This window comes from Manacus candei, unplaced genomic scaffold (assembly GCF_025592945.1).
Source record: "Manacus candei isolate 608988 ecotype Guabito, Panama unplaced genomic scaffold, ASM2559294v1 h1tg000183l, whole genome shotgun sequence".
Taxonomy (NCBI): Eukaryota; Metazoa; Chordata; class Aves; order Passeriformes; family Pipridae; genus Manacus; species Manacus candei.
This window is the reverse complement of record NW_026138231.1, coordinates 1-50,880: the sequence shown is the minus strand read 5'-3', so window position 1 is coordinate 50,880 and position 50,880 is coordinate 1. Positions and strand designations below refer to the sequence as shown.

Below are 50,880 nucleotides of genomic sequence, written 5' to 3'. Positions count from 1 at the left end.
CTTGATCCCCCCCCCTTTCTGTACCCCCCCCCCCTTTGTGTGACCCCCCCCGGCCCCTCCCCTCTCTCTCCCCCGCCGTGTGACCCCTCTCTTGGTGCCCCCCCCTTTGTGTCCCCCCCCTTGGTGCCCCCCCCCGCCTCGTGTCCCGCCCCCTGAACCACCCCCCCTCCCCCCCATTTGTGCCACCCCCTCCCCTCCCCCTCCCCGCCGGTGCCACCCCCTCGTGTCCCCCCCCTTGGTGACACCCCCACCCCTTTCTGTGCCCACCCCCTTGTGAGTCCCCCCCCCTCGTGTCCCCCCCCGTATCTCCCCCCCCGTGTCCCCCCCCCTCGTGTCCCCCTTTAAGTCGGGCCCCCGCGTCCCCCCCCGTGTCCCCCTCGTGTCCCCCCCCCCGCTGCCACCCCCTCGTGTCCCCCCCCCCCTTGTCCCCCCCCGTGTCCCCCCTTGTCCCCCCTCGTGTCCCCCCCCCCCCCCGGTGCCATCCCCCTCGTGTCCCCCCCCTGTGTCCCCCCCCCCTTGTCCCCCCCCTTGTCCCCCCCCCCCGTGTGGTCCCCCCCCCCCCGTTGTCCCCCCCCCCGTCCCCCCCCCGGCTCAGCCTCCGGCTCAGCCCCCGGCTCCGTTTCCACGGCAACGGGTCACAAATAACTCGGGCTCTGATTGGGGGTTCGGCCGCCGCACGGGGAGGGACCCCCGCCCCCCCAGACCCCCCCCCCGGCACCCCCAGAACCCCCCCCCGCGCCCCCCGGGGTCCCCCCAAACCCCCGGGACTGCCCCAGACCCCCCAAAACCCACAGAACTCCCCCCAGGCCCTTCAGATCCCCACATAATCTCAGACCCCCCCCACACCCCCCCAACGCCCCCCCGCCCCCCCAGACCCCCCCCCCCGGCACCCCCAGACCCCCCCCAGCACCCCCCGGGGTCCCCCCCAAACCCCCGGGACTGCCCCAGACCCCCCAAAACCCACAGAACTCCCCCCAGACCCTTCAGATCCCTGCACGACCCCAGACCACCCCACACCCCCCCAACGCCCCACCACCCCCTCAGACCCCCCCCCGGAACTCCCCCCAGACCCCCCCCCCCCGCGCCCCCGGGGTCCCCCCAAACCCCCCGGGACTGCCCCAGACCCCCCAAAACCCACAGAAACTCCCCCCGGCACCTTCGGATCCCCACACGACCCCAGACCCTCCCCCCACCCCCCCAACGCCCCCCCGCCCCCCCCAGACCCCCCCCCGAGCACCCCAGAACTGCCCCCACCCCCAGAACCCCCCCCTCAGCACCCCCAGACCCCCCCTGGCACCCCCAGAGCTGCCCCCCAAACCCCCGGGACACCCCAGACCCCCCAAAACCCACAACCCCCCCCCGGCACCTTCAGATCCCCGCGCGACCCCAGACCCCCCCCCCTCGCCCCCCCCAACGCCCCCCCCGGGGTCCCCCCAGACCCCCCCCCCGGCACCCCGGACCCCCCCCAGCACCCCCCGGGTCCCCCCAGACCCCCGGGACACCCCCAGACCCCCCAAAACCCCCAGAACCCCCCTCAGGCACCTTCGGATCCCCCCAGAACCCCCCAGAGACCCCAACCCCTCCCTCTGCCCCCCTGAGCCCCCCAGGGTCCCACAGCCCCTATGGAGTCCCTGTAGCCCCCCAGGGACCCCTAGAGACCCCCCTATAGCCCCCCTATAGACCCCTACAGCCCCCCAGGGTCCCACAGCCCCTATGGAGTCCCTGTAGCCCCCCGGGGACCCCTAGAGACCCCCTATAGACCCCCCTATAGCCCCCCCTATAGACCCCTACAGACCCCAGGGTCCCACAGCCCCTATGGAGTCCCTGTAGCCCCCCCGGAGACCCCCATAGGCCCCAACCCCTCCCTTCCCCCCCATGAACCCCTATAGACCCCTACAGCCCCATAGGGCTCCCACAGCCCCTATAGACCCCCCTACAGCCCCCACAAGGACTCCTATAGACCCCAACCCCTCCCTTCCCCCCCAGGGACCCCTATAGCCCCCGTACAGCCCCCCAGGGTCCCACAGCCCCCCATAGCCCCCCTACAGCCCCCCCGGGTCCTACAGCCCCTAGAGAGTCCCTACAGACCCCTGGGGACCCCATAGACCCCCTATAGCCCCCTACAGCCCCCCAAGGACTCCTATAGACCCCAATCCCTCCCTTCCCCCCCCAGGGACCCCTATAGACCCCCTATAGCCCCCCTACAGCCCCCCCAGGGTCCCACAGCCCCCCTATAGCCCCCCAGGGTCCCACAGCCCCCATAGCCCCCCTATAGCCCCCCTACAGCCCCCCAGGGTCCTACAGCCCCCTAGAGAGTCCCTACAGCCCCCCGGGGGACCCCCATAGACACCCTATAGCCCCCTACAGCCCCCCAGGGTCCTACATGCCCCCATAGCCCCCCAAGGGACTCCTATAGACCCCAACCCCTCCCTTCCCCCCCAGGGACCCCTATAGCCCCCCTATAGCCCCCCTACAGCCCCCCAGGGACCCCCATAGACCCCAACCCCTCCCTTCCCCCCCATGACCCCCCATAGACACCCCATAACCCCCCTACAGCCCCCCAGCCCCCATAGCCCCCCCCAGCCCCCATAGCCCCCCTATAGACCCCCCCCCAGCCCCCCTATATCCCCCCCCCCCCCCTGGCAGGTTCAGAGGGGGGGAATCAAAATCCTTTATTGTTGTTTTGGTGTAAAATCGGGGAAATGCCATAAAATCGGGGGGGAGGGGGGGGCACAGTGAGGGGGGGGGTTGTGGGGTGGGGGAGGGGTCATATGGGATGGGGGAGGGGCTATATGGGATGGGGGAGGGGTCATATGGGATGGGGGAGGGGTCATATGGGATGGGGGAGGGGCTATATGGGATGGGGGAGGGGTTATATGGGATGGGGGAGGGGTTATATGGATGGGGGAGGGGGGCCTGTGGGATGGGGGAGGGGTTATATGGGATGGGGGAGGGGTTATATGGGATGGGGAGGGGTCCCAACGGGTCCCACATGAGCTGAGCTGGGGGGGAGGGGCAGCGCCGGGGGGGGGGGGCCCCGGGGGGGTCCCGGATATTTGGGAGGGGTCCCTTCCCCCCCCCCAAAGGGATCCTATGGGGACCCCCCCGGGGTTGGGGGGCACCAGAGACCCCAAAAAAGGACCCCATAATGGGGGGGGGGCACCAGAGACCCCAAAAGAACCCCCATAATGGGGGGGGCACCAGAGACCCCAAAAGAGCCCCCATAATGGGGGGGGCACCAGGGACCCCAAAAGAACCCCCATAATGGGGGGGGGGGGCACCAGGGACCCCAAAAGAGCCCCCATAATGGGGGGGGCACCAGGGACCCCAAAAAAGGATCCCACAATTTGGGGGGGGTCGGGGGTCACACAGTGGGGGGGGGGCACCCGGGACCCCAAAAAAGGACCCCACAATTTGGGGGGGGGGGCACACCCGGGGACCCCAAAAGGGCCCCATAACTGGGGGGGGCACCCAGGACCCCTGGGGGGGTCACACAGTGGGGGGGCACCCGTGGACCCAAAAAGGGTCCCCACAATTTGGGGGAGGGGGGCACACCCATGGACCCCAAGAGGGGACCCCACAATTTGGGGGGGGGTCACACAGTGGGGGGGGGCACCCATGGACCCCAAAAAGGGTCCCCACAATTTGGAGGGGGGGCACCCAGGGACCCCGGGGGGGGGTCGCACAGTGGGGGGGGGCACCCATGGACCCCAAAAAGGGTCCCCACAATTTGGGGGGGGGGCACCCAGGCCACCCACAGGGGGGGTCTCAGGTATTTGGGGGGTCCCGGGGGGGTCTCAGGTGCCTGGGGGGGGTCCCGGGGGGCTCCAGGTGAGTCCCAAGGGGGAGGGGGGTCTCATGGGGGGGTCAGTCCTGGGGGTCTGGGGGGTCCAGGGGGTTTGGGGGGGGTCAGGAGGATCTGGGGGGGGGGGTTGGGAGGGTCAGGGGGGTCCCAGGGGTTTTGGGGGGTCAGGGGGATTTGGGGGGGGGGTCAGGGAGGATCTGGGGGGGGTTGGGGGGGTCAAGGAGATTTGGGGGGGTGTCAAGGGGGGTCTGGGGGGGTTGAGGGAGTCAGGGGGGTGTTGGGAGGGGGGTCCTGGGGGTTTGGGGGGGTCAAGGGGGGTTCAGGGGTTTTTGGGGGGTCGGGGGGGTCGGTGGGATCTGAGGGGGGTTCTGGGGGTTTGGGGGGGGTCAGAGAGGATCTGGGGGTTTGGGTGGGGGTCAGGGGATTTGGGGGAGGGTCAGGGGGTCCTGGGGGTTTGGGTGGGGGTCAGGGGGATTTGGGGGAGGGTCAGGGGGTCCTGGGGGTTTGGGTGGGGGTCAGGGGGATTTGGGGGGGGGTCAGGGGGGTTCTGGGGGTTTGGGTGGGGGTCAGGGGGATTTGGGGGGGTCAGGGGGTTCTGGGGGTTTGGGTGGGGGTCAGGGGGATTTGGGGGGGGGGTCAGGGGGGTTCTGGGGGTTTGGGTGGGGGTCAGGGGGATTTGGGGGGGGTCAGGGGGTTCTGGGGGTTTGGGGGGGGTCTCAGGCACCCGGGTGGGTTCCGGGGGGGTCCCGGGGGGGTCCCGGGGGGGGTCACTGCTCGTTGGGGTTGGGGTTGGCGTCGGGGTACTTGGTGAGGTCAAAGGTCAGCACTTTGCTGATGACGCAATCGCCTTGCTGGGGGGGGGAGGGGCACAAGTTGGGGAGGGGGGGGAGAGAAATGGGGGAGGGGGGGGTCGGTTAAATCCCGGCCTTCTGCCCCTCCCCCCCCCCCGGGGGGATTTCTGACCCCTCCCCCCGGGGGAGAATTCCCCCCCCCCTCCCCCCATTTCACCCCTCCCCCCACCCCATAACACCCCTCCCCCCCCATTTTGGGGGGAATTTATGATCCCCCCTCCCCCCCCGGAGCCAATTCGGGCCCCCCCGGGGGATGTGAGACCCCCCCGGGGGGTTTTCTGACCCCCCCAAAAGGGATTTGACACCCCCCTCCCCCCCAGTTTGGGGGATTTCAGGACCCCCAGGGGGATTTGCCCCAAATTTGGGGGATTTGTGACCCCCCCAGGGGGGTTTCCCCCCAGTTTGGGGGATTTCAGGCCCCCCAAGGAGGATTTGCCCGAGGGGGGTATTTTTGGGGGGTATCTGGGGGGGCTCCAGGGGTCCCTGGGGGTATCTGGGGGGTGGGGTGGGGCACATTTTGGGCTATTTGGGGTTTATTTGGGGAGTGTTTGGGGCACCTCAGGATATCTGGGGGGGGGGGATTGGGGTATTTTGGGGGGGGTCTGGGAAGGATTTGGGGTATTTTGGGGGGATTTTGGGGGCCCCTCGGGGGATTTGTTCAGATTTTGGGGGGTTTTCTGGGTTATTTTTGCTGCTTGGGGGGGTTTGGGGGGAGCTTGGGGGGGTTTTGGGGGTATTTGGGGGTTTTTGGGGGGTGATTGGGGGGGTATTTTGAGGTCCCTCAGATTCTTTGGGGGGGTTGGGGGGGTATTTTGGGGGGGTTTTTGGAGGGGTTTGGGGGGGGGTTGTGACCCTGGGGGGGATTTTGGGGGGATTTGGGGGGTCCTGGGGGCACTTTAGGGGCACCTCGGGGGGTTTGAGGGTGTTTTTGGGGTATCTTGGGGTGTTTTGGGGGTTATTTTGGGGTTATTTTGGGGTATCTTGGGGTGTTTGGGGGTTATTTTGGGGTTATTTTGGGGTATCTTGGGGGGTTTGGGGGTTATTTTGGGGTATCTTGGGGTGTTTAAGGGTAGTTTGGGGGTACCTGGGGGTATTTGAGGGGGCATTTTGGGGGTACTTTGGGAAGGTATTTTGGGATTATTTTGGGGGCACCTTGGGGGATTTGAGGGTATTTTGGGGGTGACTCAAACTATTTAGGGTGGTTATTTTTGGGGTTATTTTGGGGGTACCTTGGGGTGTTTTGGGGAGTATTTTTGGGGGATATTTTGGGGGTCTCTCAGGGCGACTTTGGGGGTGTTTTCGGGGGGGTACCTCGGGGTATTTTTGGGGGTATTTTGGGGGTCCCTGAGGGTGATTTTGGGGGTGTTTTGGGGTGGGTACCTCAGGGTATTTTGGGGGGTATTTTGGGGGTCCCTCAGGGTGATTTTGGGGTGTTTTTGGGGCTGTATTAGGGGTGTTACCTCGGGGTATTTCTGGGGATATTTTTGGGGTCCCTCAGGGTGATTTTGGGGGTGTTTTGGGGGTGTTTTGGGGTGGGTACCTCAGGGTATTTTGGGGAGTGTTTTTGGGGATATTTTGGGGTCTCTCAGGGTGTTTTTGGGGGTGTTTTGGGGCTGTTTTGGGGGTGTTACCTGGGGTATTTCTGGGGATATTTTGGGGGTCCCTCAGGGTGATTTTGGGGGTGTTTTGGGGTGGGTACCTCAGGGTATTTTGGGGTCCCTCAGGGTGTTTTGGGGGTGTTTTGGGGGTGTTTTGGGGGTGGTTTTGGGGTGTTTTGGGGGTGTTTTAGGGGTGTTACCTCGGGGTAGACGCCGATGAGACTCTGGGCCTTGGTGTAAAACTCCTCCTTGAGGGAGATGAACGATGGCCTGGAAGTTGGCAGCCGACTGCTCCTTGATGTAATTGGCCACCTGCCACCCCAAACACAGCAGGGACCCCAAAACCAGTCAGGGGACCCCAAAATCCATCAGGGAACCTCAAAATTCATCAGGGGGCCCCAAAACCCATCAGGGAACCCCAAAACCAGTCAGGGGACCCCAAAACACGTCAGGGGGGCCCAAAACCCAACAAGGAACCCCAAAAAACAGTCAAGGGGACCCCAAAACCCATTGGGGGACCCCAAAACCAGTCAGGGGACCCCAAAATCCATCAGGGAGCTCCAAAATCCTCCAGAGAGCCCCAAAATCCATCAGGGGACCCCAAAACCCATCAGGGGACCCCAAAACCAGTCAGAGGATCCCAAAACCCATCAGGGGACCCAAAACCCATCAGGGGACCCCAAAACCCATTGGGGGAACCCAAAATTCATCAGGGGACCCCAAAACCCATCAGGGGGCCCCAAAACCAGTCAGGGGACCCCAGAACCCATCAGGGGACCCCAAAACCAGTCAGGGAACCCCAAAACACATCAGGGGGCCCCAAAACCAGTCAGGGGACCCCAAAACTCATCAGGGGGCCCCAAAACCAGTCAGGGGACCCCAAAACACATCAGGGGGCCCCAAAACCAGTCAGGGGACCCCAAAACTCATCAGGGGACCCCAAAACACATCAGGGGAACCCAAAATTCATCAGGTCCCCCCAAACTGGGGAGTTTCCCCAAACCAGGGAGGGTCCCCCCCACACTGGGGAGGGGTCCCCCCAAACTGGGAGTGCCCCCACACTGGGAGTGTCCCCCAAATCAGGGAGTGCCCCCCACACTGGGAGTGCCCCCCACACTGGGAGTGCCCCCCAAACTGGGAGTGCCCCCCACACTGGGAGTGCCCCCAGACTGGGAGTGTCCCCCAAACTGGGGAGGGGTCCCCCCACACTGGGGAGGGGTCCCCCCACACCGGGAGGGTCCCCCACACTGGGGAGGGGTCCCCCCCACACTGGGAGTGCCCCCCCACACTGGGAGGGTCCCCCACACTGGGAGTGTCCCCCACACTGGGGAGGGGTCCCCCCCACACCGCGAGTGCCCCCCACACTGGGAGTGCCCCCCACACTGGGAGGGTCCCCCAAATCAGGGAGTGCCCCCCAAACTGGGAGTGCCCCCCACACTGGGAGTGCCCCCCAAACTGGGAGTGTCCCCCCAAACTGGGAGTGCCCCCCACACTGGGAGTGTCCCCCACACTGGGAGTGCCCCCCAAACTGGGAGTGCCCCCAGACTGGGAGGGGTCCCCCACACCGGGGGGGTCCCGGGCCCACCTTGCCGATGTTGGTGTTGTCCAGGGCGGCGTCGATCTCGTCCAGCACGAAGAACGGGGCCGGTTTGTAACTGGGGGGGGGCCAAAAATGGGCTGGGACCCCCAAAAACGGGGCCTGGGGGGGGCAGGGGGACACCCCTGGGGGTCCCAGTTCCACCAGTCCCTCCCAGTGTCCCCCCCCAAACCCCCACGGTGACCCCCCCCAAAGGAGGAGCAGGGGGGGCCCGGCAGAACCTCGGGGGGGTCCCAGTCCCACCCAGTCCCTCCCAGTGCCCCCCAAAAGGGGGTCAGGGGGGTCTCAGGGGTTTGGGGGGTCCCAGTCCCACCCAGTCCCTCCCAGTCCCTCCCAGTGTCCCCCCAAAAGGGGGTCAGGGGGGTCTCAGGGGTTTGGGGGGGTCCCAGTCCCACCCAGTCCCTCCCAGTGTCCCCCCAGTGCCCTCCAGAAGGGGGGTCAGGGGGGTCCCGGGGGTTTGGGGGGATCCCAGTCCCTCCCAGTGTCCCCCCAGTGCCCCAGGGGAGGGTCAGGGGGGTCCCAGGGGTTTGGGGGGATCTCTGGAGGTCCCAGTTCCACCCAGTGCCCTCCCAGTGCCCCTCAGGACTTTGGGGTGGCCCCAGGGGTTTGGGGGGCTCCCAGTTCCCCCCAGTGCCCCCCGAGGAGGACGAGGAGGGTCCCAGGGGTTTGGGGGGCTCCCAGTTCCCCCAGTGCCCCCCAAGGAGGACAAGGGGGGTCCCAGGGGTTTGAGGGGCTCCCAGTTCCCCCCAGTTCCCCCCAGTGCCCCTCGAGGAGGATGAGGGGGGTCCCGGGGGTTTGGGGGGCTCCCAGTTCCCCCCAGTGCCCCCGAGGAGGACGAGGGGGGTCCCAGGGGTTTGGGGGGCTCCCAGTTCCCCCCAGTGCCCCTCGAGGAGGATGAAGGGGGTCCCGGAGTTTGGGGGGCTCCCAGTGCCCCCGAGGAGGATGAGGGGGGTCCCAGGGGGGGTCCCAGTTCCCCCCAGTGCCCCCCAGTTCCCCCGAGGAGGACGAGGGGGTTCCCGGGGGTTTGGGGGGCTCCCAGTGCCCCTGAGGAGGACGAGGGGGGTCCTGGGGGTTTGGGGGGGCTCCCAGTTCCCCCCAGTTCCCCCCCAGTGCCCCCCAGGGGGAGAGTCAGGAGGGCTCCCAAGGGGTTTGGGGGGCTCCCAGTTCCCCCCGAGGAGGACGAGGGGGTCCCGGGGGGTCCCGGGGGGGTCCGGGGGGGTCCCGGGGGGGCCCGGGGGGGTCCCGGGGTGCCCCCACCTGTGGATGGCGAAGAGCAGTGCCAGGGCAGCCACGGTTTTCTCGCCCCCCGACAGGTTGTCCATGGGCCGGAACCGCTTCCCGGGGGCCACGCAGTTGTAGTTGATCCCGTCCAGGTACGGCTCCTCCGGGTTCTCGGGGCCCAGGAACGCCTGGGGGGGGCACGGGGGGGGGCACAGGGGGGTCAGGGGGGGTCACAGGGACGGCTCCTCGGGGTTCTCGGGGCCCAGGAACGCCTGGGGGGGCACAGGGGGGTCAGAGAACACATGGGGGGGTCACTGGAGGGTCAGGGGGGGTCACAGGGGGGGGCACAGGGGGGGTCAGGGGGGGTCACAGGGACGGCTCCTCCGGGTTCTCGGGGCCCAGGAACGCCTGGGGGGGCACGGGGGGGTCACAGGGGGGCACTGGAGGGTCAGGGGAGGTCAGGGGGGGTCACAGGGGGGACACAGGAGGGGTCACAGGGGGGGTCACAGGGGGAGGTCACAGGTCCAGCTCCTCAGGGTTCTCAGGGCCCAGGAACGCCTGGGGGGGGTCACAGAACACATGGGGGGGGTTACAGGAGGGCACTGGAGGGTCAGGGGGGGTCACAGGGGGACACAGGAGGGGTCACAGGGGGGTCACAGTCACAGGTCCGGCTCCTCGGGGTTCTCGGGGCCCAGGAACGCCTGGGGGGGGCACGGGGGGGGTCACAAGGGGGTCACAGGGGAATTTGGGGATGTTTGGGGGTCACAGGGGGGGTTGGGGGATGTTTGGGGGGTCACAGGGGGGGTTGGGGGATGTTTGGGGGGTCAACAGGGGGGGGTTGGGGGATGTTTTGGGGGGTCACAGGGGAGTTTGGGGGATGTCTGGGGGGGTCACAGGGGGGGGTTGGGGGATGTTTGGGGGTCACAGGGGGGGGTTGGGGGATGTTTGGGGGGGTCACAGGGGAGTTTGGGGATTGTTTGGGGGGTCACAGGGGGGGTTGGGGGATGTTTGGGGGTCACAGGGGGGGTTGGGGGATGTTTGGGGGTCACAGGGGGGGTTTGGGGGATGTTTGGGGGTCACAGGGGGGGGTTGGGGGATGTTTGGGGTTTCCCCGGGGCCCCGAGAGGAGAAAAGGGGCACTGGAGACACGGAAGGGACACGGAAGGGACATGGAAGGGACACGGAAGGGACACGGAAGGGACACGGAAGGGACATGGAAGGGACATGGAAGGGGACACGGAAGGGACACGGAAGGGACACGGAAGGGACACGCTGGGGACACGGAAGGGTCTGAGGGGGCGAGGCCCTGGGGGAGGCCCCGGGGTGGCCCCAAAAACCCTCGTGTAAGGTCAGGGGTGGGGCCAGGTGAGCCCTGCCCAGGTGTGCCAGCTCCATATAAGCTCTGTACAGGTGTGCCAGCCCTGCCCAGGTGTGCCAGCTCTGTATGAGCTCCATACAGGTCTGCCAGCCCTGTACAGGTGTGCCAGCCCTGCCCAGGTGTGCCAGCCCTGCCCATGTGGGCTCTGCCCAGGTGTGCCAGCCCTGCCCAGGTGTGCCAGCCCTGCCCAGGGTGTGCCAGCTCTGTATGAGCTCCATACAGGTGTGCCAGCTCCATATAAGCTCTGCCCAGGTGTGCCAGCCCTGCCCAGGTGTGTGCCAGCTCTGTATGAGCTCCATACAGGGTGTGCCAGCTCCATATAAGCTCTGCCCAGGTGTGCCAGCCCTGCCCAGGTGTGCCAGCTCTGTATGAGCTCCATACAGGTGTGCCAGCTCCATATAAGCTCTGTACAGGTGTGCCAGCTCCATGTGAGCCCTGCCCAGGTTGTGCCAGCCCTGTACGAGCCCCCCCCCAGGTGTGCCAGGGCGGTGCCAGGTGTGCCAGCCCTGTGCCAGCCCCCACCAGGTGTGCCAGCCCCCCCCAGGTGTGCCAGCCCCCCCCAGGTGTGCCAGGGCAGTGCCAGGTGTGCCAGGGGCGGTGCCAGGTGTGCCAGCCCTGCCCAGGTGTGCCAGCCCCGCCCAGGTGTGCCAGCCCCCCCCCAGGTGTGCCAGGGCAGTGCCAGGTGTGCCAGGGCGGTGCCAGGTGTGCCAGCCCCCCCCAGGTGTGCCAGGGTAGTGCCAGGTGTGCCAGCCCCCCCCAGGTGTGCCAGCCCCGCCCAGGTGTGCCAGGGTAGTGCCAGGTGTGCCAGCCCCCCCCCAGGTGTGCCAGCCCCGCCCAGGTGTGCCAGCCCTGCCCAGGTGTGCCCAGCCCCGCCCAGGTGTGCCAGCCCCCCTCAGGTGTGCCAGGGCAGTGCCAGGTGTGCCAGGGCGGTGCCAGGTGTGCCAGCCCCCCCCAGGTGTGCCAGCCCCGCCCAGGTGTGCCAGGGGTAGTGCCAGGTGTGCCAGCCCCCCCCAGGTGTGCCAGCCCCCGCCCAGGGTGTGCCAGGGTAGTGCCAGGTGTGCCAGCCCCCCCAGGTGTGCCAGCCCCGCCAGGTGTGCCAGCCCCTGCCCAGGGTGTGCCAGCCCTGCCCAGGTGTGCCAGCCCCCCCCAGGTGTGCCAGGGCAGTGCCAGGTGTGCCAGCCCCCCCCCAGGTGTGCCAGCCCTGCCCAGGTGTGCCAGCTCTGTATGAGCTCCATACAGGTCTGCCAGCCCTGCCCAGGTGTACCAGCCCTGCCCATGTGGGCTCTGCCCAGGTGTGCCCAGCCCTGCCCAGGTGTGCCAGCCCTGCCCAGGTGTGCCAGCTCTGTATGAGCTCCATACAGGTGTGCCAGCTCCATATAAGCTCTGTACAGGTGCGCCAGCTCCATGTGAGCCCTGCCCAGGTGTGCCAGCCCTGTACGAGCCCCCCCAGGTGTGCCAGGGCGGTGCCAGGGCAGTGCCAGGTGTGCCAGCCCCCCTCAGGTGTGCCAGCCCTGTATGAGCCCTCCCCAGGTGTGCCAGCCCCCCCCCAGGTGTGCCAGGGCGGTGCCAGGCAGTGCCAGGTGTGCCAGCCCTGTGTGAGCCCCCCCAAGGTGTGCCAGGGCGGTGCCAGGTGTGCCAGGGCAGTGCCAGGTGTGCCAGCCCCATATGAGCCCCCCCCAGGTGTGCCAGGGCGGTGCCAGGGCGGTGCCAGGTGGGCGCTGTGCCCGCCCCCCTCACCTGGGCGCTGCTGTTGCGGGACAGGGCCTTGTAGATCTCGTCGATGTTGGTGGCCACGGCCTCGAAGCAGGAGTTGAAGCGGTCGAACCTCTCCTTCTTCATCTGCTCGAACGCCTGCTTCGCCTTCTTGGCGCGTTTGCGGGCGGCCTCGAACTCTGCGGGCACGGGGGGGCATCAGGGGGGGGCCCATGGCCCCTTGGACCCTCTGCGGGCACGGGGGGGCATCAGGGGGGGCTCCGTGGCCCCTTGGGACCCTCTGGGGGCCACGGGGGGGCATCAGGGGGGGGCTCGTGTCCCCTTGGCTGGAGTCACACACGGGGGGACATCAGGGATGGCCCCGTGTCCCACTCTCTGAGCTCCACACATGGGGGGACATCAGGAAGGGCCTCGTGTCCCCTTGGTTGGAGTCATGGGGGGGCATCAGGAAGGGCCTCGTGTCCCCTGTGCCCCCTTGGCCCCTCTGGGGGCACGGGGGGGACATCAGGGACGGCCTTGTTTGGCTGGAGTCACACCACGGGGGGACATCAGGGATGTCCCACGGCCCCTCGTGTCCCCCCTGTCCCACTGGCTGAGCTCACACACTGTCCCTGTGTCCCCCCAGCCCGTGTCCCCCGTGTCCCAGTGTCTGAGGTCACACACAGGGGACCTCAGGGATGTCCCAACGGCCTCCTGTGTCCCCTTGGCTGAGGTCACACATCGAGGGGACCTCAGGGATGTCCCACGGCCCCCCGTGTCCCCTTGGCTGAGCTCACACACTGTCCCTGTGTCCCCCCCCATCCGTGTCTCCCCCGTCCAAGGTCTCCTGGAGCCTGTCCTGGACCCTCTCCCGTGTCCCCCCATTGTGTCCCCCCATCCAGTGTCTCCTGGAGCTCATCCTGTCCCCTGTCCCCTGTCCCCCCCATGTCCCCCCATCCATGTCTCCCCGTCCAAGGTCTCCTGGAGCCTGTCCTGGACACTCTCCCGTGCCCCCCTCTGTGTCCCCCATGTCCCCCCCTCTGTGTCCCCCCATCCAGAGTCTCCTGGAGCTCGTCCCAGACGCTCTCCCATGTCCCCCCCAGGTTCCCTTGCCTCTGTGTCCCCCCATCCGTGTCCCCTCTCCCGTGTCTCCCCGTCCAAGGTCTCCTGGAGCTCATCCTGGACGTTCTCCTGTGTCCCCCCCCTCTGTGTCCCCCCCCTGTGTCCCCCCATCCAGAGTCCTCCTGGAGCTCGTCCCAGACACTCTCCTGTGTCCCCCCCATCTGTGTCCCCCCATCCGTGTCCCCCCATCCATGTCCCCCTTTCCCGTGTCCCCCCATCCATGTCCCCCCCATGTCCCCCTGTTGGTGTCCCCCCATCCATGTCCCCCCATCCATGTCCCCCCCATCCATGTCCCCCCCATCCATGTCCCCTCTCCCATGTCCCCCTATCTGTGTCCCCCTTTCCCTTGTCCCCCCATCCTTGTCCCCTCCCTGTGTCCCCTCTCCCGTGTCCCCCCATCCATGTCCCCCCATCCATGTCCCCCTTGGTGTCCCCCCGTGGGTGTCCCCACCCTGTGTCCCCTCCCCCGTGTCCCCCCATCTGTGTCCCCTCCCTGTGTCCTCCCATCCGTGTCCCCCCCATCCATGTCCCCCTCTCCCATGTCCCCCCATTGGTGTCCCCCCATCCCTGTCCCCCGTGTCCCCCCCCCGTGTCCCCCCATCCGTGTCCCCCCATCCGTGTCCCCCCATCCGTGTCCCCCCCGTGTTACCCCCCGCGTCCCCCCCCAGTTCCCCCCCCGTGTCCCCTTTCCCGTGTCCCCCCGTGTCCCCCCCGTGCCCCTGTCGCTGCCCCACCATCCGATGTCTCCTGGAACTTGTCCCTGACGCTCTCCAGTTTCTCCATGGCCTTCATGTTTGGGGCCGCGATCCTCTGCAGGACGCTCTGCTGCTCCGTGAGGCGCTGCTGCAGCGCCGACATCTCCTGGCGGATCTCCTCCTCCGCCTGCGCGTCCTGCGGGGCGGGGACACGGGGTGGGGCAAAACGGGGCGGGGCAAAACGGGGCGGGGCAAAACGGGGCGGGGTTAAAACGGGGCGGGGTTAAAACGGGGCGGGGTTAAAATGGGGTGGGGTCAAACGGGGCGGGGCAAAACGGGGCGGGGCCGTCAGGGCGGGGTCAAACGGGGCGGGGCCGTCAGGGCGGGGCAAAACGGGGCGGGGCCATCAGGGTGGGGACAAATAGGGTGGGGGCCCTGTCAGGACGGGGGACAGACGAGGCGGGGCTCTGTCAGGGCGGGGTCAAACAGGGCGGGGTCCATCAGGGTAGGGCCAAACGGGGCGGGGTTTGTCAGGGCGGGGCCAAATGGGGCAGGGCACACTCAGGGGTGGGGTCCCCATCAGAATGGGACAAACGGGGCGGGGCACGGTCACTGTGGGGAGAAACGGGGCGGGGTCCATCAGGGCGGGGACAGACGGGGGCGGGGCTCTGTCAGGGCGGGGGCCAAACGGGGCAGGGCCAAATGGGGCGGGGTCTGTCAGGGCGGGGACAAACGGGGGGGTCTCCATCAGGGTGGGTCTGTCAGGGGCGGGGCTCCGTCAGGGCGGGGGCCAAATGGGGCAGGGCACACTCAGGGGTGGGGCCAAATGGGGCAGGGCACGGTGTAGGGGCGGGGCCAAATGGGGTGGGGTTCTGTCAGGGGTGGGGCCAAACAGGGCAGGGCATGGTGAAGGGGCGGGGCCACACGGGGTGGGGCACACTCAGGGGTGGGGCCAAATGGGGCAGGACAGGACAACGCCCACCGGGGAACCCCAGGTGGGGCGTGACCTCAGTTGGGTGGGTGTGGCCTCCATTTGGGGGTGTGGTTTCCATTTGGGGGTGTGGCATTAGTCACACGGGTGTGGTCTCAGGTGTGGGTGTGGCCTCCATTGGGGGTGTGGCATTAGACAAGTGGGTGTGGCCTCAGTAAGTGGGAGGGGCCAGAAACAAACGAGAGTGACTCCAGAAAGGGGGAGGAGTCAGTGGAAATGGGAGGGGCTGGGGAGTGGGAGGGGCCAGAAAGAAATGGGAGGGGCCATAGCAAGTGGGTGGGACCAGAAGCAAATGGGAGGAGCCCCAGCCAGTGGGAGGGGCCAGGTGGGAGTGGGAGGGGCCTCCACATGTAGGGAGTCTGAATGAAATGGGGGCGGGCCCCAATGAGTGGGAGGAGCCTCAATGAGTGGGAGGAGCCAGGAGGAAACAGGGGGAGGGACCCCCATGAGTGGGAAGGGCTGGAAAGAAATGGGAGGGGCAGAAGTGGGAGGGGCCTAGGGAGTGGGAGGGACCAGAAGGCAGGGGGGTGTGTCCCAAAGGTGTGGGTGTGTCTCCAAGGGGGTGTCCCAAACAGGGGGGTGTGTCCCCAAAGGGGGTGTGTCCCAGAGGTGTGGGTGTGTCCCAAACAGGGGGTGTGTCCCCAAGGGGGGTGTGTCCCAAAGGTGTGGGTGTGTCCCCAAAGGTGTGGGGTGTGTCCCCCAAGGGGTGTGTCCCCAAGGGGTGTGTCCCCAGAGGTGTGGGTGTGTCCCAAAGGTGTGGGTGTGTCCCCAGGGTGTGTCCCAAGGGTGTGGGTGTGTCCCCAAAGGTGTGGGTGTGTCCCCAAAGGGTGTGGTGTGTCCCCAGGGTGTGTCCCAGAGCTGTGGGTGTGTCCCTAAGTGTGTGTCCCAAAGGGGGTGTGTCCCAAAGGTGTGGGGTGTGTCCCCAAAGGTGTGGGTGTGTCCCAGAGGTGTGGGTGTGTCCCAGAGGTGCAGGTGTGTCCCCAGGGTGTGTCCCAGAGGTGTGGGTGTGTCCCCAAAGGGGGTGTGTCCCCAAGGGTGTGGGTGTGTCCCCAAAGGGGGTGTGTCCCCAAAGGGGTGTGTCCCCACCTTGAGCTCCTCGGGCAGGTCGCTGTAGTCGATCTCGATCAGGGCCTCGCGGGCGTAGAGGCTGGAGCTGCGCTGGGAGCTGCCCCCGGGCTCCTCCCCGGCCCCGCCGCCCTGGGGGGACATTGGGGGTCACAAGGGTCAGAGGGGGTCACACAGGGGGTCACAGGGGGTCACACAGGGGGTCAGAGGCTGGAGCTGCCGCTGGGAGCTGCCCCCCGGGCTCCTCCCCGGCCCCGCCGCCCCTGGGGGGGGACATTGGGGGTCACAAGGGTCAGAGGGGGTCACAACAGGGGGGTCACAGGGGGTCACACAGGGGGTCAGAGGCTGGAGCTGCGCTGGGAGCTGCCCCCGGGCTCCTCCCCGGCCCCGCCGCCCTGGGGGGGGGACATTGGGGTCACAAGGGTCAGAGGGGGTCACACAGGGGGTCACAGGGGGTCACACAGGGGGTCAGAGGCTGGAGCTGCGCTGGGAGCTCCCCCCGGGCTCCTCCCCGGCCCCCGCCGCCCTGGGGGGGGACATTGGGGGTCACAGGAGGGGTCACAGGGGGTCACGGGGGGGACACAGAGGGGTCAGGGGACATCGGGGGTCACAGGGGGGCACAGGGGGTCACACGGGGTCAGAGGCTGGAGCTGCGCTGGGAGCTGCCCCCGGGCTCCTCCCCGGCCCTGCCGCCCTGGGGGGGGTCACAGGGGTCAGGGGTCAGGGGTCAGGGGGGGTCAGAGGCTGGAGCTGTGCTGGGAGCTGCCCCCGGGCTCCTCCCTGGCCCCGCCGCCCTGGGGGGGGACATTGGGGGTCACAGAGGGGTCAAAGGGGTCAGGGGACATCAGGGGTCACAGGGGGTCACACTGGGGGCACAGGGGGTCAGAGGCTGGAGCTGCGCTGGGAGCTGCCCCCCAGACCCACCACCCTGAGGGGGACACGGGGGGATCAGGGGACATGGGGGAACACGGGGGGATCAGGGGGATATGGGGGAACACGGGGGGATCAGGGGGACATGGGGGGGGACACGGGGGGATCAGGAGGACATGGAGGGGACATGGAGGGATCAGGGGGACATGGGACCAGAATAACATGGAAGGTCCATGGGGACATGGGGGGGCCATGGGGGGGACAGGGGGGGCTGTGGTGGAGCCCCACTCCAGGAGACAGGCTGAGCTCTGTGACACCCCAGCTGGGGTGACAGGGGTGGCCCAGGGGGTGTCAGGGGTGGCCGGGGGTGACAGGGGTGGCCCAGGGGGTGACAGGGGGTGGCCCAGGGGGTGTCAGGGGGTGGCCCAGGGGGTGTCAGGGGGTGTCAGGGGTGGCCCAGGGGGGTGTCAGGGGTGGCCCAGGGGGTGACAGGGGTGGCCCAGGGGCTGTCAGGGGTGTCCCCGAGCCCCCCCTCGGATCCCCCCCCACCTCCTCCTGGCTGATGTCGTCCATGGAGCCCCTGGCCAGGGGCAGGCGGATGTCCTGCATCTTGCAGGCCTGCAGCAGGTTGTGGCGGGTCGCTGCGCTTCTGCTCCAGCTTCGTCTCGATGGCCGTCACCTCCTTCTGCAGGTGGGTCATCTCCCTGGGGGGGGGGACACCCAGGGGGTCAGGGACACACCCAAAGGGGGGAGGGACACACCCAAAGGGGTCAGGGACACACCCAGGGGGAGAGGGACACGCCCAGGGGGGGAGGGACACACCCAAAGGGGTCAGGGACACACCCAGGGGGAGAGGGACACGCCCAGGGGGGGGAGGGACACGCCCAAGGGGGGAGGGACACACCCAAAGGGGTCAGGGACACACCCAGGGGGTCAGGGACACACCCAGGGGGAGAGGGACACACCCAGGGGTCAGGGACAGGCCCAAGGGTGAGGGACATGCCTTGATGGCCGTCACCTCCTTCTGCAGGTGGGTCATCTCCCTGGGGGGGGACACCCGGGGGTCAGGGACACACCCAGGGGTCAAGGACACACCTGAGGAGGGAGGGACACACCCAAGGAGGGAGGGACATGCCCAAGGTTCAGGGACACGCCCAAGGAGGGAGGGACACGCCCAGAGAGTCAGGGACACACCCGGGGGTCAGAGACATGTCCAAGGAGGGATGGACATGTCCGGGGGTCAGGGACACACCCAAGGGTGGAGGGACACACCCAAGGGGGTCAGGGACACACCCAAGGGTGGAGGGACACACCCAAGGGGGTCAGGGACATGCCCAGGGCTCAGGGACACACCCAGGGGGAGAGGGACACGCCCAAGGGGGGAGGGACACACCCCCAGGGTCCAGAACCCCCCCCATGGACCCCCAGCTGGGCCTGCAGCCCCTTAGAGCCCTCCATGGGAGTTAGCCCCACCCCCAATCCCTTAGCCCCACCCCCAACCCCTTAGCCCCACCCACCAGCCCTTAGCCCCACCCACAACCCCTTAGCCCCACCCACCACCCCCTTAGTCCCACCCCCAACCCCTTAGTCCCACCCACCACCCCTTAGCCCCACCTACAACCCCTCAGCCCCACCCACAACCCCTCAGCCCCACCCACCAGCCCTTAGCCCCACCCACAACCCCTTAGCCCCACCCACCACCCCCTTAGTCCCACCCACAACCCCTTAGCCCCACCCACAACCCCTTAGCCCCACCCACAACCCCTTAGCCCCACCCACAACCCCTCAGCCCCACCCACAACCCCTTAGCCCCACCCACAACCCCTTAGCCCCACCCACCAGCCCTTAGCCCCACCCACAACCCCTCAGCCCCACCCACCCCCCTCAGCCCCACCCACAAGCCATGTAGCCCTGCCCATAACCCCCACCCCCTTTGGCCCCGCCCTCACTTGTTGGCCCCGCCCCCCTGGCCCCGCCCTCACTTGTTGGCCCCGCCCAGCTTCTTGCGGATCTCGTCCATCTCGTGGTTCTTGTCGTTCACCTCCGACTTCTTGGCCAGGTGTTGGTTCTTCAGGTCCTGCAGCTGCGCCATCGTCTCGTCGATGATCTTCATGTGCCGCTGCTCCTCCTGGGGGGCCCAAAACAGCCCAAAATCACCCCAAAATACCCCAAAATCACCCCAAAATCCCCATCGTCTCGTCGATGATCTTCATGTGCCGCTGCTCCTCCTGGGGGGGACCCAAAACAGCCCAAAAATACCCCAAAATCACCCCAAAAATACCCCAAAATCACCCCAAAATCCCCATCGTCTCGTCGATGATCTTCATGTGCCGCTGCTCCTCCTGGGGGGCCCAAAAATATCCCAAAATCACCCCAAAATACCCCAAAATCACCCCAAAATACCCATCGTCTCGTCGATGATCTTCATGTGCCGCTGCTCCTCCTGGGGGGCCCAAAAATACCCCAAAATCACCCTAAAATACCCCAAAATCACCCTAAAATCCCCATCGTCTCGTTGATGATCTTCATGTGCCGCTGCTCCTCCTGGGGGACCCAAAACAGCCCAAAAATATCCCAAAATCACCCCAAAATATCCCAAAATCACCCCAAAATCCCCATCGTCTCGTCGATGATCTTCATGTGCCGCTGCTCCTCCTGGGGGGCCCAAAAATACCCCAAAATCACCCCAAAACAGCCCAAAATCACCCCAAAATACCCATGGTCTCGTCGATGATCTTCATGTGCCGCTGCTCCTCCTGGGGGGGGACCCCAAAATATCCAAAAACCACTTCAGACCACCCCAAAATAGCCCCAAATCACCTCCAATCATCCCAAAATAGCCCCAAATCACCTCCAATCATCCCAAAATAGCCCAAAATCACCCCAAGAATCCCCCCCATCGCACTGTTGATGATCTTCATGTGCCGCTGCTCCTCCTGGGGGGGGACCACAAAATCCCCCCAAATCGCCCCAGAATAGCCAAAAATCACCTGGAGTCGCCCCAAAATATTCCAACCCCCCCCCCCAAATCCCCCCCAAACCCCCCCAGACCTTCTTGAGCTTCTCGATCTCGGCCTCGGCCTCGTGCTCTCCCTGCTCCCACCTCGGCACCTCCTCCTGCTCCTCCCACCCCAAATTCCCCCAAAACACCCCAAATCCCCCCAAATATCCCAAACCCCCAAACACCCCAAATCCCCCCCAAAATACCCCAAATCCCCCTGAAAACCCCCCAAATATCCCAAACCCTCCCAGACCTTGAGCTTCTCGATCTCGGCCTCGTCCTCGTGCTCTCCCTGCTCCCACCTCGGCACCTCCTCCTGCTCCTCCCCCCCCGTGAGCCCCCCAAGGACACACAAAACCCCCCAAATCCCCCCAGAAACACCCCAAATTCCCCCCAAACCGCCCAAATCCCCCCCGACCTTCTTGAGCTTCTCGATCTCTCCCTCGTCCTCGTGCTCTCCCTGCTCCCACCTCGGCACCTCCTCCTGCTCCTCCCACCCCAAATCCCCTCAAAAACACCCCAAATCCCCCCAAAAAAACCCCAAAACCCCCCAAATCCCCCCCAAACCCCCCAGACCTTCTTGAGCTTCTCGATCTCGGCCTCGTCCTTGCGCACCCCCTGCTCCCACATCAGCACCTTCTCCTGGTCCTCCCTCAGCTGGTTCCTCTCGAAGTCCAGCTGGATCCCCAGCCGGGTCTTCTGGTTCTCGAACTCCAGCCTGGGGGGGGCCCCAAAATTGGGGGGGGGGGGGTCCGGAGGGGTTTTGGGAGGGCCCCAGGGGGGTTTTGGGGGAGGCCCTGGGGTCTGGAGGCCCTGGGTAACCCCCCCTCCCCCAGGTTTTGGGGTCCTCTGGGAGTCCAGGGGTGCCCCCCCTCCCAATTTTAGGGTCCCCTGGGGGTCTGGAGGTGCCCCCCCAGTTTTGGGATCCTTGAGGATCCAGGGGGGTCCCCCCAGTTTTGGGATCCCCTGGGAGTCCAGGGATGCCCCCCCTCCCAATTTTAGGGTTCCCCCAATTTTAGGGTCCCCTGGGGGTCCAGGGATGCCCCCCCTCCCAATTTTAGGGTCCTCCCAATTTTGGGATCCCCTGGGGGTCCAGGGGTGCCCCCCTCCCAATTTTGGGGCCCCCTGGGGGTCCAGGGGTTCCCCCCTCCCCAATTCTGGGGTCCCCTGGGTGTGTGGGGGATCCCCCTCCCCAATTTTGGGGTCCCCTGGGGGTTCCCCCTCCCAATTTTGGGGTGCCCTGGGGGTTCCCTGTCCCCAAGTTTGGGGTCCCCTGGGAGTTCCCTCCCAATTCTGGGGGTCCCCTGGGGGTTCCCTGTCCCAAATTTTGGGGTCCCCTGGGGGTGTGGGGGTTCCCTGTCCCCAGTTTTGGGTCCCCTGGGGGTTCCCCCCTCCCCAATTTTGGGCCCCCTGGGGGTGTGGGGGTTCCCTGTCCTCAATTTTGGGGTCCCCTGGGGGTTCCCCCCCTCCCAATTTTGGGTTCCTCCCTCCCAATTTCGGGGCCCCCCCTCCCAATTTTGGGTCCCCTGGGTGTGTGGGGGATCCCCCTCCCAATTTTGGGGTCCCCTGAGGGTTCCCCCTCCCAATTTTGGGGTCCCCCCTCCCAATTTTGGGGTTCCCCCTCCCAATTTCGGGGTCCCCCCTCCCAATTTTGGGGTCCCCTGGATGTGTGAGGGTCCCCCCTCCCAATTTCGGGGTCCCCCCTCCCAATTTCGGGGTCCCCCCTCCCAATTTTGGGGTCCCCTGGATGTGTGAGGGTCCCCCCTCCCAATTTCGGGGTCCCCCCTCCCAATTTCGGGGCCCCCCCCTCCCAATTTTGGGGCCCCCCCCTCCCAATTTCGGGGCCCCCCCTCCCAATTTTGGGGCCCCCCCCTCCCAATTTCGGGGCCCCCCCTCCCAATTTTGGGCCCCCTCACCGTTTCTTGGCGATCTCGTTCTGCCTCTTCACCTTCTCCTCCTCGAACTCGCGGATGTTCCTGACCCCGATTTCCCGGCAGAACTCCTCGAAAACCTCGTCCTCCACCTGCAGGGGGGGAGGGGAAACGTCACCCCGGGACCCCCCCGGACCCCCCCAGGGCCCCCCCAAAAAGCCCCACCTGGTTCATCTTCTCCTTGAGGTCCTTCATCTCCCGCTCCCGGCCCTGGATGATCCGCTTGATGTCGTTGATCCGCGGGCCGAAGTTGGCCAGTTCGCTCTCCAGCTTGGACTTTTCCTGGGGGGGGGGAGAGGAAAAGGGGGGTCAGAGGGTGGGAAGGACCCCCCTGAACCCCCAAACCCCCAAAATCCCTCCCAGAGCCAAGGACACCCCCGGGGAAGGACGGGAACCCCTCCGGAAACGATGGACTCGGAGACTCAAGGACCCCTGGAATGATCCAAAAAAAGGGGGTGAACCCCTCAAAAAGGGGGTTCACCCCTCAAAAAGGGGGTGATCCCCCAAAAAGGGGGTCAGAGAATCCCAAGGACCCCCCTTGTGCCCCAAAATCCCCCCCAGACTCACTGACGTGGTTGTGAATCCCCCTGGATTTAGAGGCTGGAAACCCCCCTGGAATGACCCAAAAAGGGGGTGACTCCCCAAAAAAAAAGGGGGGTCAGAGGGTGGGAAGGACCCCCCTGAACCCCCAAAACACCCCTGAGCCCCCAAAATCCCTCCCAGAGCCAAGGACACCCCCGGGGAAGGACGGGAACCCCTCCGGAAATGACGGATCTGGAGACTCAAGGAGCCCTGGAATGATCCAAAAAAGGGGGTGAACCCCCAAAAAAGGGGGTGATCCCCCAAAAAGGGGGTGATCCCCCAAAAAGGGGGTCAGAGAATCCCAAGGACCCCCCTTGTGCCCCAAAATCCCCCCCAGACTCACTGACGTGGTTGTGAATCCCCCCAAAAAACAGATTTAGAGCCGGGAAACCCTCCTGGAATGACCCAAAAAGGGGGTGACTCCCCCCTCCCCCCAAAAAAGGGGGGTCAGAGGGGGGGAAGGACCCCCTGAACCCCCAAAACACCCCCAAACCCCCAAAATCCCTCCCAGAGCCAAGGACACCCCCGGGGAAGGACGGGAACCCCTCCGGAAATGACGGATCTGGAGACTCAAGGAGCCCTGGAATGATCCAAAAAAGGGGGTGAACCCCCAAAAAAGGGGGTGAACCCCTCAAAAAAGGGGGTGATCCCCCAAAAAGGGGGTCAGAGAATCCCAAGGACCCCCCTTGTGCCCCAAAATCCCCCCCAGACTCACTGACGTGGTTGTGAATCCCCCCAAAAAACAGATTTAGAGCCTGGAAACCCCCCTGGAATGACCCAAAAAGGGGGTGACACCCCCCCTCCAAAAAAAGGGGGTGTCAGAGGGTGCCAAGGACCCCTCCTGAACCCCAAAATCCTTCTCTGCACCCCAAACCCCCCCCTGCAACCCCAAATGCTCCCCCAGACCCACTGACAGGGCTCTGAATCCCCCCAAACCCAACGGATTGGGAGCCCTGAGGGCCCTGGGACACCCAAAAAGGGGGAGTTCTCCCTGAAAAGGGGGAGTTCTCCCCAAAAGGGGGGATTTCTCCCAGAAAAAAAGGGATTTCTCCCTAAATAGTGGGATTTTCTCCCCAAAAGGAGGGGATTTCTCCCAAAAAAGGGGGGATTTCTCCCCAAAACCAGGGGATTTTTCCCCAAAAGGAGGGGATTTCTCCCCAAAAAGAGGGGATTTCTCCCCAAAAAGAGGGGATTTCTCCCAAAAAAGGGGGGATTTTTCCCCAAAAGGAGGGGATTTCTCCCCAAAAAGAGGGGATTTCTCCCAAAAAAGGGGGGATTTCTCCCCAAAAAGAGAGGATTTCTCCCCAAAAAGAGGGGATTTCTCCCAAAAAAGGGGGGATTTTTCCCCAAAAGGAGGGGATTTCTCCCCAAAAAGAGAGGATTTCTCCCCAAAAAGAGGGGATTTCTCCCAAAAAAGGGGGGATTTCTCCCCAAAAAGAGAGGATTTCTCCCCAAAAAGAGGGGATTTCTCCAAAAAAAGGGGGGATTTCTCCCCAAAAAGAGGGGATTTTTCCCCAAAAGGAGGGGATTTCTCCCCAAAAAGAGGGGATTTCTCCCCAAAAAGAGGATTTCTCCCCAAAAAGAGGGGATTTCTCCCCAAAAGGAAGAGATTTGCCTCCCCAGGTCCCCTGTCCCTGCAGCACCTGCAGGTTCAGGGCTCTGAATCTTCCTGAAAACAGGGGATTTCTCCCCCAAAAGAGGGGATTTCTCCCCCAAAAAGAGGATTTCTCCCCCAGCTCCCCCTCCCCACAGCACATGCAGGTTCAGGGCTCTGAATATCCCCAAAAGAGGGGATTTCTTCGCAAAAAGAGGGGATTTCTCTCCAAAAGGGGTCAGTCCCCCCACCTGCAGTTGAGGGCTCTGACTCTCCCCAAAATGAGGTGATTTCTCCCCAAACAGAGTTGATTTCTCCCCAAAATGAGGGGATTTCTCCCCAAAACAAGGGGTTTCTCCCCAAAATGAGGGGTTTCCCCCCCACCTGCAGGTTGAGGGCTCTGAATCCCCCAAAAAGAGTTGATTTCTCCCCAAAAAGAGTTGATTTCCCCCCACTTGCAGGTTGAAGGCTCTGAATCTCCCCAAAAGAACTGATTTCTCCCCCAAACGAGGGGATTTCTCCCCAAAAGGAGGGTTTTCCTCCCCACCTGCAGGTTGAGGGCTCTGAATCTCCCCAAAATGAGGGGATTTCTCCCCAAAAGAGTTGATTTCTCCCAAAAAGAGTTGATTTCTCCCCAAACAGAGTTGATTTCTTCCCAAAACAAGGTGATTTCTCCCCAAAAAGAGTTGATTTCTCCCCAAAACGAGCTGATTTCTCCCCAAAGTGAGGTGATTTCTCCCCAAAATGAGGTGATTTCTCCCCAAAATGAGGGGATTTCTCCCCAAAAAGAGCTGATTTCCCCCCAAACCGAGGTGATTTCCCCCCACCTGCAGGTTGAGGGCTCTGAATCCCCCCAAAATGAGTTGATTTCTCCCCAAAAAGAGTTGATTTCCCCCCAAAATGAGGGGATTTCCCCCCAAACCAAGGGTTTTCCCCCCACCTGCAGGTTGAGTGCTCTGAATCCCCCCAAAATGAGGGGATTTCCCCCCAAAATGAGGGGATTTCCCCCCAAAAGGAGGGATCCCCCCACCTGCAGGTTGAGTGCCAGGTGCCGGGTCTTGGTCTGCTCCAGGTCGCTCTGGGAGTACTTGAGGCGCATCTGGAGCCCGTGGGCCTGGGACTGCACCTGCCGCAGCTCGGCCTCCTTGCGCTTCGCCTTCATCTGCTCCTGGGGGGGAAAATGGGGCAAAAATGGGCAAAAATGGGTCAGGGGGGCCTGGGACTGCACCTGCCGCAGCTCGGCCTCCTTGCGCTTCGCCTTCATCTGCTCCTGGGGGGGAAAATGGGGCAAAAACCAGGGAAAATGGGTCAGGGGGGGCAGCTCGGCCTCCTTGTGCTTCACCTTCATCTGCTCCTGGGGGAAAATGGGGCAAAAAACAGGGTAAAAATGGGTCAGGGGGGGCAAAAATGGGCTGGGGGGGCAGCTCGGCCTCCTTGCACTTCGCCTTCATCTGCTCCTGGGGGGGCAAAAACGGGGCAAAAATGGGTCAGGGGGGCCTGGGACTGCACCTGCTGCAGCTCGGCCTCCTTGTGCTTCGCCTTCATCTGCTCCTGGGGGCAAAAATGGGGGGAAAATGGGCAAAAATGGGTCAGGGGGGGCAAAAATGGGTCAGGGGGGGCAGCTCGACCTCCTTGTGCTTCGCCTTCATCTGCTCCTGGGGGGGGAAAATGGGGGGAAAATGGGCAAAAATGGGTCAGGGGGGGCAAAAATGGGTCAGGGGGGCCTGGGACTGCACCTGCCGCAGCTCGGCCTCCTTGCGCTTCGCCTTCATCTGCTCCTGGGGGGGAAAATGGGGCAAAAATGGGCAAAAATGGGTCAGGGGGGGCAGCTCGGCCTCCTTGTGCTTCACCTTCATCTGCTCCTGGGGGCAAAAATGGGGGGAAAATGGGCAAAAATGGGTCAGGGGGGGCAAAAATGGGCTGGGGGGGCAGCTCGACCTCCTTGCGCTTCGCCTTCATCTGCTCCTGGGGGCAAAAATGGGGGGAAAATGGGCAAAAATGGGTCAGGGGGGGCAAAAATGGGCTGGGGGGGCAGCTCGACCTCCTTGCGCTTCGCCTTCATCTGCTCCTGGGGGCAAAATGGGGCAAAAATGGGCAAAAATGGGTCAGGGGGGGCAAAAATGGGTCAGGGGGGGCAGCTCGACCTCCTTGCGCTTCGCCTTCATCTGCTCCTGGGGGCAAAATGGGTCAGGGGGGCAGTTTGGGGGGCCCGGGGGGGCAGTTTGGGGGGCCTGGGGGAGCAGTTTGGGGGGGCCCAGGGGGGAAAAACGGGTCAGGGGAGCAGTTTGGGGGAAACAAAGACTTTTAGGGGAAAAGAACTTTTGGGGGGAAAAGAATTTTAGGAGGGGGGGAAAAAGGAACTTTTCTGGGGGAAACAAGAACTTCTTTTGCACGGAACGAGAACTTTTGGCAGGAAAGGAGAAGTTTTGGCAGGAAAGGAGAAGTTTTGGGAGAAAAAGAGAAGTTTTTGCAGGAAAGCAGAAGTTTTTTGCAGGAAAGGAGAACTTTTGGCAGGAAAAGAGAAGTTTTTTTCAGGAAAGGAGAACTTTTGGCAGGAAAAGAGAACTTTTGGCAGGAAAGGAGAAGTTTTTGCAGGAAAGGAGAATTTTTGGAAGGAAAGGAGAAGGTTTTTGCAGGAAAGGAGAAGGTTTTTGCAGGAAAGGAGAACTTTTGGCAGGAAAGGAGAACTTTTGGCAGGAAAGGAGAATTTTTGGAAGGAAAGGAGAAGGTTTTTGCAGGAAAGGAGAAGGTTTTTGCAGGAAAGCAGAAGTGTTTTGCAGGAAAGAAGAAGTTTTGGGAGGAAAGGAGAAGTTTTGGGAGGAAAGGAGAACTTTTTGCAGGAAAGAAGAAGTTTTGGGAGGAAAGGAGAACTTTTTGCAGGAAAGAAGAAGTTTTGGCAGGAAAGGAGAAGTTTTGGGAGGAAAGGAGAATTTTGGTAGGAAAGGAGAATTTTGGCAGGAAAGGAGAAGGTTTTGCAGGAAAGGAGAAGTTCTGGGAGGACAGAAGGGTCTGAGGAGGGGCCCAGGAGGTTTTTGGGGAGGGGGCACCTTGAGCTCCTCGGTGAGCCGCTCCTTCTTCTCCTTGAGCTTGTCCACGGCCTTCTCGTCCCAGCGCCGGGCCTTGGCCTTCAGGTCACTGGCCCCCCCCGAGATCACCCCCGACTTCTGGAACAGGGTCCCGTCCAGGGCCACTGTCTGGGGAGGGGGGAAAGGGGTTTGGGGTCACTGGGGGGGTCCAGGGAACTCCCAAAATCACCCCTGGGTTCTGGGACAGGGGCCTGTCCAGGGCAACTGTCTGGGGGAAAAAAAGGGGGTTTGGGGTCATTGGGGGTCAAGGGAACCCCAAAATCACTCCAGAGTTCTGGGACAGGGTCCCGTCCAGGGCCACCGTCTGGGGGGGGGAAAAGGGGTTTGGGGTCACTGGGGGGGTCCAGGGAACCCCCAAAATCACCCCTGAGTTCTGGAACAGGGTCCCGTCCAGGGCCACGGTCTGGGGAGGGGGGAAAAGGGGTTTGGGGTCACTGGGGGGTCCAGGGAATGGGGACACCCCCCAAAATCACCCCTGAGCTCTGGGACAGGGGCCTGTCCAGGGTCATGGTCTGGGGGGGCCATGGGGGGGTCACCTGGGGGGGGCAGGGGATGGGGGGACCCCCCTTGGTGCCAACAGAGCCCCCTGAGTGTGATGGGGGGTGTTTGGGGGTCTCAGGGATGGGGGTGCCCACCTTGTGCCTCTGGTGCCCCCCAAAGCAATGGGGGTCCCTGGGGGTCCAGGGGATGTTTGGGGGTCCCAGGGGGTACAGGGGTGCCCACCTTGTGCCTCTGGTGCCCCCCAAAGGCAATGGGGATCCCTGGGGGTCCAGGGGGTCCCTGGGGGTCCAGGGGATGTTTAGGGGTCCCTGGGGGTACAGGGGGTGCCCACCTTGTGCCTCTGGTGTCCCCCAAAGGCCATGGGGATCCCTGGGGGTACAGGGGGTCCCTGGGGGTGTTTTGGGGTGCCCACCTTGTGCCTCTGGTGCCCCCCAAAGGCCATGGGGTGGGGATGGGGGTCCCTGGGGGTCCCTGGGTGCCCACCTTGTGCCTCTGGTGCCCCCCAAAGGCCATGGGGTGGGGATGGGGGTCCCTGGGTGCCCACCTTGTGCCTCTGGTGCCCCCCAAAGGCCATGGGGTGGGGATGGGGGTCCCTGGGGGTCCCTGGGTGCCCACCTTGTGCCTCTGGTGCCCCCCAAAGGCCATGGGGGTGTTTTGGGGTGCCCACCTTGTGCCTCTGGTGCCCCCCAAAGGCGATCCTGCGGGCGTCCTCGACGTTGTCGCAGACCAGGGCGTTCCCGCAGGCGAACTGCAGGGCCTTCTTGATGTGGGGGGGCTCGTAACGGATCACGTCGATCACCAGCTTGGCCCCCCGCAGCTCCCGCAGCTTCTCGTCCGTGGGCTTCACCTGCACCCCAAAATGGGGGTCAGACACCCCAAAATGGGGTCAGGAACCCCAAAAACGGGGTCAGGAACCCCAAAAATGGAGTCAGGAACCCCAAAATGGGGGTCAGAACCTCCCAAAACAACCCCCCGCAGCTCCCGCAGCTTCTCATCGGTGGGCTTCACCTGCACCCCAAAAATGGGGTCAGACAACCCAAAACAACCCCCACACAGCTCCCGCAGCTTCTCTTCCATGGGCTTCACCTGCACCCCAAAAACGGGGTCAGACACCCCAAAATGGGGTCAGGAACCCCAAAATGGGGTCAGAACCACCCAAAACAACCCCCACACAGCTCCCGCAGCTTCTCATCCGTGGGCTTCACCTGCACCCGAAAATGGGGGTCAGGAACCCCAAAAATGGGGTCAGGAACCCCAAAAATGGGGTCAGACACCCCAAAAATGGGGTCAGACAACCCAAAACAACCCCCCGCAGCTCCCGCAGCTTCTCATCGGTGGGCTTCACCTGCACCCCAAAAATGGGGTCAGGAACCCCAAAATGGGGTCAGGAACCCAAAAAACGGGGTCAGGAACCCCGAAAACGGGGTCAGGAACCCCAAAAACGGGGTCAGGAACCCCTAATATGGGGTCAGGAACCCCAAAAACGGGGTCAGACACCCCAAAAACGGGGTCAGGAACCCCAAAAACGTGGTCAGGAACCCCTAATATGGGGTCAGGAACCCCCAAAAACGGGGTCAGGAACCCCAAATATGGGGTCAGGAACCCCAAATATGGGGTCAGGAACCCAAAAAAACGGGGTCAGGAACCCCAAAAACGGGGTCAGGAACCCCAAATATGGGGTCAGGAACCCAAAAAAACGGGGTCAGGAACCCCAAAAACGGGGTCAGGAACCCCAAATATGGGGTCAGGAACCCCAAAAACGGGGTCAGGAACCCTAAATATGGGGTCAGGAACCCAAAAAAACGGGGTCAGGAACCCCAAAAACGGGGTCAGGAACCCCTAATATGGGGTCAGGAACCCCAAAAACAGGGTCAGGAACCCCAAATATGGGGTCAGGGACCCCAAAAACGGGGTCAGGAACCCCAAATATGGGGTCAGGGACCCCAAAAACGGGGTCAGGAACCCCAAATATGGGGTCAGAACCACCCCATTCCAATCCCCCCGCAGCTCCCGCACCTTCTCATCGGTGGGCTTCACCTGCACCCCAAAATGGGGTCAGAAACCCCGAAATGGGGTCAGACAACCCAAACCCGGGGTCAGAACCACCCCCACAGCCCAACCCCTGCAGCTCCCTGTCCAGGGGCTCCCCCTGGGGTGGGGGGCAAAGGGGGGTCCCCAAACCCCAAACGGGGCAGGGGAGGGGCAGGAACCCCCCAGACCCCTCAGGGGTTCATTGGGAGCCCCAAACCCCTCCCAGGACCCCGAGGGGTTCAATGGGGACCCCCAAATCCCTCAGGGGTTGAACCCCTGAACCCTCCTCCCCACAGAGCCCTGAGCAAGGGGGACCCCAAAACGGGGCACCCAAACCCCAAAGGGGGGTCTGAGAGGGGGGCATCTGAACCCCAAAATGGGGCACCCAAACCCCAAAAGGGGGGTGAGAACCCCAAACCGGGCGTTCTCAAGCCCCAGAACGGGGGGCAACACCTCCAAACAGGGGTCCCCAAACCCCAAAGTGGGGCAGCAACACCCTCCCCAACCCAAACTGGGGGCCCCCCAGCCCCCCTCGAGGCAGTCGAGGGGCAGGAAGGTCTCAGACCCCCCAAAACCCCTCAAAGGGTGTCCAGGGGAACCCCAACCCCCAGATTTGGGTGTGTGTCCCCTCACCTCAAGGCAGTCGAGGGGCAGGAATGTCTCAGAGCCCCCAGATTTGGGGTGTCCCCCCTCACCTCGAGGCAGTCGAGAGGCAGGAATGTCTCAGACCCCCCAGATTTGGGGTGTCCCCCCTCACCTCGAGGCAGTCGAGAGGCAGGAATGTCTCAGACCCCCCAAAGCCCCCAGATTTGGGGTCCCCCCCTCACTCACCTCGAGGTAGTCGAGGGGCAGGAAGGTCTCAGACCCCCCAAACCCCTCAAAAGGTGTCCAGGGGAACCCCAACCTCCAGATTTGGGGTCTGTCCCCCCCCTCACCTCGAGGTAGTCAAGGGGCAGGAAGGTCTCAGACCCCCCAGATTTAGGGTCTCTTCCGCCCTCACCTCGAGGTAGTCGAGGGGCAGGAAGGTCTTGGGCTCCCCAAACCCCTCAAAAGGTGTCCAGGGGAACCCAAACCCCCCAGATTTGGGTTCTGTCCCCCCTCACCTCCAGGCAGTCGAGGGGCAGGAATGTCTCAGACCCCCCAGATTTGGGGTGTCCCCCCTCCCTCACCTCGAGGTAGTCGAGGGGCAGGAAGGTCTCGGGCTCCCCAAACCCCAGATTTGGGGTCTGTCCCCCCCTCACCTCCAGGTAGTCGAGGGGCAGGAATGTCTCAGACCCCCCAGATTTGGGGTGTCCCCCCTCACCTCGAGGTAGTCGAGGGGCAGGAACGTTTCGGGCTCCCCAGATTTGGGGTGTCCCCCCCCCTCACCTCGAGGCAGTCGAGGGGCAGGAAGGTCTCGGGCTCCCCAGATTTGGGGTGTCCCCCCTCCCTCACCTCGAGGCAGTCGAGGGGCAGGAAGGTCTCGGGCTCCCCAAACCCCAGATTTGGAGTCTCTCCCCCCTCACCTCGAGGTAGTCGAGGGGCAGGAAGGTCTCGGGCTCCCCCCTCTGCTCCTTGATGTACTGGATGCAGTCCCGGCCGGTTTTCTCCGAGTCCACGATGATGGCGTCCATGTTCTTCCCCAGCACCTTCGTCACCGCGATCTGGTACTTCTTCTGCGTCGGCTGGCACAGGTCGATCAGGCGCCCGTACTGCGGGGGGGACACCACAAACGGGGTCAGGGACCCCAAAAACGGGGTCAGGGACCTCGGAAATGGGATCAGGGAGCCCAGAAACAGGGGGGAGGTGAGGAGGGCACAGGGGTTTGGGTTCTTCTGCGTCGGCTGGCACAGGTCGATCAGGCGCCCGAACTGAGGGGGGGGACATCAAAAATGGGATCGGGGACCCCAGAAATGGGATCAGGGACCCCAGAAACAGGGGGCAGGTGAGGAGGGCACAGGGGTTCGGGTTCTTCTGCGTCGGTTGGCACAGGTCGATGAGGCGCCCGTACTGAGGGGGGACACCACAAACGGGGTCAGGGACCCCAAAAATGGGGTCAGGGACCTCAGAAATGGGATCAGGGACCCCAAAAATGGGATTGGAGACATCAAAAATGGGATCGGGGACCCCAAAAATGGGATCGGGGACCCCAGAAACAGGGGGGAGGTGAGGAGGGCACAGGGGTTTGGGTTCTTCTGCGTCGGCTGGCACAGGTCGATCAGGCGCCCGAACTGAGGGGGGACACCAGAAACGGGGTCAGGGACCCCAAAAATGGGGTCAGGGACACCAAAAATGGGATCAGGACCCCAAAAACAGGGGGCAGGTGAGGAGGGCACAGGGGTTCGGGTTCTTCTGCGTCGACTGGCACAGGTCGATCAGGCGCCCGTACTGCGGGGGGACACCACAAACGGGGTCAGGGACCCCAGAAACGGGGTCAGGGACCCCAAAAATGGGATCAGGGATCCCGGAAATGGGGTCAGGGACCCCAAAAATGGGATCAGGGACCTCGGAAATGGGGTCAGGGACCCCAAAAATGGGATTGGGGACCTCGGAAATGGGATCAGGGACCCTGGAAATGGGATCAGGGACCTTGGAAATGGGATCAGGGACCCCAGAAATGGGATTGGGGACATCAAAAATGGGATCAGGGACCTCAAAAACAGGATCAGGGACCCCAAAACCAGGGGGCAGGTGAGGAGGGCACAGGGGTTCGGGTTCTTCTGGGTGGGCTGGCACAGGTCGATCAGGCGCCCGAACTGAGGGGGGGACACCAGAAACGGGGTCAGGGACCCCAAAAATGGGGTCAGGGACACCAGAAATGGGATCGGGGACTCCAGAAAATGGGATCAGGGACCCCGGAAATGGAATCAAGGACCCCAGAAATGGGGTGAGGGACCCAGAAAATGGGGAGAGACCCCGAAAATGGGGAGAGGAACAACGGAAATGGGAGGGGAGGGGAGGAGGGGGCCGGGGAGGGGGTTTGGGGAGCGGGTTTGGGGAGCGGGTTTGGGGTCCCGCTCTGGGTAGGGGGGCCCAGGTCAATGGGGTGCCCCTGATGTGGGGGGAGACACCACAAAATCAGGGCAGGTGACCCCAAATGGGGTGAGGGAGCATGTTGTGGGGGCAGGTTTTGGGGGGCAGGTTTTGGGGCGCAGATTTGGGGTGTCACTCAAACAGATGCAGGGTAGAGCTGAGGGTCCTGGGGTGGGTTTTTGGGTGCAGGTTTTGGGGTGCAGATTTTGGGGTGCAGATTTGGGGTCTCACTCAAACAGAGCCAGGGTAAAGCTGAAGGTCCTGGGGTGGCTTTAGGGGGGCAGGTTTTGGGGAGCAGGTTTTGGGAGTAGATTTAGGGGTGCAGGTTTTTGGGGTGCAGACCTTGGGGTGCACATTTTGGGTGTAGATTTTGGGGTGCAGGTTTTTGGGGTGCAGGTTTTGGGAGTGCACCTTCTGGAGTGCACATTTAGGGTTTCAGATTTTGGGGTGCACATTTTGGGGTGCAGGTTTTGGGGTCCCACTCACCACAGAGCCAAGGTAGAGCTGAGGGGCCCGGGGTGGATTTAAGGGTGCAGATCCAGGGGTGCAGGTTTTGGGGTGCAGGTTTTGGGGTGCAGGTTTTGGGGTGCAGGTTTCTGGGCGCAGGTTTTTGGGGTCACACTCATACAGAGCCAGGGTAAAGTTGAGGGTCTTGGGGTGGTTTTAGGGGTGCAGGTTTAGGGGTGCACATTTTGGGGTGCCCATTTTGGGGCACAGCTTTGGGGTCCCCCTCACCACAGAGCCGGGGTAGAGGCATTTGGGGTGCGGGTTTTGGGGTGCCCCTTTTGAGGTGCAGATTTCAGGGTGCCCATTTTGGGGTGCAGGTTTTGGGGCTCAGGTTTTTGGGGTGCCCCTCACCACGGATCCCGGGTAGAGCCGTTTGGGGTGCAGGTTTTGGGGTGCAGGTTTTGGGGTGCCCCTCACCACGGATCCCGGGTAGAGCCGTTTGATGCTGCCCATTTTGGGGTGCAGATTTCGGGGTGCCCATTTTGAGGTGCCCATTTTAGGTGCCCATTTTGGGGTGCAGGTTTTGGGGTGCAGGTTTTGGGGCTCAGGTTTTGGGGTGCCCCTCACCACGGATCCGGGGTAGAGCCGTTTGGGGTGCAGGTTTTGGGGTGCCCATTTTGAGGAGCCCATTTTGAGGTGCCCATTTTAGGATGCCCATTTTGAGGTGCCCATTTTGGGGTGCCCATTTTGGGGCTCAGATTTCGGGGTGCCCCTCACCACAGATCCCGGGTAGAGCTGTTTGATGCTGCCCATTTTGGGGTTCAGGTTTTGGGGTGCAGGTTTTGGGGCTCAGGTTTTTGGGGTGCCCCTCACCACGGATCCGGGGTAGAGCCGTTTGATGCTGCCCATTTTGGGGTGCAGATTTCGGGGTGCCCATTTCAGGACGCCCATTTTGGGGTGCAGGTTTTGGGGTGCAGGTTTTGGGGCTCAGGTTTTGGGGCTCAGGTTTTGGGGTGCCCCTCACCACGGATCCCGGGTAGAGCCGTTTGATGCTGCCCATTTTGAGGTGCCCATTTTGGGGCTCAGGTTTTGGGGTGCCCCTCACCACAGATCCGGGGTAGAGCCGTTTGGGGTGCAGGTTTTTGGGGTGCCCCTCACCACGGATCCGGGGTAGAGCCGTTTGATGCTGCCCATTTTGGGGTGCAGGTTTTGGGGTGCCCCTCACCACGGATCCCGGGTAGAGCCGTTTGATGCTGCCCATTTTGGGGTGCAGGTTTTGGGGTGCAGGTTTTGGGGTGCCCCTCACCACGGATCCGGGGTAGAGCCGTTTGATGCTGTCCATGATCTCGGCCTTGCGCTGCTGGCGGCTGCTCTCCTGCCGGTCGATCCGCGCGTCCCCGAGCTGCTCCATCACCTGGTTCAGCTCCTTGTTGATCTCGTCGATGCGGCGCTTGGCCAGTTCCACCTCCTCCGTCAGCTCCCCCTCCAGCCTCTTCTGCTCCTCCAGGGACTGCCTGGGGGGAGAAATGGGGGTTTGGGGGGGAATTTGGGGGGTTTGAGGGCTGCTCACACCCCCTCCTGCCGCTTCTGCTCCTCCAGGGACTGTTTGGGGGGGAAAGGGGGGAATTTGGGGGGATCTGAGGGGGTTTGGGGGCTGCTCACACCCCCTCCAGCCTCTCCTGCTCCTCCAGGGACTGTTTCGGGGGAGAAGAGAGGGCCTGGGGGGCTTTGGGGGGCTTTAGGGGGTCCAGTCCCACCCCTTGAGCCTCTCCTGCCCCTCCAGGGACTCTCTGGGGCCAACAGGAGTTTTGGGGGTCTCGTCCCACCCCCTGGAGCTCTGTGGCTGTGGGACCCCCAAGGGTGGCCGTGCCAGGGGTCCTGGTGTCCCCAGTGCCCCCCAGTGCCCCCCTGAAGCCCCCAGTGCCCCTCAGTGTTCCCCAGTGCCCCCGGTGCCCCCCTGGAGCCCCCAGTGCCCCTCCAGTGCTCCCCAGCGTCACCAGTGCTCCCCTGGAACCTCCAGTGCCCCCCAGTATCCCCCTGGAGCCCCCAGTGTCCCCCAGAGCTCCCAGTGCCCCTCTGGACCCCCCAGTGTCCCCCAGTGCCCCCTTGGAGCCCCCAGTGCCCTCCAGTGCCCCCAGTGTCCCCCCAGTGCTCCCAGTGCCTTCCAGTGCTCCCCAGTGCCTCCAGTGCCCCCCAGAGACCCCTGGTGCTCCCAGTGCCTCCCAGTGCCTCCCAGTGCACCCCTGGAGCCCCCAGTGCCCTCCAGTGCTCCCAGTGCCCCCCAGTGTCCCCCAGAGCCCCCAGTGCCCCCCGGTGCTCCCAGTGCTCTCCAGTGTCCCTCAGTGTCCCCAGTGCCCCCCCAGTGCCCCCCAGTGCCCCTCTGGAGCCCCCAGTGCCCCCCAGTGTCCCCCAGAGCCCCCCGGTGCTCCCCAGTGCTCTCCAGTGTCCCTCAGTGTCCCCAGTGCCCCCCCAGTGTCCCTCAGTGCCCCCCCAGTGCCCCCCAGTGCCCCCCAGTGTCCCCCAGAGCCCCCAGACCCACTTGCTGGTGGCGATGTACTCCTCCAGCTTCTCGATGCGCTTCTGGTTCTCCTCGATCTCCCGCAGCTTCTGCTTGATCTTGGCCTGGGGGAGGGAGGGGGGGCTCAGGGGGGCTCAGGGGGGCTCAGGGGGGCCTCAGGGGGGCTCAGGGGGGCTCTGGGGGGGCTCAGGGGGGCTCAGGGGGGGCTCAGGGAGGACTCAGGGGGGCTCTGGGGGGGCTCAGGGGGGGCTCAGGGAGGGTTCAGGGGGGCTCAGGGAGCTCAGGGGGGCTCAGGGAGGGTTCAGGGGCTCAGGGGGGGCTCAGGGAGGGCTCAGGGAGGGCTCAGGGGGCTCAGGGGGTTCAGGGGGGGCTCAGGGGGGGCTCAGGGGGGGCTCAGGGGGGCTCGGGGGGGCTCAGGGAGGGTTCAGGGGGCTCAGGGGGTTCAGGGGGGGCTCAGGGAGTTCAGGGGGGGCTCAGGGGGGGCTCAGGGGGGGCTCAGGGGGGGCTCAGGGAGGGTTCAGGGGGCTCAGGGGGCTCAGGGGGCTCAGAGGGTTCAGGGGGGGCTCAGGGAGGGCTCAGGGGGGGCTCAGGGGGGGCTCAGGGAGGGCTCAGGGGGGGCTCAGGGAGGGCTCAGGGGGGGCTCAGGGGGCTCAGGGGGGGCTCAGGGGGGGCTCAGGGGGGGTTCAGGGGGGGCTCAGGAGGGGCTCAGGGGGGGCTCAGGGAGGGCTCAGGGGGGGCTCGGGGGGGGCTCAGGGGGGGTTCAGGGGGGGCTCAGGGAGGGCTCAGGGGGGGCTCAGGGGGGGCTCAGGGGGGGCTCAGGGGGGGCTCAAGGGGCTCAGGGAGGGTTCAGGGGGGGCTCAGGGGGGGCTCAGGGAGGGTTCAGGGGGCTCAGGGGGTTCAGGGAGGGCTCAGGGGGGGCTCAGGGAGGGCTCAGGGGGGGCTCAGGGGGCTCAGGGGGCTCAGAGGGTTCAGGGGGGGCTCAGGGAGGGTTCAGGGGGGGCTCAGGGGGGCCTCAGGGGGCTCAGGGGGGGCTCAGGGGGGGCTCAGGGGGCTCAGGGGGGTCCCAGGGGGGTTCAGGGGGCGTTTGGGGGTCCCAGGGGGGTTCAGAGCCCCCCCCCTCACCTCGGTCTCCACTTTCTTCCTCTCCTCCAGGTCCAGCCGGTCCTGATCGGCCTTCTGGTCGCGGTTGAACTTCTCCAGCTCCTGGGCCAGCGTGGCCGCGCGTTTGCTGGCCTCCTCCTTCAGCCGGTGGTACTTCTTCACCTGAGGGGCACCGGGCTCGGGACAGGCCCACGGGACGGGGCAGATCCCAACGGGACGGGGCAGATCCCAATGGGAGCAGCCAAAATCCCAACGGGACAGGGCAGATCCCAACGGGACGGGGCAGATCCCAAAGGGATCAGCTCAAATCCCAACGGGACGGGGCAGATCCCAAAGGGAGCAGCTCAAATCCCAACGGGACGGGGCAGATCCCAAAGGGAGCAGCCAAAATCCCAACGGGACGGGGCAGATCCAACGGGACGGGGCAGATCCCAAAGGGATCAGCTCAAATCCCAACGGGACGGGGCAGATCCCAAAGGGATGGGGCAGATCCCAACGGGACAGGGCAGATCCCAACGGGATGGGGCAGATCCAACGGGACGGGGCAGATCCAACGGGAACGACCCAGATCCCAACAGGACGGGGCAAATCCCAAAGGGATGGGTCAGATCCAATGGGATGGGCCAAATCCCAACGGGAACGACCCAAATCCCAATGGGAATGACCCAAATCCCAATGGGAACGGCCCAAATCCCAATGGGAACGACCCAAATCCCAATGGGAATGACCCAAATCCCAACGGAACGGACCCAAATCCCAATGGGAACGGCCCAAATCCCAATGGGACAGGCCCTAATCCCAATGGAAATGGCCCAAATCCCAATGGGAACAACCCAAATCCCAACGGGAACGACTCAAATCTCAAAGGGATCAGCTCAAATCCAAACAAGACTGCCCCAAATCCCAAAGGGATCAACCTAAATCCCAACGAGACTGCTCCAAATCCCAAAGGAATTGGCCCAAATCCCAAAGGGATCAGCTCAAATCCCAACGGGACAGGCCCAAATCCCAAAGGAACTGGCTCACATCCCACCAGAACTGGTCCAAATCCCAAAGGGATCAACCTAAATCTCAAAGGGATCAGCTCAAATCCCAACAAGACTGCCCCAAATCCCAAGGGGATAGGCCCAAATCCCAAAGGGATCAACCTAAATCCCAACGAGACTGCCCCAAATCCCAAAGGAACTGGCCCAAATCCCAAAGGGATCAACCCAAATCCCAAAGGAACTGCCCCAAATCCCAAAGGAACTGGCTCACATCCCACCAGAACTGACCCAAATCCCAAAGGGATCAACCTAAATCCCAAAGGGATCGGCCCAAATCCCAAAGGGATCAGCTCAAATCCCAAAGGGAGCAGCTCAAATCCCAATAAGACTACCTCAAATCCCAACGAGACTGCCCCCAATCCCAAAGGAACTGTCCCAAATCCCAAAGGGATTGGCCCAAATCCCAAAGGGATGAACCTAAATCCCAATGAGACTGCTCCAAATCCCAAAGGAATTGGCCAAAATCCCAAAGGGATCAACCTAAATCCCAACGAGACTGCCCCAAATCCCAAAGGAACTGGTCCAAATCCCAAAGGAACTGACCCAAATCCCAAAGGGATCGGCCTAAATCCCAACGAGACTGCCCCAAATCCCAAAGGAACTGCCCCAAATCCCAAAGGAACTGCCCCCAGTCCCAAAGGAACTGCCCCAAATCCCAAAGGAACTGCCCCAAATCCCAACAAGACTGCCCCCAATCCCAAAGGGATCAGCTCAAATCTCAATGAGACTTCCCCAAATCCCAATGAGACTGCCCCCAATCCCAAAGGAACTGCCCCAAATCCCAACGGAACTGCCCCCAATCCCAAAGGCCCTGGCTCACATCCCAACGGGGGTGGCCCCAATCCCAAAGGACCTGGCTCACATCCCAATGAGACTGCCCCCAATCCCAAAGGGATCAGCTCACATCCCAACGGGGGTGGCCCCAGTCCCAAAGGAACTGCCCCCAATCCCAAAGGCCCTGGCTCACATCCCAACTGGGGTGGCCCCAATCCCAAAGGCCCTGGCTCACATCCCAACGGGGGTGGCCCCAGTCCCAAAGGAACTGCCCCCAATCCCAAAGGCCCTGGCTCACATCCCAACTGGGGTGGCCCCAATCCCAAAGGCCCTGGCTCACATCCCAACGGGGGTGGCCCCAATCCCAAAGGCCCTGGCTCACATCCCAACGGGGGTGGCCCCAATCCCAAAGGCCCTGGCTCACATCCCAACGGGGGTGGCCCCAGTCCCACTGTCTCAGCTCCAACCCCTCCCGGATCAGCCCCCCCCAGACCTCCCCAAACCCCCCGTCCCCCCCCGTGCCCCCCGTGCCCCGTGCCTGGTTCTCCTCCAGGGTGAGGTCCCTGCCCTGGCTCTGGCTCTCCTCCTCCATGCGCTCCTCGAACTCCTGCCGGGATTTCTCCACGGACCCCATCTCCTTCTCCAGCTCGTCCATGTCCGCCTTGCGCTTCTTGTACTGCTTCTGGGCGTTCTGCAGCGACTTCCGCGCCGCCTCCAGCTTCTTGATCTTGTGGGACGTGTTCTCCTTGGCCTTGATGTACTGGGGCCGCTTCTGGTTCAGCTCCGAGTCCTTCTCCCTGCGGGGAACGCGCGTGAGGCCGGGGCAGCGCAGATCCCAAAGGGGTCAGATCAGATCCCAAAGGGAGCAGCTCAGACCCCAAAGGGGTCAGATCAGATCCTAAAGGGAGCAGATCAGATCCCAAAGGGAGCAGCTCAGACCCCAAAGGGGTCAGATCAGATCCTAAAGGGAGCAGCTCAGATCCCAAAGGGGTCAGATCAAATCCTAAAGGGAGCAGCTCAGACCCCAAAGGGGTCAGATCAAATCCTAAAGGGAGCAGCTCAGATCCCAAAGGGGTCAGATCAGATCCCAAAGGGGTCAGATCAGATCCCAAAGGGAGCAGCTCAGATCCCAAAGGGGTCAGATCAAATCCTAAAGGGAGCAGCTCAAATCCCAAAGGGGTCAGATCAGATCCCACAGGGAGCAGCTCAGATCCCAAAGGGGTCAGATCAGATCCTAAAGGGAGCAGCTCAGATCCCAAAGGGGTCAGATCAAATCCTAAAGGGAGCAGCTCAAATCCCAAAGGGGTCAGATCAAATCCCACAGGGAGCAGCTCAGATCCCACAGGGAGCAGCTCAAATCCCACAGGGAGCAGCTCAAATCCCACAGGGAGCAGCTCAGATCCCACAGGGAGCAGCTCAAATCCCAAAGGGATCAGCTCAGATCCCAAAGGGAGCAGCTCAGATCCTAAAGGGAGCAGCTCAAATCCCACAGGGAGCAGCTCAGATCCCAAAGGGAGCAGCCCAAATCCCAATGGGAGCAGCTCAAATCCCAACAGGACAGGTCCAAATCCCAAAGGGAGCAGCTCAAATCCCAACGGGATGGGCTCAAATCCCAAAGGGAGCAGCTCAAATCCCAAAGGGAGTAGCTCAGATCCCACAGGGAGCAGCTCAAATCCTAAAGGGGTCAGCTCAAATCCCACAGGGCTCAGCTCAAATCCCAATGGGACGGGCCCAAATCCCAATGGGATCAGCTCAAATCCCAACGGGATGGGCTCAAATCCCAAAGGGAGCAGCTCAAATCCCAAAGGGAGCAGCTCAAATCCCACAGGGAGCAGCTCAAATCCCAAAGGGAGCAGCTCAAATCCCACAGGGAGCAGCTCAAATCCCAAAGAGAGCAGCTCAAATCCCACAGGGAGCAGCTCAAACCCCAATGGGACGGGCCCAAATCCCAAAGGGAGCAGCTCAGATCCCAAAGGGAGCAGCTCAAATCCCAACGGGATGGGCCCAAATCCCAAAGGGAGCAGCTCAAATCCCACAGGGAGCAGCTCAGATCCCAAAGGGAGCAGCCCAAATCCCAAAGGGAGCAGCTCAAATCCCAAAGGGATCAGCCCAAATCCCAACGGGATTCCCCCTCCCAGCCCCCCCTGGATCCAGGATCCCCCTCTCCCTGACTCCTGGATCCAGGATCCCCCCTGCCCCAGCCCTCCCTGGATCCAGGATCCCCCCTGTGCCCGTCCCCTCGCTGCCCTCACTTGATCTCCTTCTCGATCTGCTGCTGCTCCCTCATCATCTTGCCCAGCTCCTTCTTGCGGTCCTTGAGCTCGTCCTCGACCCGGTCCATCCTCTTCTTGTCCTTGTCGATCTCCCTGTTCTTGGTGCCCAGCTCCTTGTTGAGCTTCTCGATCTCGGCCTCGTTGTGGAAGAGCTTGAAGAGCTGCAGCTGCACCTGGGCCCGAACCACCTCGTCCTTCAGCCGCTGGTACCGGTCGGCCTGGGGGGCACGGGCACGCGGTCAGGGGGTGGGGGGGATTGGTGGGGTGGGGGGGGATGGATGGGATGGGATTGATGGGATGGGATTGATGGGGTGGGATTGATGGGGTGGGATGGGATTGATGGGATGGGATGGAGAGAACAGGGATGGGATGGGATTGATGGGATGGGATTGATGGGGTGGGATGGGATTGATGGGGTGGGATTGATGGGATGGGATGGAGAGAACAGGGATGGGATGGGATTGATGGGATGGGATGGATGGGATGGGGTGGGATGGGATGGGATGGATGGGGTGGGATGGGGGGGGTGGGTGGGATGGGATGGGATGGGATGGAGAGAACAGGGATGGGATGGGATTGATGGGATGGGATGGGATGGGATGGGATGGGATGGATGGGGTGGGATGGGGTGGGATGGGGGGGGTGGGATGGGGGGGGTGGGATGGGATGGGATGGATGGGGTGGATGGGATGGGATGGATGGGGTGGGATGGGGGGGGTGGGTGGGATGGGATGGGATGGGATGGGATGGATAGGGTGGGATGGGATGGGGTGGGATGGGGGGGGTGGGATGGGGTGGGATGGATGGGGTGGGATGGGATGGGATGGGGTGGGATGAGGTGGGATGGGATGGGATGGATGGGGGGCCTGCAGGGCACTGCCTGGGGGGCCTTGGCCTCCCTCGTGCCTGGCCTGACCCTCCTTCCACCGTCCAACCAGAGCTTCTCCCTCCTTCATTTTGGCCTCCCTCATTCCCACCCTGACCCTCTTCCCACCATCCAACCAGACCCTCTCCCTCATCCCCACCCTGACCCTCCTTCCACCATCCCACCAGAGCCTCTCCCTCATTCCCACCCTGACCCTCCTTCCACCATCCCACCAAAGCCTTTCCCTCATCCCCATCCCAACCCTCCTTCCACCATCCCACCAAAGCCTTTCCCTCATCCCCATCCCAACCCTCCTTCCACCGTCCAACCAGAGCCTCTCTCTCCTTCCTTTTGGCCTCCCTCATTCCCACCCTGACCCTCCTTCCACCATCCCACCCAAGTCTCCCCCTCCTTCCTTTCCCTTCTCCACCTTTCCATGACAAAGGGAGGCTCTCCCTCCTTCCTTTCCCATCCTCCTGGTTTTCCCTCAACTCAACCAAAGGATCCCCCTCATTCCCTCTGTTCCTTCTCTTTCCTGTGCTTCCCATCTTTCCAGAACTCAATGGAAGAACCTTCCCTGTTCCTTTTCCTCCTCCTGTTTTCCTCTTCCCTCTCCCCATCCATCCCTCTCCCATCCTTCCCATATTTCCATATCTCAGAGGATCTCCCTCCCTTCTTTCACTCCTTCTCTTTCCCATCCTTCCCATTTTCCCATAACTCAATCAGAGGGTCTCCCTCCCTTCTTCTGCTCCTTCTCTTTCCCATTTTTCCATAGCTCAGAGGGTCTCCCTCCCTTCTTTTATTCTTCTCTTTCCCATCTTTCCCACCTTTCCCACTTTTCCATAGCTCAGAGGATCTCCCTCCCTTTTTCTCCTTCTCTTTCCCATCATTCCCACTTTTCCATAACTCAGAGGATCTCCCTCCCTTTTTCTCCTTCTCTTTCCCACCTTTCCCATTTTTCCATAGCTCAGAGGATCTCCCTCCCTTTTTTGCTCCTTCTCTTTCCCATCATTCCCCTTTTCCCACCACATGAGCACCTCCCTCATTCCTCCACATCCTTCCCCTTCCCACACCAACGGGAAGCTCTCCCTCGTTCCTCTCCCATCCCAACCCTTTTCCTGTAACTCAATGGAAGGATCTCCCTTGTTCCTTTTCCTTCCTCTCCTTTCCCTCCTTCCCCTTTTCCATGACACTGTGACAGTCCCTTTCACCCCTTTCCTACCCCGACCCTTTTTCCATAACCCAGTGGAAGGATCTCCCTCTTTCCTTCCCCTTTTCCATGACAACATGAAAGTCCCTTTCAGCCCTTTCCTATCACAACCCTTTTCAATGGAAGGATCTCCCTCTTTCCTTCCCCTCCTTCCCTCTTTTCCATGACAGTGTGAGAATCCCTTTCACCCCTTTCCTATCCCGACCCTTTTTCCATACCCCAATGGAAGGATCTCCCTCTTTCCTTCTCCTCCTTCCCTTTTCCCTGATCTCCCTCTTTCCTTCCCCTTCTCCCTTTTCCACAATCTCCCTCTTTCCTTCCCCTCCTTCCCCTTTCCCATGATCTCCCTCCTTCCTTCCTCTTCTCCCTTTTCCATGATCTCCCTCTTTCCTTCCCCTTCCCCTTTTCCATGACATGACAGTCCCTTTCACCCCTTTCCTATCCCGACCTTTTCCATAACCCAATGGAAGGATCTCCCTCTTTCCTTCCCTTCCTTCTCCCTTTTCCACGATCTCCCTCTTTCCTTCATCTTCTCCCTTTTCCATGATCTCCCTCTTTCCTTCCCCTCCTTCTCCCTTTTCCATGATCTCCCTCTTTCCTTCTCCCTTTTCCATGATCTCCCTCTTTCCTTCCTCTTCCCCCTTTTCCACGATCTCCCTCTTTCCTCCTCCCTTTTCCACGACCTCCCCCTTCCCTTCCCCCCTCCCCTGCACCATTTCCCACCATCTCCCCCCCAACTCGCCCCTTTCCCCCCCATCTCCCCCCCCCTCCCCCCCAACCCCCGGGCTCCCCCAGCCCGTTTTTCCCGGGATTTCCCGGCATTCCCAGACCTCCTCCTTCTCCTGCTTGGCCTCCTTGCGCTCGGCGGCGATGTTCTTCTTGCGGTGGTAGTTGAACTGCGTGTCCTCCTCGGCCTTCACCATCTCCTTCTTGCGCTTGTCGTACTCGGGGGCCAGTTCCCCGGAGCGGGAGATCTCCTCGAACAGGGCCGTGCGCTCCTTGGGGTTCTTCATGGCGATGGACTCCACAGCCCCCTGGAAAATGGGATGGAGGGATTGATCCCAATGGAGGGGCTGATCCCAATGGAGGGACTGATCCCCGCTCCTTGGGGTTCTTCATGGCGATGGACTCCACAGCCCCCTGGAAAATGGGATGGAGGGATTGATCCAACAGGGAGGGACTGATCCCAATGGAGGGACTGATCCCCTCTCCTTGGGGTTCTTCATGGCCATGGACTCCACAGCCCCCTGGAAAAATGGGATGGAGGGATTGATCCAACAGGGAGGGATTGATCCCAATGGAGGGGCTGATCCCCGCTCCTTGGGGTTCTTCATGGCGATGGATTCCACGGCACCCTGGAAAAATGGGATGGAGGGATTGATCCCAATGGAGGGGCTGATCCCAATGGAGGGACTGATCCCCTCTCCTTGGGGTTCTTCATGGCCATGGACTCCACGGCACCGTGGAAAAATGGGATGGATGGGGGGGATCCCAATGGAGGGATTGATCCCAATGGAGGGGCTGATCCCAATGGAGGGGAGATCCCAATGGAGGGGCTGATCCCAAATGGAGGGGCTGATCCCCCTCCTTGGGGTTCTTCATGGCCATGGACTCCACAGCCCCCTGGAAAAATGGGATAGACTGATCCCAATGGAGGGACTGATCCCCGCTCCTTGGGGTTCTTCATGGCGATGGATTCCACAGCCCCCTGGAAAACAGGGATGGAGGGATTGATCCCAATGGAGGGACTGATCCCCGCTCCTTGGGGTTCTTCATGGCGATGGACTCCACGGCACCCTGGAAAACAGGGATGGAGGGATTGATCCCAATGGAGGGGCTGATCCCAATGGAGGGGCTGATCCCCTCTCCTTGGGGTTCTTCATGGCGATGGATTCCACAGCCCCCTGGAAAATGGGATGGAGGGATTGATCCCAATGGAGGGGCTGATCCCAATGGAGGGGCTGATCCCCGCTCCTTGGGGTTCTTCATGGCCATGGATTCCACAGCCCCCTGGAAAATGGGATAGACTGATCCCAATGGAGGGACTGATCCCCGCTCCTTGGGGTTCTTCATGGCGATGGACTCCACAGCCCCCTGGAAAAACAGGGATGGAGGGATTGATCCCAATGGAGGGGCTGATCCCAATGGAGGGACTGATCCCAATGGAGGGGCTGATCCCAATGGAGGGGCTGATCCCCGCTCCTTGGGGTTCTTCATGGCGATGGACTCCACGGCACCCTGGAAAATGGGATGGAGGGATTGATCCCAATGGAGGGATTGATCCCAATGGAGGGGCTGATCCCCGCTCCTTGGGGTTCTTCATGGCGATGGATTCCACGGCCCCCTGGAAAAATGGGATGGATGGGGGGGATCCCAATGGAGGGGCTGATCCCAATGGAGGGACTGATCCCAATGGAGGGACTGATCCCAAATGGAGGGAGGATCCCAAATGGAGGGGGGATCCCAACAGGGAGGGACTGATCCCAATGGAGGGGCTGATCCCAATGGAGGGACTGATCCCAAATGGATGGGAGATCCCAACAGGGAGGGACTGATCCCAAATGGAGGGGGGATCCCAACAGGGAGGGACTGATCCCAAATGGATGGGAGATCCCAACAGGGAGGGACTGATCCCAATGGAGGGACTGATCCCAAATGGAGGGACTGATCCCAAATGGAGGGAGGATCCCAAATGGAGGGGGGATCCCAACAGGGAGGGACTGATCCCCTCCACCAGCACCATCCTCTCCTTGGGGTTCTCCAGGGCCAGGGACCCCACGGCCCCCTGGAAAAACGGGGCCCCAAAGCCTCCAGTGGGTCCCCAAACCCTCTGGGGGATCCCCTGGGCAGGGGCTGATCCCAAACAGGGCCCCAAACCCTCTGGGGGATCCCCTGGGCAGGGGCTGATCCCAAACAGGGCCCCAAACCCTCTGGGGGATCCCCCTGGGCAGGGGCTGATCCCAAACAGGGCCCCAAACCCTCTGGGGGATCCCCCTGGGCAGGGGCTGATCCCAAACAGGGCCCCAAAGCCTCCAGTGGGTCCCCAAACCCTCTGGGGATCCCCCTGGGCAGGGGCTGATCCCAAACAGGGCCCCAAACCCTCTGGGGGATCCCCCTGGGCAGGGGCTGATCCCAAACAGGGCCCCAAACCCTCTGGGGGATCCCCCTGGGCAGGGGCTGATCCCAAACAGGGCCCCAAAGCCTCCAGTGGGTCCCCAAACCCTCTGGGGGATCCCCCCGGGCAGGGGCTGATCCCAAACAGGGCCCCAAACCCTCTGGGGGATCCCCCGGGCAGGGGCTGATCCCAAACAGGGCCCGGCGCTCCCGGGGGTCCTCCCTGGCCACGGATTCCGGGACATTTTGGGAAAGGGGGGTCCAGGGAGGCCCCAGGTCCTCGGGGGGGGTTGGGAGATCCCAAAATCCTGAGGGAGCTCTGGGTCCTCCCACGGGGAAGGGGCAGCTCCAGGAGCGGCTGAGCCCCTCCGAGAGCTCCTCAGGGCCACGGATCCCATGCAAAAGGGGGGTCAGGGGAACCCCCAAACCCTCAGGGGGGGTCAGGGGGGATCCCCCAAATCCTCAGAGGGGGGTCAGGGGAACCCCCAAACCCTCAGGGGGGGCTGTGGGATCCCCCAAATCCTCAGGGGGGGTCAGGGGGGATCCCCCAAATCCTCAGAGGGGTCCCCAAATCTTGAAGGGGGCCCCCAAATCCTCAGAAGGGTCCCCAAATCCTCAGGGGGGTCCCCAAATCCTCAGGGGGGTCCCCAAATCTTGAAGGGGGATCCCCAAATCCTCAGAGGGGTCCCCAAATCCTCAGGGGGATCCCCAAATCTTGAAGGGGGGTCCCCAAATCCTCAGGGGGATCCCCAAATCCTCAGAGGGGTCCCCAAATCTTGAATGGGGCCCCCAAATCCTCAGAAGGGTCCCCAAATCCTCAGAAGGGTCCCCAAATCCTCAGGGGGATCCCCAAATCCTCAGGGGGGTCCCCAAATCTTGAAGGGGGATCCCCAAAACTTGAAGGGGGGTCCCCAAATCTTGAAGGAGGATCCCCAAACCCTCAGTGGGATCCCCAAATCCTCAGGGGGATCCCCAAATCCTCAGGGGGGTCCCCAAATCTTGAAGGGGGGGTCCCCAAATCTTGAAGAAGGATCCTCAGGGGGATCCCCAAGTCTTGAAGGGGGATCCCCAAATCCTCAGAAGGGTCCCCAAATCTTGAAGGGGGATCCCCAAATCTTGAAGGGGGATCCCCAAACCCTCAGGGGGATCCCCAAATCTTGAAGGGGGATCCCCAAACCCCCACGGGGCTCTGGAATCTCCCCCTAGGGAGGAGCCACGGGGCCAAAACCCCCCCAAATCCTCAGGAGCCTCCTCCTGGAAGCCCCCAAACCTCCCCCAGCCCCCTGCAGGCCCCCCTGAAGCCCTGCCAGGACCCCCCTGAAGCCCCTGCAGCCCCCCCGAAGCCCCTGCAGCCCCCCCTGAAGCCCCTGCAGCCCCCCCCGAAGCCCCTGCAGCCCCCCTGAAGCCCCTGCAGCCCCCCCGAAGCCCCTGCAGCCCCCCTGAAGCCCCTGCAGCCCCCCCGAAGCCCCTGCAGCCCCCCCAGAGGCCCCCAGCCCCACCTGGAAGACGAGGAAGTTGCGGGCCTTGATGAGGATGCCCAGCTTCTCCAGCTCCTCGCTGTACTCGCTCAGCTGCACCACCCGGTTGTTGATCTTGTACTCGGAGGAGCTGCCTGGGGGGGCATTTCGGGGGGTCAGGGGGCACCCCCAGCCCTAAACACCCCCAGGTGTGCCCCCCCAGCCCTAAACACCCCCAGGTGTGCCCCCTGAACCCTAAATCCCCCCAAATGTGCCCCCCCAGCCCTAAACACCCCCAGGTGTGCCCCCCCAGCCCTAAACACCCCCAGGTGTGCCCCCTGAACCCTAAATCCCCCCAAATGTGCCCCCCCAGCCCTAAACACCCCCAGGTGTGCCCCCTGAACCCTAAACACCCCCAGGTGTGCCCCCCCAGCTCTAAACACCCCCAGGTGTGCCCCCCCAGCCCTAAACACCCCCAGGTGTGCCCCCCCCAGCCCTAATGTGCCCCCCCAGCCCTAAACACCCCCAGATGTGCCCCCCCAGCTCTAAACACCCCCAGGTGTGCCCCCTGAACCCTAAATCCCCCCAGATGTGTTCCCCCAGCCCTAAACCTTCCCAAATGTGCCCCCCCAAACCCTAAACACCCCCAAATGTGCCCCCCTGAACCCTAAACACCCCCAGGTGTGCCCCCCCAACCCTAAACACCCCCAGGTGTGCCCCCCCAAACCCTAAACCCCCCCAGATGGGCCCCCCCAAGCCCTGTGACCCCCAAAATACCCCCCCCGTTTGACCCACAGTGAGGGGAGTGAGAGCACAGCCCTTGGCCCCCTTCTCAGAGCTGCCTGTTCCAGGGGGGTCAGGGCAGATTTTGGGGGGGTCAGGGCAGATTTTGGGGGGTCACAGGGGACCCCCAAACCCTAAAACCTGTAACATGTGCCCCCCCCAACCCTGCGTGCCCCAAATCCCTCCCCAGACCCACCCAGATCAACCCCAAACCTCCCGAAACTCCCCCAAACCTCCCGAAACTGCCTCAGATCACCCCAAAACCCCTCCCTAGGGCTCTGACCCCCCCGGGTGCCCCCCCCTCAGAGTGCACCCACAGAGCCCTCCCCTAACCCCCCCAGATCACCCCAAAACCCCTCCCTAGGGCTCTGACCCCCCCGGGTGCCCCCCTGTGCCCCCTCCTCGGAGTGCACCCACAGAGCCCTCCCCAAACCCCCTGGGTGCCCCCATACCCACGATGACCCTGGCAAAGGTCCTGTCCTCGGCCCCCTCCTCGGAGTGCACCCACAGACCCCTCCCCAAACCCCCTGGGTGCCCCCCTGTGCCCCCCATACCCACGATGACCCTGGCAAAGGTCCTGTCCTCGGCCCCCTCCTCGGAGCAGACCCACAGACCCCCCTGTGCCCCCCTGTGCCCCCTGTGCCCCCATACCCACGATGACCCTGGCAAAGGTCCTGTCCTCAGCCCCCTCCTCGGAGTAGACCCACAGACCCCTGGGTGCCCCCCTGTGCCCCCCTGTGCCCCCTGTGCCCCCATACCCACGATGACCCTGGCAAAGGTCCTGTCCTCGGCCCCCTCCTCGGAGTAGACCCACAGACCCCTCCCCAAACCCCCTGTGCCCCCATACCCACGATGACCCTGGCAAAGGTCCTGTCCTCGGCCCCCTCCTCGGAGTAGACCCACAGACCCCTGGGTGCCCCCCTGTGCCCCCCATACCCACGATGACCCTGGCAAAGGTCCTGTCCTCGGCCCCCTCCTCGGAGTAGACCATGCTGACGAAGGCCCTGCTGGCGGCGGGTTTGCCCACGGGCGCCCCGTGGATCAGGTCCCGCAGCGTTTTCACCCGCAGGTTGCTCGTCTTCTCCCCCAGCACGAAGCTGATGGCGTCCATCAGGTTGGACTTGCCTGGGGGGGACACGGGGGTCAGGGGGGAATGGGGGTGGGGGGACTGGGGGTGGGGGGGACAGGGGATGGGGGGGACAGGGGATGGGGGAACAGGGGATGGGGGGGAACAGGGGATGGGGGGAACAGGGGATGGGGGGAACAGGGGATGGGGGAACAGGGGATGGGGGGAACAGGGGATGGGGGAACAGGGGATGGGGGAACAGGGGATGGGGGGAACAGGGGATGGGGGGGAACAGGGGATGGGGGAACAGGGGATGGGGGGGAACAGGGGATGGGGGGAACAGGGGATGGGGGGGAACAGGGGATGGGGGAACAGGGGATGGGGGGGAACAGGGGATGGGGGAACAGGGGATGGGGGAACAGGGGATGGGGGGGAACTGGGGATGGGGGAACAGGGGATGGGGGAACAGGGGATGGGGGGGAACAGGGGATGGGGGGGAACAGGGGATGGGGGAACAGGGGATGGGGGGAACAGGGGATGGGGGAACTGGGGATGGGGGGGAACTGGGGATGGGGGAACAGGGGATGGGGGGGACAGGGGATGGGGGAACAGGGGATGGGGGAACAGGGGATGGGGGGGAACAGGGGATGGGGGAACTGGGGATGGGGGGAACAGGGGATGGGGGAACTGGGGATGGGGGGAACAGGGGATGGGGGGGACAGGGGATGGGGGAACTGGGGATGGGGGGAACAGGGGATGGGGGGGAACAGGGGATGGGGGAACTGGGGATGGGGGGAACAGGGGATGGGGGAACAGGGGATGGGGGAACAGGGGATGGGGGGAACAGGGGATGGGGGAACTGGGGATGGGGGGGACAGGGGATGGGGGAACTGGGGATGGGGGGGACAGGGGATGGAGGGAGTGCAGGGAATTGAAGGGTGGGGGGGAGCCCAAGGATGGGGGGGCTTGGGGGACACACCAGGGGTTGGGGAGGCCCCCAAGGATGGGGGGCTTGTGGGGGACACCAGGGAATGGGGGGAGCCATGGGAATTGGGGGGGAGTGAGGGGAAGGACGAGAGAATGGGGGAGATGGAGCAGGGTGAGAGAAGGGGGGTGAGAGGAGAACTCGGGGCCTGGGGGGGGTTGTGAGTGGGGACCCCAGGGAATGGGGGGATTGTGAGTGGGGACCCCAAGGAATGGGGGGGGGTGTGAGTGGGGACCCCAAGGAATGGGGGGGGTGTGAGTGGGGACCCCAAGGAATGGGGGGGGGTGTGAGTGGGGACCCCAGGGAATGGGGGGGTGTGAATGGGGACCCCAAGGAATGGGGGGGTTGTGAGTGGGGACCCCAAGGAATGGGGGGGGTGTGAGTGGGGACCCCAAGGAATGGGGGGGTCGTGAGTGGGGACCCCAAGGAATGGGGGGATTGTGAGTGGGGACCCCAAGGAATGGGGGGGTGTGAGTGGAGACCCCAGGGAATGGGGGGGTGTGAGTGGGGACCCCAAGGAATGGGGGGGTGTGAGTGGGGACCCCAAGGAATGGGGGGGTGTGAATGGGGACCCCAAGGAATGGGGGGGGCTGGAGGAAGGACAACGGGGCACCCCCC

The 50,880-nt window shown here is 63.4% G+C and overlaps 1 protein-coding gene and 2 long non-coding RNA genes across 3 annotated transcripts; 1 reads left to right on the top strand and 2 right to left on the bottom strand.

Moving 5' to 3' along the window:
• Nucleotides 1–4,430: 4,430 nt before the first annotated feature.
• On the bottom strand, nucleotides 4,431–49,336 carry LOC127463960 (structural maintenance of chromosomes protein 1A-like; the record flags this gene model as incomplete). Its single annotated transcript, XM_051773994.1, is given in 26 exon segments — nucleotides 4,431–4,656; nucleotides 6,455–6,514; nucleotides 6,516–6,566; nucleotides 7,840–7,909; nucleotides 9,109–9,260; nucleotides 12,188–12,342; nucleotides 13,999–14,155; nucleotides 16,037–16,147; nucleotides 17,435–17,521; nucleotides 17,523–17,589; nucleotides 18,868–19,013; nucleotides 20,463–20,604; nucleotides 21,803–21,909; nucleotides 21,983–22,099; nucleotides 25,024–25,161; nucleotides 27,041–27,187; nucleotides 28,248–28,427; nucleotides 31,117–31,302; nucleotides 34,377–34,584; nucleotides 35,610–35,692; nucleotides 36,711–36,851; nucleotides 39,048–39,306; nucleotides 40,762–41,000; nucleotides 43,688–43,891; nucleotides 47,471–47,583; nucleotides 49,148–49,336. Coding segments are annotated over 26 exon segments (3,593 nt in total), but the record flags the coding sequence as incomplete, so codon positions are not given.
• On the top strand, nucleotides 10,427–10,863 carry LOC127463959 (uncharacterized). Its single transcript, XR_007901103.1, has 3 exons — nucleotides 10,427–10,452; nucleotides 10,551–10,622; nucleotides 10,804–10,863. It is a non-coding gene; the product is annotated as an uncharacterized LOC127463959 (long non-coding RNA).
• Nucleotides 31,613–32,430, bottom strand: LOC127463958 (uncharacterized). The gene is made up of 3 exons (XR_007901102.1): nucleotides 32,381–32,430; nucleotides 32,012–32,137; nucleotides 31,613–31,654 (listed from the first exon to the last, which is right to left on the bottom strand). It is a non-coding gene; the product is annotated as an uncharacterized LOC127463958 (long non-coding RNA).
• Nucleotides 49,337–50,880: the final 1,544 nt, after the last annotated feature.